The sequence below is a fragment of the Helianthus annuus genome, chromosome 6, assembly GCF_002127325.2.
Source record: "Helianthus annuus cultivar XRQ/B chromosome 6, HanXRQr2.0-SUNRISE, whole genome shotgun sequence".
NCBI lineage: Eukaryota > Viridiplantae > Streptophyta > Magnoliopsida > Asterales > Asteraceae > Helianthus > Helianthus annuus.
The window spans coordinates 98,899,342-98,961,396 of NC_035438.2; the positions used below are offsets into that span (position 1 = coordinate 98,899,342).

Consider the following 62,055-nt stretch of genomic DNA (forward strand, 5'->3'; position numbering starts at 1 on the left):
TCACCACCGCCTTCATGTACACCGCGTCTTCACCACCGCCGTCTTCACCACCGCCGTCTTCACCGCCGCCGTCTTCACCACCGCCGTCTTCCGATGAGGCATCTGATTGAACAATCCACCACCCAAGTTTTTTTAGAGATAGAAATTTTTTGAGATAGAAATTTGTTGAGATTTTGGGATCTTTTTAGTTTACTTTTACTGTAGTTACTTTCGACAGGTTTTTCACGAATTTGAACAAGATTTAGGTTGAATTTTGTTATGACCTCTTCTATGGATTTTTTTTCTCTTGATCATCAATTGTTGTTGGGGGTTTTGGATATTTTTGGTTTTGAGGATTTTTGGGGGTTTTTGATTTGGTATTTAGGTTTTTGATTTTTGAGGGGTTTTGATGCAAGTAGCAGTGAGCAGAGGAGGTGGAGGTGGAGGTGGAGGGTGGTAGTGGCGGTGGAGGGTGGTGGCGGTGGAGGGTACTGGTGGTGGTGAAGGGTGGTGGTGATGGATGTTAAAACTTGTAATTTACTCTAGTTAAAATAATAATAATATTTTTAATTATTTTGTTTTATTTTTTAAATACTATTAAATAAATGAGGTAAAAAGACTAAAATGCCCTCATGTGCCTTGCACATGATCAGTTTTAACCAAAAAATCTAATTGGGTTTGGCCTAAAGGACATAACGTGCAAGATTTGCAAACATTAAGGACAAAACTCATCAATTTTAAAGACAAAGGACAACGCTTGCAATTTGGGACATACATAAAGGACAAAACTTGTAATTTACTCTATAAAAAAAAACAAACCCTCTTCTCCTTACAGACTGCAGACATTTGGTCCACCTCTTCTCCTGCAGATGCCTGCAGATGTGGTCCGCAGACTGCAAACATTTTCCCACAGAAAAAACAAACAGCACCTTAGTGTGTAGATAGTTTGGCCCTAAATCAATCTCTCTTTGTATAACTGTAAAATGTTTAATGTTGAGTAAATTACACAAATTATTAAATATTTATATACTAAATTGTAATATTTGATTTTTTGTCTTTTGTCTTTAAAAGGCATGAAAATGTCCTTTATTTTTAAGTTTTGTATGCTCTTGTCCTTTAAGCTAACTGATGTTAACTTTTCAGTTACCTTTAAGGTAAAATGACCATTTTACCCGAATGACAGAACTTTATTTATAAAGGAATTTACTTAAGTTCTTTTTTTCATTTCATTTCATTTCTTTGCTTTTTTTTATTAAATGTATGACTATTGTTTTATTGATTACTTTACAATTTTCTTAATTTGTTATTTAACAATCTTTTTTGTTTGATTAAATTATTTACTTTTTTTATTGTACAAACATTGTAGTTTTTTGTACTATGTTTTTACATAAGTAGTTGGTGTGATCGAGTTATTTTATTATTTTTACAATTATTATATGTTATTCGAACGAAATCTACATCAAAATATGGAGAAAAATAAGCATGTCGGTAGTGCGTTACAATAATCAGCTTAAACATATATAAAAAAATAATGTAAGGTTGTATTTTGAGGTGAGTGTACGTCGAACATTTTATAACATGTCTAAACTAACCAGCTGCTTTAAAAATGACGTTACAAAATTTTATAGAACATCATAGTTTAAACCGACACGTCGTAACGCACGACCAACAAGCGTATTTTTCTCAATATTTTAGTGTAAATTTCATTCAAATAATATATAATAATTGTAAAAATGATAAAAAAATAACTCGATCACGGTAACAGTTCATGTAAAAACATGATATATAAAATTACAGTATTTATAAAATAAAAAAAGTAAATAATTTAATCAAACAAATGAAAACAAATAAATTATAAAACATATATTTTTATAAAAAAGTTGTTAATTAATGAATTAAGAAAGTTTAAAGTGATCGATAAAGATAAATTTAATAAAATAAAAAGAAAGAAAAGAACTTAAGTAAACTATAGGTTACATCCTTTATAAATAAATATTTGAATATGTCCTTTGGGTAAAATGCACATTTTAATTTAAGTAAACTCAAAAGTTAACATTAGTTAGTATAAAGGACAAAAAATATGCAAAATTTATAAATAAATGATATTTTGCGTGCTTTTAAAAATAAAGGACAAAAAATGCAATTTAATAAATATAATAAGGGTCTCATTATCTCTACACCTCTAAAATCTTATTTTCACACCCCTACATGTATAAGGCTCGTAAAGAGTTATACGAGTCGTAACTGATTGTTGCACAAAAAAAATGTTAGGGCAATGTTTTTTTTGTCCATATATACGAGCCGTATAACATTATCCGACCTGTATAGAATGTTATACGACCCATATAATATTATACGACCCAAACCCCATATAATGTTATACGACCCGTATAGAATGTTATACGGCCTAATATTTTCTCTATGTATACGAGCCGTATAACATTATACGAGCCAAATATTTATCGTGTTAACATATAACATTTTACGACCCGTATATAAGGTGTGGAATTAATATTTTAGGTTGTGATTATTATTTATTACGACCCATTAATAAAGAACAAATTTGTGTAATTTACTCTTTAAAGTTTAACTAGCACCATACAGTTCAACCACTAAGACAGTTATCGATCCCTGAAGTGTGTTCGCAAATTTAGCTGATATCATGTGGCAAAGTGCCTACTCAGTTAAATGGACCATGATATGCTTGAGAGTGTATATATATGTAATGTTTTAAAAACCGGTATTTTAATCGTACTGGATTGGGCTTAAAAATGGTTTAACCGGTTGAACCGGGTTAACTAATTAACTGTATAATTTCATAAATTACAACTTTAACTCAATTCCATATTCCATATTAAAACCTGCATGTTGGATGTGCTTTTCAATATTCCATCAAGTTTGAAAGATTAAATCACATGAACACCTACATACTAAAACCCATTAAACCTGCATGTTTGAAAGAGACTATAGTACACTAATCTTTACCAGTTCAAATGAGGGAAAAGACTAAGTGCAGAGTTGAAGAAGATGAAGGGTTGAACACTTGAACTATCGACTGAATTTTGATCGACTGATGATTATCATTATGCCAAAGAAAATAAAAAACGCCGTTAGGTTAATTATTAACCCAAAACTTACATTGGGCTGATAAAATTGTAAAAACAAACCCAAAACTTACATTGGGCCGGTACACCGGTTCATACCGGTATTTCGCAACTTACCGGCGGTATAAATCCAATGCTGTTTCATGTAATTACCGGCCTGTTTCGTACCGGGTGAAGATCCGGAATCCGGTATTACCAGTATTACCGGCCGGTACGAACCGGTTTTTAAAACATTGTATATATGTGTAGGATATTTTCTTCAACAAATCGTAATTTAAAATTTATAAAGTGATTTATCTTTTGATACTACTATACCTAATAAGGCAACTGTACATATCACGATATTCAAATAGTACAGTTGTGGTAAGAATCAAGTATCGAACAACGAACATGGTAGCTCTCAAAACGTTATTTTGGTTTTTGTTAAATTAAGTCAAAAGGAGACTGGAGAAAAAACTAAAAATAAATAAACAGGCATAAAAGTAAAAAAAAAAAAAAAAGAAAATATGTTGAGTAACACTATCCAATACGAATATCACTTTTCCTTCAAATCCCTTTGATGTTATAAATGATTTTTAAAATAGTAATTAGGGGGTATAATGCCCGGGGATTATAATTGCTATGTAGAAATTTGAGAGAGAAAAAGAGAATGAACTATTTGGACTGAAGGCCTGAACTCCAAATATATAGGGCCTGATCGGCCATTTGTCGCGCCCCGCGAAAGATGGGAAAGGGGCTTACGCGGCCCGCGAGAGACCACGTGTCTCGCATAGGGCTGCTGAGTTGACCTAGTAGCTTCGACACGCGCCTGCCATGTGGCGGCACCGGGTTAAGCCTGGTGGCCAGGCTGTCGCGCCCCGCGTAAGCCTTAAGTGGCTCTATCGCGGGCCGCCAGGGATCATTAAAATTTGTTTTTAATTAATTTTTGTAAAAATAAAGGTATTTCGGGCCATTTCTCGTATACGGGGTGTATTTTAGGATGTAGTCCATTCTAATTATATTAGGGGTGTCGGAAATATTTTGGAGGGTTGTTATAAAACACGCACACAACAAAGCTAGAGGAGCTCATGACGGTCGTTGATTTCACTAACCATCACCTCTATTGACTACTGTCATTATTTTGTCGGGTTTGAAGTAGTACTAAATGGTTTGTGCTACTATATAGAGAAGAAAAATAAGAACATTGTAATTAGATAAATAAGAAAACTTTGAGGGCTATTTAAAAATAAAACCAAACCATAAGGTTTGTCTCGAATGTTATTACATGCTTGAGGGGGGGCTTTTGTAAACCAAAATTGAATAGTAAAACTGTGAGATGACCCAATTTTGATAAATAAAGGATGGTTAATGGTTAATGGTTAATTAATAATTAATTCAAAGCACTATACTTTTCTCTATTTCCCCCTTTTGCGGTTTTGGTGAAGAAGAAGAAGAAGAAGACACCGTTTCTGCGTGAGCATCAAGCCAAAGCACAAGTACGATGATATTTCTTTTGTCTTGTGTTCTTCATCACTCGATCGCTTCACAACAAACATTCAGGGGGTGTTTGTCTTTCCTTCTCAAAAACAACTTATTAACTTATATAAGTCATAAGTTATAAGTTAGAATTTCTAACTTCTCAAAAACAACTTTTTCACACACAAAAACAACTTAAATAAGTTAAACCAAACACTATAAAAACAACTTATTAACTTTTATAAGTCAATAAGTTATAAGTTGCTCCAAAATAAGCTAACCCAAACACCCACTCAATTCGTATGCCTCTAATTTCACCGGTTGGGTTGTTCTCTGAAGTGTGTTCCGTACAAAACCAACTAAAGGTTAATTCTGCTTCCCTTTCAACTATTCCATGATTCTTGGTTGTTTTCACTTTGATTTATAACTGGGCTTTGTTGTTCATAATGTTGATTTTAGTACATGAACAAGAAGAGGGGTTTTGAATTTTGAACATGCCATCATCTTGATGTTAAACAAATGTTATATACTTTAGGTTGTTCTTGATCTAAATTTAGCCTAGATAATTAACAACTTTTCTGTTCTGATGATATGATTGTTGTAACTGTATGATTCTGCATTTAATCTTCAGAATTTCCCATTAGGGGTGATAATCTATGACACGACCCGTCAACGCGACACAAAGTTAAACGAGTTAGTGTTTGGGGTAAATGTGTTCGGGCCATAAACGGGTCGGCATGTTAATGAACAATGACACGATAAAAAAAATCTTATTGTAAATGGGTTCAACCCACTTAACCTGTTTATCATTTTAGATAGGTTTATACGTTGAATTAATAATTGTGGGTTTGGTCTAAATCTGTTGCAGGTTTGATGTTGAACTAATAGTTGTTTGATCACACAAAGAAAGCAGCTAGTTTAACGATACAAAATGGGTTCAGAAGGAAACGATAGAGAGTTGGTGGTCTCACAAGTCAGTATAGTATAGGTGGGTTCGGCAACGAGGTAACCGCAAAGATGCTATTGGATTATCTTGAAAACACACATGGTCAGATCTATAGATGTAGGTTAAAAAAGTCTTCGACTCCACCCGAAACGTATCCTGAATTCAATGCTGACCTTGACCAAATCAAGATCGTCACCGATTACGGAAAGGTTGAACCGCATGCATTTGTGCATTTTGTAGATCCCAATTCGGTCACCTCGGTTTTAGAGGCTGCAGGAAGAAAGGAGCTCGTACTTGACAAACATGTTTTAAAAGTTAGTTTAGGCCCGGAAAATCCTTATAGAATGAACCAACGGAGAAGAAAGAAAACCTCATTTAAGTTGTCAAATGTGGTACTTGAAATCGGGCTGATGACTAGCCGGGATAACTTTGTCGTTGGTTGGCGTGGGCCCGATTCTGGCGTTGACTTTCTTATTGACCCGTTTGACCGTAGCTGCAAGTTTCTGCTCACGAAAGACACGGCTTTTTGTTTCAAAGGGAGCAAGGATCACACGATTATAAGATGTAATTATAAAGTTGAGTTTTTGGTGAGGGATACGGATTACTCAGAGTCGTTTTTGGTGTTAGTTTTTCAGTTAGCATCGTCTCCTTTGATATCTTATAGAACTGCTGATGATGATATTATCAACACGTATCCGTTTGAAATGTTGGACGATGATGATCCATGGATCCGGACCACTGATTTCACGCCAAGTGGTGCCATCGGGAGATGTAATACTTATCGGGTTATGATCCGGATTCGAGATGGGTCGAAGGTGAAAAAAGCTTTAGAATTTCTTAAAGAACAAAGGGTGCATGTCGAGCATCGTAAAACAAAACTCAAAGCGGAAAACGAACCCGAATTTGGATTCCCAATTCCCGACCCGTTTTTCTCTATTCATTACAAACCAGACATATCTTTTAAGGTTATGTTCTTGGTCAACTCAGTGTTACACAGATGCATCATCAACCAGCATCAATTTACAGAAAATGTGTTTGACTTGCTAAGAGATCAATCCGAAGAAGTCAACGTGGCTGCTTTAAAGCACATCTGTGCTTACCGACACCCTTTATACGATGGATTTAAACGTTTGATAACCGTTCAAGAATGGTTGTTAAACACCCCGAAGCGTATCGAGAAACCGTTGGAGCAAAATGACGTGATTGAAGTTGGGAGATTAATCACAACTCCAACAAAAGCTTATGCTTTACCACCAGAAGTTGAATTATCGACAAGTATCCGATCGGTTTTTACGGGTCACATTCATGGACGAAGGAATGAGAACTTTAAACAATAATGTTCTTAATTTCTACCCTGCCCCAATCGTTAAAGACGTCACTTCAACTTTTATGGCACAAAAAACAACCATGTTTAGGCGAGTAAAAGATATTTTGAGTAACGGGTTTCATTTATCGGGACGTCAATATTGTTTTTGCAAACCAACTTCGGGATCGGTCCGCATGGTTTTTTGCTGAAAATGGAAAGATTTCGTGTAAAAATATCATTGCATGGATGGGAAGGTTTAATAATAAAAATATCGCGAAATGTGCTGCTAGAATGGGGCAATGTTTTTCATCTACATATGCGACAGTTGATGTTCCGAGACATGAAGTTAATATGAATCTTGAAGATATTAAAAGAAACAGTTACACGTTTTCCGATGGAATCGGGAAAATTTCACCCGAACTAGCACTTGAAGTTGCTGAAAAATTGCAATTAACAACAGATAACCAACCCTGCGCATATCAGATTAGGTACGCGGGCTGCAAGGGTGTTGTTGCTTGTTGGCCTAATAAAGAAGGCGAAAACTTTAAGCTTTCGTTAAGGCCAAGTATGAATAAGTTTGAATCTGATCATACGGTTCTTGAAATCTGTTCTTGGACACGGTTACAACCCGGGTTTTTGAACCGGCAGATTATAACGTTACTCTCTGCTTTAGATGTTAAAGATGAAATCTTTTGGGACATGCAGATGAAAATGGTTGAAAAGTTGAATTTAATGCTTGAAAATACGGAAGTGGCGTTTGATGTAATTACTGCTTCTTGTGCTGAAAGTGGTAACACGGCTTCGATTATGTTGGGTTCAGGTTTTGACCCGAAAACCGAACCGCATCTACGGGGTATGTTAAGCAGTATACGCGTCGCCCAATTCGAAGATTTACGGGAAAAGTCGAGAATTTTCGTGAATGACGGAAGGTGGTTGATGGGGTGTTCTGATGAATTGGGTGTTCTCGAACAGGGTCAGTGTTTTATACAAGTATCGAACCCGTCTGTCGAGAATTGTTTTGCAAAACACGGGTCAAGGTTTAGTGAAAGGACTAGTAATTTGACTGTGATTGAGGGTACTGTGATAATCGCAAAGAACCCGTGTCTCCATCCTGGTGATGTTCGGGTTTTGAAAGCGGTAAATGTACCAGGTCTCGAACATTCGTTTGATTGTTTGATATTTCCTCAAAAGGGAGACCGGCCCCACACTGATGAAGCTTCCGGAAGCGATCTTGATGGTGATCTATATTTTGTTACGTGGGATGAAAATCTTATACCGCCTAGTAAACGGAGTTGGCCCCCTATGGAGGGAGTATACTGCCGCTGAAGCTAAAGAATTAATACGTGACGTCAGAACCTCGGTAACTTCTTTTTACCTCTGAGTTCAACACATTTGTAAAATACCTAATTCTACATTCATAATTTTTTAATACGTCTGTCTGAGTTGGTTTTTCTGAATTTATTCGAAACAGAAATTTGAGTTGTCTTACAAGGGTCATAAGTAACTCACTCAATATAACTCTAAATTACATGAAATTTATACAGAACATAGTCCTATGGGTCCTTAAAATTGTCCAACCGGTCTTGCATTTTTTCAACGAAAATTCAATTTTTAATAATTTTTGGCCTAAACTGTCGCTGAAAATCGCTGTTACTACCTTTCAGCATTCCATTATTTTTCTACATGCTGGAAAAATATAACAAAAATATTTTCAAAGAATAAAAACCTGTAGTAACATGTCATAACATTTTCATAATTTATTTACAAATGCTACTTTACATTAAATTTTATTTGTTGAATAAAATGGAATTTAAGCTGTTAACCTGTTGTTGTATGCATTAGGAAGACCACTAGGAAACTTTTAACCATAGTTATCAACACGTTTTATCCATTCAACCCATTTGACGTGTTTTTAGCCTTTTATTTTTGACCTGTTAGATATAATTCATGACCTAAAACGGAACCAATTATAAGTAAATAGGTTGAAATGCTCCCCATCTACTTCTTGCATATGACTTCTTCTAGCGCATAGATTTTAATAAGCTGTGGAGGACATCTTTTAAGGGCAAAATGGTGAGTTTTCTTTAAGTTCGGTTTTGTGGTCAACTGTTGTCTTCGTTGACTATAATTTTGTTCATCCTTCATTTTGTTGTGATTTTCTGACGCAAGCGAAAGCGGTCCTCGACATTTCGAGTTTTTTTGTTTCTTCTGAAGTTTTAAGCAACTTTCAAGATTTTGATGGATTTTGTTCTCCACTTTTAAAGCTAAAAATTATGCCTTTTTATTTTACAAGTCTAACTCAACATTATTATTTTTTTATTTTCAACAGGATATTGTCGATTTTTTCACAAAAAACATGGTGAACGACAGTCTTGGCACAATATGCAACGCACATGTTGTGCATGTGACTTGAGCGATGACGGAGCCCTCGATGAAAAATGCATAAAATTGGCTGAACTGGCGGCGACAGCTGTCGATTTTCCAAAAACCGGGAAGATCGTCAACATGCCAACTCAGCTCAAGCCAAAGCAGTATCCTGATTTCATGGGGAAAGAAAATTTTCAGAGTTACAAATCGGAAAAAATACTCGGGAAATTATATCGACAAATTAAAGATTTCTACAACACCGACAACGCACCGTGTTCGGAGCTTGAAATCCTCCCTTCTGGTATCCCGTACGATGAAGATCTTGAAGTTCCCGACTCTGCGAGTTTTTTAAACGATGCATGGGATTGCAAATTGAAATACGACCTACAATTAAACGGGCTTGTTGGGCAATATAAAGTGTCCCGTGAAGAAGAAATTGTCACGGGTCATATCTGGTCAATGCCTAAGCATGGTAGCAAGAAGCAAGGTGAAATGAAAGATAGAATCAAACATGCTTATAGTGCTTTAAGGAAGGAGTTCCGGAAGGTGTTTGACCAACTCGGTGTCGACTTTGACCAGATCTCAGAAGAGGAGAGAAATGCGGTTTTCGAGAAAAAAGCGTCTGCTTGGTATCAAGTCACATATCATCCGATTTGGGTCAAGAAATCTTTGAAGTTGCAAGAACCTGATCAGGAGGGCGAAACGGTAAACCTGAGCTTTGCATGGATTGCCGCTGATTATCTTGCAAGAATTAAGATCAAGCGTAAGGGAGCGGGACCCGGGAATTCTCATAAGCCGATTGATATGCTTGGGCGGTACATTGCTGATCGTATTTGACCGGTTTTGGTTATTTGAAGTTTTTAGCTGCAGCAGGGCCACTCTGCCATTTTCCAAGGATATGTTTTGTTTTTTTTTCTTTTTTATCCATTATGAAATCTATTATGGACTTTATGAACTGAAATTATCAGTGGTATGATACAGTTGGTTCTTTTTTCCACAAAGGAAAAAAAAAAAGGGTAATTTTTGTTATTAACTTTTTGAATGAATAGGGTACTGATGTTTGTATGGAACAGGGAATATTTGGTACTTCTATGATTAAAGGAAGCAAGCCAAAACATGAGCTGGAAACAGGCCACACTCTTAGGTTTTTGGTATTCAACCTTTTGTTTTGGAATTTGTTTGTTTAGAGATATGTCATAAGTTATCTTTCTTGTTACTTTTTTTTTATCTTAATTAATATTTGTATTTTTGGTTACTATTTTCTTTAAACATCAAGTAGATTTTGATTTTTAAATAAAGCTTCTTGCTCCCCAATTAAATTAGGGGGTGGGGTCATTCCCAAAACTTTGATAAAAAGATAGTTAGGCTTTTAGGTGGTGAAGAAACACTGTCTAATTAGGGAGTTAATTAGATTGGTTTATGTTCCTTTCATAATGGTTAATCTTCTTATGGATATTTGAGCTCCGACTTGATAATCGATCCTGCAAAACAGAACACCGTTACTCGTTAAGAGGGGAATGTGGGGGTTTCCCTCTTAACCAGGCTCCGGCGTGAGAATAAGCGACTGCTTTGAGAGTAATTAAGAGCTTAGAGTGAGAGTAGAGGGAATAGAATGTTTAACCTGTGGAATGAGGTCTCTATTTATAGCCGGAGAAGTGTAAGGGGTTATGGGCTGATGGGCCTTGGGCCGGAAGCGGACAACAAAACGAATATGCTCTTTGTCTCACTGGCGTCGACCGCTTAGTGGCTTCTAGACGTTCCTCGGTGCTGGCGCACCTTGATTGGAGCCACGTGTCACTGCTGTCGGCCTTGTTGTCCTTCTGTCATCAGCAGACAAGTGGAGATCGTGGGACAGTTGTCTCCGTCCTCTGATTGGTGCCACGTAGGCGTCCTTGTGTACTTCTCGTCAGACGATCGTGGCGCACGATTGACCAGAGCCTGCTGGACGCTCGTTGGCTCCTTTTACTGCCACTTGTACCTTATGTACCACTGTAGGTAGCCGTGCGCTTCCCTACTGTGTGGTTCTTGTTGGACATCAACTAACCCGCGCGGGGTTAGTATGCTCATTTGTTCCATTGTTTTATGCTAAGTGTTGATATCTGAGCCTCTTGTGGGCCCTGCCTCGCGCGGGATAGACTACAACGTTTTTAGGTCGCGCGTGGATCTTATTAATAAGTTTTCTGAAATAAGGAGTATCGTCTCACGCGCAACCTGGGCGGAGGTTTGCGCGACTTTTTGGGACCATACCCCTTCAAGTCCCCCCAGTCCAGTGCTGCACCATGCGCAACGCAAGTGGTTGGAGCTCTGGACTTAATAAAAATAAGAGAAATAAGTGTAATAGGGGAAATGTTCTTTTGATCCTGATTGGTGTGGCGCAAGTGGAAATTGTTGTTTTCAATTGCGCAGGTACCAAGGCAGGTCTTGAAGGAATATTTTGTCTGATCAGGCGCGCAGGGTTATTGGAGGTGACGTTTAGCTTGCGCGGCTCATGTAGCTTTTGCCTAAAGTTACTTGTAATTTTTATGGCGGGAAAACTTCGAAATTTGAACTCTGACAAGTTGGTGGGATAAGTCGTTGAGTGCGACGTTTGAGTTGACCTCTGGCACGGGTGTCATCATGCCGTCTGCGGCGGTTGCACTTCGTGTCAGGAGAGTGAGGCCCACGCGCGCGTGGTAACCGTCACCCCTGGTTTTCCGCTTGACGTGGCAGCCTCTCGTTGGTTAGCCTAGCGGCGAAAGCGGCACGGTTACCCATCGCATTAAATGCGATGGGTATATATATCCGAAGAGAGGTGAGAGATTCTCACTTTTCTTCGTTTCTTTCTTTCTTCTCAAACTTCTCTTTGAATCTTCAAAGTTGTGTTCTTCACATCTTCAAGATTTCTTCAAATCTTCAAGTTTTTTCTTCAAGTTTTTTCCAGATTTCTTCTGATACGATGAGTGAGGAGCATCAGGAAGTTGCTGCTGCTGAGGAAGGTCCAGTTCCTATCCTCAGGTGGGATCTAGGGCTCTTTGAACAGATCGTTCGGAGCTTTCGATTCCCACCGGAGTGGGATGCCCGGTATCCGGCTCAGGGCCAGACCGCGGCTGATGCACCACCTGGATACATAACCCTATATGAAGATTTCTTTCTTCAGGGTAATTTCAGATTGCCGGCTACAAACTTCATGGGCCATATTCTTCATCATTACAACTTTCATCTATCGCAGATGAGCCCACCCGGGATGGTGAGGGTTCGTCACTTCGAGTTCTTGTGCCATTCTCATGGCATTGAGCCATCTGTGGATAAGTTTCGGGCCTTCTACCAGTTGCAGAGGACGATGGGTTTCTTCTCCTTTGCAAGCCGTGGTGCGGCGAAGAAGATTCTGCTAAACCCTCCGAAGAGTTTCCATGACTGGAAACCTAAGTTCTTCTTCATCCGTGAAGAGGTTTTGCCGATTGCCATGCCCTTTAGGGATTGGACTGAGGCAATACCGAAGGAAGACCTTCCGATTCCGAAAACTGCCCGGTGGTATCAGCAGTTGAACCCGACCCCAAATCGGGTGTTTGGGGAAAACGTTTTAGTAGGGGCTAAGATAAGTGACCAATGGTCACCCAACAGCAGGGAGGTTCCGGTGTTGAAGATCGGCGATCAAGGTCAGTTATCTCCATTTTTTTTTATAGTTCTTTGCCTCAATTGTTACTTACTTACATTCATGTTTAGAGTCGCAACTCTATCAAGCTGCCTTCTCCACATTTGGTGGTTCCATGGGCGTGCGCCCATTGCGCGATGATGAAGAAAGCTGGTATGACCAGATTAAGGGCAACTTCATGTTTCCAGTTGCTGGTGCTTTTGCTTCGCCGCCAACCGCTACTGAAGGTGCGCAATACCCTAAACCTCGTCCTTTGCGCTCTGTGACTTCTGCTGGGAAAGAGATTCTCTATCTTTCCAGCGAGGAGTCAGTAGGGTCTTCCAACGGCGAGCTAAGTTCGTGGTCTAAAATCTTTGCAGGTGTGTTGCGCGACCTGGGGATTGACCCAGAGGAGAAGAAGAAGAAACCCTCGAAGAAGAAGAAGACGAAGGTAGATTCTGAAGTAACCAGCAAGGGGACTGGCCCTAGTCGCGCAACCGCTGCTGCTGATAAAGGTACTCTTCGCCTTCGTCAAAGTGACTTAGACGATTTTGTTATGGTCAGTGACTCACTTGAAGGCTTATCGCGCACAGTTAAAACAAAAACTGGAGCGGGCGGCTCAAAAAGCTCTGGGAGCGCGGGTTCTCGTAACCCTGATGCTGGCGCGACCCCATCTATTCTTGAAGATGAGGCTGAAGAAGAAGAAGATGCTGCTGCCCAGCTGATTGGCAGGAAGAGAGGTAGGAGCGAAACCACGGCTGGTGTGGCTTCCGCGCCTACTGCTGTTGTGCTTCCCGTGGTTGGGAAAACGAGCAACTTGCGCTCGTTGTATAAATTTTCTCCGGGTATGTTCTTTGCTTCTCTTCTTAATACTTCTCTTTGCTTAAATGTACTTGCATTATTTTTGCAGAGATCAAGAAGAAGACCCCTGAGAAGGGTGTCACGTTCAGTGAGGCTGCGTCGAAGAGGCCGAAGATTACCGTCAAGTCCTCTGATATTGCTTCTCAGGACGCCGCGAAGGCTGCTGAGGCGCAACGAAAGGCGGAGGAGAATCAGAAGAGAGAAGAAGAAAAGAAGAAGATTGAGGAGGAGAAGAGGAGGAAGGATGAAGAAGAGAGAAAGAGGAAGGAGGAGGAGGAGAGAAAAAGGAAGGCGGAGGAGGAGAGGGTGGCCGAAGCGGCGAAGAAGATGGCCCTGGAGAAGGAGTTAGAAAAGAAGAAAACTGTGGATCAGCCTGTTAATGTTCAAGGGCCTGAGGTCGCAAACCCTACCCACTCCGCGCATGTCATTACTTCTAAGGGGTCAGGTCGTTTCACCTCTAGCGATGCGAGCTCTGGTGGAGCTGGGGGTTATAACCCAAATGTGATTGGGGCGAAGGACACCGTTGGTGATATCTATTATAAAACTTATAATGAAGAAGAACGCGGTGATGCTCCTCATCAAGCCCCCTGGAGCTTAAAACAGAAAGATACCTTCCATGAGTTCGGCCCTTGCCGCGAGTGGTTCTTGAACTCGTTTACTCCTGCAGAGGTCAATCGGCAAAGGGCGAAGTCCCATGAATTGTTATATCGCACCTTTATACTTGGAGAGGCCAACGCTCGTGCTGCCAATCACCAGATAGTTCGCGAATGGCGAACAATGTTAGAGAGCGCGCCGACTGGGAGGGTTATCGTGAGCGCACGTTAAAACGCATTGCTGAGTTTGAAAAGTCCAAAGCTGCTTTTGGTGAGGAGAGAGCCAAATTTGAAGCCGATAAGAAGGCCGAAGAATGGGGCCGCGAGGGCCTGCAAAAGAAACTCCACAATGTTGAGGAGCAACTGGCCAAGGAGAAGGCCGAGTCCAAACGTATCTGCGCCCAGGACAACGAGCGCGCCTACGCGGCTCGACAGAAGATTGTTGATCTTGAGGCTAAAGTTGCCGATTTGACATCGAAGGTAGAGGAGGCGCATGGAGAGAAAGCTGCCAAGCAGCAGATGGAGGTTAGTGTATTTGTTTTCATTTATTCTTGCTATGTTGTTAACAAACTGGCCTAAGTTGTTTTGTCGGCTTCCAGGTTGAGTTATCTGAGGCCAAGGTGCAGCTGTCCAGCAAGGACAGAGATCTCCACGCCAAGGACGCTGAGATTGCGGAGCTCAAACGTCGCTTGAACGAGCAAATCGACAGATGTGAGTCGTTGGAGATCGACCTGGAGGCCGAGAAGGTTAAGGCTGCTACAGCTGAGGAGGCGCGTGCTGTTAGCACTGCCGCGCTTAACGTGGCTCAGACCAACTACTCCGAGGCCCAAGGCATCGTTGATACGCTTGTCTCGGAGGCTGAATGGATGCGCACTCGTGGAGTAGTGCTGGTAAGTTTGTACTTCTGTTTTTTATGTTTCCATCTTGCTAAGGGTTGTCCTAAATGCTTTTCTTTTGTTGAAGGTTGCCAACTCCATCTTAAATGCTGGCGAGCTAGATCGCGCCGTTGCTGCTCTCACGGATGCGGCGCGTGCGGTGGGTCATCGAGGGGGTTATTTGGAATGTGCAAGTCACGTTGAGCAGATGCTAGGGCAAGAATTTGATGTAAGCCATTGCTCGGTGACTGAACATGCTGATGCTGCGCTTGCACATGCTGAAAACTCGTATGACAACCTTACCTTGCCTATCATGGATCTGGTTGTGGAATCTTTGAAGAAAGACGACTGGTGTCAGCGTCTTAAAGCAGTCCTCGATCCACCAGTTACCGTCGAATTATCCGATGAAGAACCAGCTGGTGATGACGGTGGAGATGGTGATGATGATGGCAACGATGACGATGGTGAAGATGACGGAGATGATGATGGTGATCGACGCGATGAATAGAATAGGTTGTTGAATAGGTTGTTGATAGGCGTTTGTGCCTTGTAATTGTCTTTTGCAACTTGACTGTAAATGCTGCGCTGTTGCGCATGTGTGACTGAATATGCTTTGTACTGATTGCGCTTTTGCGCTTTTGAAATATGATCTTTTTCATTTTGCCTTTCGTTTTTCTAGTTACAATAGTTGCATTGTGGCTAGAAACTTTGGTTAAGTTAGCGCGAATGAACGGAAGTGTGATTCCTCTTGTTGGGTGTAAATGCCCGGTTTTGCGTTATTTTTGCAAAGAACCTTGAAGGCATGCGTTATAGCTCACAATTTACTGAAGTGTTTTCGTGCTAATCAAAAGTTTGACATGCATTTGTAACTAGGAAACTCTTAGAGAGTAAGGATTTAACATGTAAAGAATGCTCGTATGAGCAGTTTTTTAGGCCTGTGGCCCCTGTTTACAGCGGTAGTTGAATACATGTTTTTCTTGCGCACACCACCTGGTAACACTGACTGCTGTCTAGTGTGGTGGAATTTTAATTCTTCGCGGTGTTAAGTCACCTGCACGCTGACTGCCGTCAAGCGTGATGGTGTTCCGGTGTTTATTCTTGATAGGTGATGTGGCGAGACCAGCGATCACCCGTGTCTCTGGATCTTCTTAATGTCCTTGCGCACACTCTTCAGTAAGTGCTCCAGCTTACCACTCTTCAGGGCTTTCTCGATTTCTATGCGCAATTGGATGCAGTCGTTAGTCAAGTGGCCTGTATCTTTGTGAAACTCGCAAAACAGGTTGGGGTCTTGGCCTTTCTTGCTACGCATTGGTAGTGGATCTTTGAGATCCAATTTCTTCGTGTTGAGAACTTCGAGGGGTGTCTTTGTTAGCTGAGTCCACTTTCTTTCTTGGTGGTCTTCTTTTTCTGACTTCGTGTATCGTGCTTTGTCGCTTGCTGTGCGTGTATCTTCCCAATGCCTGCTCCTGTCCTCACTTGATCTTGAACTCCAGTCGGAGTATCTCTTCTGTCACACCCCGAAATTATCAGAGCGTTGGCGTGACTGGACTGGTATCTTCATTGCACAGCGGAAGCAAATAAGCTAAGTCTTTCTAGAAACTGAACGCCCACTAAGTACTCGACTCTTCATGGTCCTCCTATTCCAACCGTGCTTTGTCTTAGAAATGCAACCTGAGAAAGAAAATGCGAAAAAGTCAACATAAAGTTGAGCGAGTTCATAGTTTGTTTGTAAAAGATCTGAAATAAATCTTTTGAGTTGTGAAAGATTTGAAATAAATCTTTGGAATAACCGGTTTTCGAAATGGTATTGAGAAAATGAATTTAAAAATCATTTTCTTGCCAAGTTATATGGAAACGTTGTGTTTGTAACACGTTATGTTCATAAAACCATGTATTTGTAAAGCCTTGTCTTTGTAATGTTCGCATAACCGTCAATGCCCACCCTGACTTTGACTCCATACCCCCATAATTCTTTGTATTTGTATAAAACATGGTAGTTAATTTGTATGAACAAGAAGTTTCCGTAAGTATAAAATCCCTGGTATGTAGCAGTGTAAGAGGACTTGTGATCACCAATGGTTTGCAAGGCCACTGACATATGTGAAGTGCAAATAGGGAGACTCAAACCTAGCAGATTTCGCCACGGCAAAGTATGTGGACAAAGTCACCCCACGGTCCGTTTCTAGTTTGGCCGGGGGCTGGGCTCGCTACACCCAGATAGATCTACCGCTCCTGTCCCTCGGTCCCTCCATGAGGACTAATGGCCCCATGTTGTTCCTATCCACTCACATGATCGTATAACACCTCCTTACGTTAACCATACCATGTAAAAATTTTTCGTAATTACTGTAACATATATTCCACCTCAGCCACCCTGGCTGAGCCTCCCCAGCCACCCTGACTGAGCTTTCCCAGCCACCCTGACTGAACTTTCCCAGCCACCCTGACTGAACCTTCCCAGCCACCCTGACTGACTCCTTAGTTATGAAAAATCATTCATATTTCGAAAATAAGCATTTGTTTTGTAAAAACCGGTATGTTTAGTATAAACCTTTCGTAAATCATTTGAGTTCCTCGAAATCCATTCGTGATATGATTTAGAAATACGAGTTTTGCGTTTGTTCAAAACTTTGTATGTTTCTGAAAATTGTGCATGTCTTTCCACCCCGAAAACATTTACAAAAAGAATGTAAAACAGTAAAAAGTGGGGGTTATGAACTCGCCTGAATATTCCTGTGCAAAGCTAGCTATATACGACTTTGCGATGTCGTTTCCAAGACTTGACTTGCTAGCGTGCATTCTACAATATTCCTAACACGGAATATCTAATAAGTTTCTAAATAAACGCAGTATCTAAACTACGTGTCATCGAGCTCTACCGAATCGTTAATCGAACGATTCGACGGTAAATAGTTAGCTTAATGAAAATGACTAAGTTGTATTCGTTTAGCTTCATTTTATGAAGTCGTACGTGTATAAAAAGAATATTTCTATGAAAATATCATATAACAAATTCGTATCGCGCTTCGTATGAAAATAATATATAATAACTTGTATTATATACATCACGTCTTGTGTAATATACGTATGTGCCGTCTAGGCGTATAAAATAAATACAAAAAGTTATATTTATTTTGCGAAAGTATCATCGCGTTGTTTCAAGTTTGAAATAAATATACAAACTATATTTATTTTATAAAAGGACTCGTGTCGTATATAACTTCAAATAAATATATAAACTATATTTATCTAGCAAAACAATTGTCGTGTCATTTGATATTTGGAATAAATATAAACTATATTTATTTTGATGAAACGACTTCGGGTTACGCGATGCTTGAAATAAATATATATACTATATTTATTTATAAAAAGGTTCGAGTTTGTTTGAAATAAATATAATAATAACTATATTTATTTTTGTTGTCAAATTAATCTCCGTATCGTTGTTCTCGTAAGTTGTAAGTTGTTGATAAAGAAACTTTATATTTGTATCTCGTTTTATAAAAGTCACTCAAAAGCACATTTTGCTTTATAATAAAACTCGTTTTATTTTGCGGTTTTTCTCGAAAAACGGGCAGAGTCTCCTCTGTTTTTGGACGGCCCTGACAACTAAGTGTCGTTATTTTTATCAAAATCTAATCAATTTTCAACAACAATCCAACCATATACTCAATATATATATAATTTTATGAGACGACAAAGTATAAACTAAACGTTATTTTATATCGGTTCGAGCTCGTTTGTCACGTGAGTAATAATATTATAAAAATAACAAAATAAACGTGACATTAATGTTTACCAAAACTCTCGCGTCGAACCACGGACTGAGTTGACCGGGTCTGAGTTGACCGAGTCAGCTCTCGTTAACTGAGTTGGGCCGAGTCGACTCACTGAGTTGACCGAGTCAACTCGAACTGCTTCTGCCACAACAAATCTGACCGCGCTGCTAACTGCTGTTGACCCGAGCCGTTGACTGCTGACTTTTATTGACTGACCTTGACCGAGTTGACTCGGTTGAGTTGACCGAGTCAACCGAGTTACACCGAGTCGAACCGAGTTGAGCCAAAATCGGATCCGCTTATCCCGAACCTGAACACCCGAGTCAAAAATAAACCGAACCAAACTTTGAAGCATCTAATCTGAACCGAAACTTACCTAAATAACCTGAACTTGAACCAATCCGACCCGACACCGGTGTACTTCGCCGGATAAAGATAATGTCCGTTGGTCCGAGGCTCCGACCGCCGGTCCGTGGCTCCGACCACTGGTTCTTTCTCTCTCTCTTCTTTGTAACCGCCGCCATACGCCACCACCATCTGGTGGTGGCAGCCGTAAATCGGAAGTCAGAGGGGGGTGTCGCCGCTGGGGTTCATCGGAAGAGAGGGGGGGGGGGCGTTTACCGTTCGTCAGAGGCACCACCGCCGCTGCCGCACACGTCGGTTCTGATGCCGACACCATCTTCGTCTCTCTCTCTCTCTCTGCTTCGGGTGTGTAGGGCCATGAGTAACATACACATGAAGAAGAAGAAAGGTTGTGGGTGTGCGTGAGTGGCCGGAGAAAGGACGGTCGGAGACCGGTCGGCTCTGCTCCAGTCATCGGGTAAGGGGAACGAGAGAGAGGGGAAAGCAGTGAAAGGGTGTTTGTGGTGTGAAGCAATTGAATATAGTTGTCTGTGTGTTTGTTTAGTGTCTATAAAATCAAGAGAGGGAGAAGGACAGACCATATGTCTGTGTTTTTATCTTGTGGAATGAAAATAAAGAGACCCTAAGGTCTCATATTTATACACAGGTTAAGTGTTTGGGGAAAAATCTTATTGAGATTTTTGGTGTAATCAAATCTTGAGACATAATCTTATGTATAGATTTTGATGAGATTTTATGTGATTTTTGCATAGAATTAGGGATTTCGTATAGATCTTTATGATCTTGACAAGATTTAGCATACTAGGTGTAGGTTCAGGCTTGTGAGTTTTGGGCTTGGGCCCAGGGCCCACAAGCCTATTTTATGTGTAAGTGGCCCGTAATTCCTACGAGGCACGTTGTCAAAATCCTGAACTCTGTTTAACGTCAAAAAATAAAATACACCAAAGTACGGTCAGTAGTCACTGTTTGTACGTTTAGTTGTCGGTTGCGTAAAAAGCGCGTAAAATTATATCGTCGCCGTCTTTACTCCGTTTTTCAAACCGGTTCCGACTGTAGTCACTAAAATTTGACTACGAAGCTAGAATCTATCGTAAAAATTTACTATTCGTCGGCGTTGTCAGTATTCTGTACGGTTTCGATTCGTTACCGTTTAACGTTTCACAAGCTGCTCTGTAAGCCACCGTTCGATCACTGTAAAGTCGGATAAACATTCCTGGGCATCCCAAACGCCTAATTACATTAATTTGCTTATAAACACTATTTATCATTGCGTTAATCACCTGTTAATCGCGTAATTAAGAGACGTAAATCACGGGTTGTCACATTCTCCCCCTGTTACAGAAATTTCGTCCTCGAAATTTAGACTATGTTATCTCCTCAGAGTTGTGTTGTTGCAGGTAAGTCCGAATAATAACAAAGTGAATGACCCCGTAATCGAAACAAGACTTAATGATACAGTCACCAGTGCGACTAAGTTAACAAGGATCCAACAATGAATAGGAACTTCGACCAATCGAATTTCGTATGAACGTTTATAACATGTAAATGAGTTCTAGAAGCAATAACATCCACTGGATGAACTTAGAATCAACAATCTCAAATGTAATAATTTGCATGAAACGTTCGATCGTGATCAGCGCAAGCTGCAAGTCATACCGACGCCACAAGGTGTCGCAATGAAACGATTCAATAATAGGGGTGATCGAACAAGTATCACCTATGTTTTGCATGAAACGCTCAATCATGATTAGCCCAAGCTACAAGTTTGTACTGACACCACAAGGTGTCGTAGTGATTCAAATAATTCAATAATAGCGGTGATCAAACAAATCCACCGTATTTGAAGTCAAATGAAAGCGTAATAAGGTGAATCCGAAAGTTTGTTTCAAATGACATCATAGAATTTTCAATTGAAATTTGAACATCAAAGAAATAATGTTTTCGATCGAAGGTGAAGAAGCAATGGGTATCGCAAAATTTTCGATCGATAATGAAAGAACCGTTAGTAGGTACACCGGAATGTAAAAATGAATTTGTGTACCATTGTCTTAACACACTATTGTATTAAGACCGCTTTGATATAATAAATCGAAGTGAATTGGAAAACAATCAATAAATTTTTAGATCCGTGTATGAGATGCGTAAACGAGTTTAGCGCAAGCTTCAAACTAATGAAAATCACCATCACATGGTGTCGAAATCAACAGACAATTTAATGGAGTCGAATACCAAACAAGTTTACTTCGACTCGGAACAAATGAAACGCTTGTTAATACGAATTTGAATATGATGTTTTCAATACATCATATGGTGTTTTGAATCGAGCATGTGTAATGGACAAGTTCAAACAATTGAACTTGGTTTTAGCGCAATCCGGCAATAAACATATGTATCAACAAGATAACTTTCGGCATGGTAACAACGAAAAACCATGTATGTAACTTGTAAAGAAATGATCGTGATACAATGACCCTTAAGAGGAGTAGAGACACGAAAATCTACTCAGTGAGCGTGAAATTCGAAATTTCAATAATAGATATTTGAGGACTTTACCTGGGGTTTTGTGTGACGACCAATTGTTAGGTGACATTACCGTCGTTAACCGAAATAGGGGGGATGTGGAGACATACGTCTTTTCCCTGGAGTGATTCGTGTCGTTGAAGGATCGCGTGACAAGTTATCGTTTCCTGGTCGTTAGTTCCCCTGCTGACCGGAATCTAGCGTCGTCGTTGAATTGCGCCATCGCGTCTTTTCAAAGGCCTCGCCTCGATAGTCGTATGTGACGTACTTCAACCTCTGTTGATGTAAGCTTAAGTTCCACGTATACCTGTGCACTAGCGTCGTGTGCCATGTAGAAAGTGATGTACCCCGACATCCGTGGACGTAAAAATTGAGTTCCATGTATTCCCGTGCGCTAGTGTTTTGTTATGCGTAGGCTGCCTGCTCGGGGAGTTTAGAATATCATAGACAATGTGGATAATAGTGTGTACCCGAGTTAATATTCGCGATTCCTACGTGATGTACATGCACAAATAATCGATCATATAATCAAATAAGCATGTTAGTCATCAATAAGCAATCAAGTAATTCCCCTAGTCCCACTATCCCAGCCTCTCAGACTGAACCCTCTAGTCCCACTAGACTATCCTTCCAGCCTCTCAGACTGAATCTCCTAGTCCCACTAGACTATCCTTCCAGCCTCCCAGACTGAATCTCCTAGTCCCACTAGACTATCCTCCCAGCCTCTCAGACTGAATCTTCTAGTCCCACTAGACTATCCTTCCAGCCTCTCAGACTGAATTCCCTTTTCCGAAGGTTTTAAATGCATGTTTCCTAAACTCTCAGAGTGTTGTGTACTGTATGTAATTATCTTATGCACCGTGTATGAAACACCATAACAGCGTATGTTTGAAAACAATATTTTGACTGCTTGTTTTTCGGCAACGGTTAGAGACCATATTCGAGTACTAGGCGTTCTGTATGTATTCAACGTCTCAATGATCTAAGTCCCCAGGGGGGGGGGAAGGTGAGGTTAGAGCCTAGGTATAACAGAAACCTAATTCGCTGTAACCTATAGCTCTGATACCAATCTGTCACACCCCGAAATTATCAGAGCGTTGGCGTGACTGGACTGGTATCTTCATTGCACAGCGGAAGCAAATAAGCTAAGTCTTTCTAGAAACTGAACGCCCACTAAGTACTCGACTCTTCATGGTCCTCCTATTCCAACCGTGCTTTGTCTTAGAAATGCAACCTGAGAAAGAAAATGCGAAAAAGTCAACATAAAGTTGAGCGAGTTCATAGTTTGTTTGTAAAAGATCTGAAATAAATCTTTTGAGTTGTGAAAGATTTGAAATAAATCTTTGGAATAACCGGTTTTCGAAATGGTATTGAGAAAATGAATTTAAAAATCATTTTCTTGCCAAGTTATATGGAAACGTTGTGTTTGTAACACGTTATGTTCATAAAACCATGTATTTGTAAAGCCTTGTCTTTGTAATGTTCGCATAACCGTCAATGCCCACCCTGACTTTGACTCCATACCCCCATAATTCTTTGTATTTGTATAAAACATGGTAGTTAATTTGTATGAACAAGAAGTTTCCGTAAGTATAAAATCCCTGGTATGTAGCAGTGTAAGAGGACTTGTGATCACCAATGGTTTGCAAGGCCACTGACATATGTGAAGTGCAAATAGGGAGACTCAAACCTAGCAGATTTCGCCACGGCAAAGTATGTGGACAAAGTCACCCCACGGTCCGTTTCTAGTTTGGCCGGGGGCTGGGCTCGCTACACCCAGATAGATCTACCGCTCCTGTCCCTCGGTCCCTCCATGAGGACTAATGGCCCCATGTTGTTCCTATCCACTCACATGATCGTATAACACCTCCTTACGTTAACCATACCATGTAAAAATTTTTCGTAATTACTGTAACATATATTCCACCTCAGCCACCCTGGCTGAGCCTCCCCAGCCACCCTGACTGAGCTTTCCCAGCCACCCTGACTGAACTTTCCCAGCCACCCTGACTGAACCTTCCCAGCCACCCTGACTGACTCCTTAGTTATGAAAAATCATTCATATTTCGAAAATAAGCATTTGTTTTGTAAAAACCGGTATGTTTAGTATAAACCTTTCGTAAATCATTTGAGTTCCTCGAAATCCATTCGTGATATGATTTAGAAATACGAGTTTTGCGTTTGTTCAAAACTTTGTATGTTTCTGAAAATTGTGCATGTCTTTCCACCCCGAAAACATTTACAAAAAGAATGTAAAACAGTAAAAAGTGGGGGTTATGAACTCGCCTGAATATTCCTGTGCAAAGCTAGCTATATACGACTTTGCGATGTCGTTTCCAAGACTTGACTTGCTAGCGTGCATTCTACAATATTCCTAACACGGAATATCTAATAAGTTTCTAAATAAACGCAGTATCTAAACTACGTGTCATCGAGCTCTACCGAATCGTTAATCGAACGATTCGACGGTAAATAGTTAGCTTAATGAAAATGACTAAGTTGTATTCGTTTAGCTTCATTTTATGAAGTCGTACGTGTATAAAAAGAATATTTCTATGAAAATATCATATAACAAATTCGTATCGCGCTTCGTATGAAAATAATATATAATAACTTGTATTATATACATCACGTCTTGTGTAATATACGTATGTGCCGTCTAGGCGTATAAAATAAATACAAAAAGTTATATTTATTTTGCGAAAGTATCATCGCGTTGTTTCAAGTTTGAAATAAATATACAAACTATATTTATTTTATAAAAGGACTCGTGTCGTATATAACTTCAAATAAATATATAAACTATATTTATCTAGCAAAACAATTGTCGTGTCATTTGATATTTGGAATAAATATAAACTATATTTATTTTGATGAAACGACTTCGGGTTACGCGATGCTTGAAATAAATATATATACTATATTTATTTATAAAAAGGTTCGAGTTTGTTTGAAATAAATATAATAATAACTATATTTATTTTTGTTGTCAAATTAATCTCCGTATCGTTGTTCTCGTAAGTTGTAAGTTGTTGATAAAGAAACTTTATATTTGTATCTCGTTTTATAAAAGTCACTCAAAAGCACATTTTGCTTTATAATAAAACTCGTTTTATTTTGCGGTTTTTCTCGAAAAACGGGCAGAGTCTCCTCTGTTTTTGGACGGCCCTGACAACTAAGTGTCGTTATTTTTATCAAAATCTAATCAATTTTCAACAACAATCCAACCATATACTCAATATATATATAATTTTATGAGACGACAAAGTATAAACTAAACGTTATTTTATATCGGTTCGAGCTCGTTTGTCACGTGAGTAATAATATTATAAAAATAACAAAATAAACGTGACATTAATGTTTACCAAAACTCTCGCGTCGAACCACGGACTGAGTTGACCGGGTCTGAGTTGACCGAGTCAGCTCTCGTTAACTGAGTTGGGCCGAGTCGACTCACTGAGTTGACCGAGTCAACTCGAACTGCTTCTGCCACAACAAATCTGATCGCGCTGCTAACTGCTGTTGACCCGAGCCGTTGACTGCTGACTTTTATTGACTGACCTTGACCGAGTTGACTCGGTTGAGTTGACCGAGTCAACCGAGTTACACCGAGTCGAACCGAGTTGAGCCAAAATCGGATCCGCTTATCCCGAACCTGAACACCCGAGTCAAAAATAAACCGAACCAAACTTTGAAGCATCTAATCTGAACCGAAACTTACCTAAATAACCTGAACTTGAACCAATCCGACCCGACACCGGTGTACTTCGCCGGATAAAGATAATGTCCGTTGGTCCGAGGCTCCGACCGCCGGTCCGTGGCTCCGACCACTGGTTCTTTCTCTCTCTCTTCTTTGTAACCGCCGCCATACGCCACCACCATCTGGTGGTGGCAGCCGTAAATCGGAAGTCAGAGGGGGGTGTCGCCGCTGGGGTTCATCGGAAGAGAGGGGGGGGGGGGCGTTTACCGTTCGTCGGAGGCACCACCGCCGCTGCCGCACACGTCGGTTCTGATGCCGACACCATCTTCGTCTCTCTCTCTCTCTCTGCTTCGGGTGTGTAGGGCCATGAGTAACATACACATGAAGAAGAAGAAAGGTTGTGGGTGTGCGTGAGTGGCCGGAGAAAGGACGGTCGGAGACCGGTCGGCTCTGCTCCAGTCATCGGGTAAGGGGAACGAGAGAGAGGGGAAAGCAGTGAAAGGGTGTTTGTGGTGTGAAGCAATTGAATATAGTTGTCTGTGTGTTTGTTTAGTGTCTATAAAATCAAGAGAGGGAGAAGGACAGACCATATGTCTGTGATTTTATCTTGTGGAATGAAAATAAAGAGACCCTAAGGTCTCATATTTATACACAGGTTAAGTGTTTGGGGAAAAATCTTATTGAGATTTTTGGTGTAATCAAATCTTGAGACATAATCTTATGTATAGATTTTGATGAGATTTTATGTGATTTTTGCATAGAATTAGGGATTTCGTATAGATCTTTATGATCTTGACAAGATATAGCATACTAGGTGTAGGTTCAGGCTTGTGAGTTTTGGGCTTGGGCCCAGGGCCCACAAGCCTATTTTATGTGTAAGTGGCCCGTAATTCCTACGAGGCACGTTGTCAAAATCCTGAACTCTGTTTAACGTCAAAAAATAAAATACACCAAAGTACGGTCAGTAGTCACTGTTTGTACGTTTAGTTGTCGGTTGCGTAAAAAGCGCGTAAAATTATATCGTCACCGTCTTTACTCCGTTTTTCGAACCGGTTCCGACTGTAGTCACTAAAATTTGACTACGAAGCTAGAATCTATCGTAAAAATTTACTATTCGTCGGCGTTGTCAGTATTCTGTACGGTTTCGATTCGTTACCGTTTAACGTTTCACAAGCTGCTCTGTAAGCCACCGTTCGATCACTGTAAAGTCGGATAAACATTCCTGGGCATCCCAAACGCCTAATTACATTAATTTGCTTATAAACACTATTTATCATTGCGTTAATCACCTGTTAATCGCGTAATTAAGAGACGTAAATCACGGGTTGTCACATCTTCCTTTTCTCGTGTCTGCTATAGTCGCGCGAGTAATCCCTTGAGTAATGATGAGATGAGTGGTGTTCTTTAGCATCATAACCAGATTTGTACCCACTTAGGGATTCTTCTGTTTGTGCGACGATTTTTGCAGCCTCCATTAGCTTATCCCACTCCTTTGGCATTCCATCTTTGCCTGTGATAGTTCTGATGAGACTATCACATCGGATGGCTTTTTTGAAATGACAGCGCATGAGTTGCTCACTGACGCCGCCTATCTCCAAACATTCCTTGTTAAACCGGGTGATAAAGTCCTCCAATCCTTCACCATCTCTTCGCCAGATATCCTCGACTTCAGCTGTGTCGCGCTGGTAGCGACGTTGCTGGCTGAAGTAGCTCAAAAACTGCGTCTTGAAATCTACCCATGATTTAATCTTCCCAGGCGGGAGGCTATCGAACCAGGCGCGAGCCGCCTCGGTAAGAGTTTGAATAAACAAGTGACACCACATGGGCATGTTCCAACCTCCCATGCAGCCTACACTTGTGAATGTTCTGACGTGATCGTCTGGATCAGTCAAGCCGTTGAACTTCCCGACAGTCGGAGGTAACTTTTCTCGTGAAAGCGGCGCGAGTGCGATTTTCGGGATGAACTTGGAGTGTTCCGCAGCTTCCGCTGGCCGGTATGCCAGGCGGAAATCTCTTTCAGCTTCTTCTGTGTAACCGATGTGGTGTCTCGGTTTGTAGTACTCATGGTTTTTTGGCAAGCGATTAAAGACTGACGATCCTTTGTCGTCTTCCCAGGTTGGATCATTCGGGTCTGTTTCTTCCCATTCGTTGTTCATGTTGCGCGGCGTGAGTCGGCTATGAACAGGACCTCTTTGAAGGTTCGATGGGTAGTCGTAGTAGCTTTCCGTTTCTCCCCTTGTGTCGCGCGTGTCTTGCACGCTTAGACGCCTGGTAGGGGGTGGCCTGTTTATTCTGCCTTGGAGATTTGGCGGTGGAGGCATCTGGCACGCTCCTTGACTTGGGGGAGTTACTAAGGACGGTTCTGCCGTCAAAACTGCTTGTTGCGCAATCAGCGACTGATATGCTGCATTGATAGTGGCGATGTTTTTGGCATACCATGAGGCTGGGGTTTCGCCTTCTGGTAAGCCTAGTAATGCCGATACATTTTGGGGTGGCGCTGTGTTCGAAGGTCCTTCTCCGTTGTTCCCTGGGGTGACCACTTGGGTGATGCGGGTGATGCTCCCGCGCGGACCCCCAATATTGGTGATTTCAACTTCGCCGATTTCTTCGATTTGTTGGGCTTGGAAGTTTTGGATTCCTTCACCCAACGCCGCGTTAGAGTTGGTTCCGAAACCGAACTCTGGAATGGTTCCTTGACCAGCCATAGTCGAAGGATGAAAAAGATGTCAAAGGCTCAAATAAAAGAAGATGAGGGTGGTTATAGAAAAAATCGGTGGGCGCCAATGAAGAAACACTGTCTAATTAGGGAGTTAATTAGATTGGTTTATGTTCCTTTCATAATGGTTAATCTTCTTATGGATATTTGAGCTCCGACTTGATAATCGATCCTGCAAAACAGAACACCGTTACTCGTTAAGAGGGGAATGTGGGGGTTTCCCTCTTAACCAGGCTCCGGCGTGAGAATAAGCGACTGCTTTGAGAGTAATTAAGAGCTTAGAGTGAGAGTAGAGGGAATAGAATGTTTAACCTGTGGAATGAGGTCTCTATTTATAGCCGGAGAGGTGTAAGGGGTTATGGGCTGATGGGCCTTGGGCCGGAAGCGGACAACAAAACGAATATACTCTTTGTCTCACTGGCGTCGACCGCTTAGTGGCTTCTAGACGTTCCTCGGTGCTGGCGCACCTTGATTGGAGCCACGTGTCACTGCTGTCGGCCTTGTTGTCCTTCTGTCATCAGCAGACAAGTGGAGATCGTGGGACAGTTGTCTCCGTCCTCTGATTGGTGCCACGTAGGCGTCCTTGTGTACTTCTCGTCAGACGATCGTGGCGCACGATTGACCAGAGCCTGCTGGACGCTCGTTGGCTCCTTTTACTGCCACTTGTACCTTATGTACCACTGTAGGTAGCCGTGCGCTTCCCTACTGTGTGGTTCTTGTTGGACATCAACTAACCCGCGCGGGGTTAGTATGCTCATTTGTTCCATTGTTTTATGCTAAGTGTTGATATCTGAGCCTCTTGTGGGCCCTGCCTCGCGCGGGATAGACTACAACGTTTTTAGGTCGCGCGTGGATCTTATTAATAAGTTTTTCTGAAATAAGGAGTATGGTCTCACGCGCAACCTGGGCGGAGGTTTGCGCGACTTTTTGGGACCATACCCCTTCAGGTGGCTAATATAACGATTTATTAACGGGTTAATCTGAACATGACTCATTTGATAAACAAGAACACTACTTGTTTAATAAAGGGTTAATGAATTTAAACACCCTCAACTATTGCCATTTGGCCGCTGACACTCTCAACTTTGACTTTGGCTCACACCACTCCCAACTTAACACTTGGGTTGCTGTCTCACCCCGTCGTTAAATAAACACTAACTGGGTTAGTTTTTTTTTTGCTGACATGGCCAATATTTGCTGACGTGGCATGGTGACATGGCCTGTTTTTATCCAACGTGGCCATTTTTGCTGACGTGGCCATTTTGTGGCCAATGGTTGTTGAACAAGACTGAATCCGACCCATGTGAAACCTGAACCAAAGTGAACCAAGCTTGTTCCAAAACTGAGCCACCCCCTCACCACCTGTTTTCCGACGGCCGGAGCTTGTCTCCACCGTCCGTATCCACCACCACCTGGCTCACCGTGTGAAGGCCGAGATTGAGTCGACACCAGGGCCGGACCTATAGTACAACTAACCTAGGCTTGGGCCTAGGGCCTCCAAGAACATAGGGCCTCCACTTAAAAGAAGATTAATATGCTAACTATTAATACTTGTGTAAACTTATTGTTTTAGAGTTGTTTGATTCCTTAATCCTTATACAAGCAAATCACTCTATGTTATAGTTGTGTTAGATTTTTGCTTGCTTCCAAACACGTATCGTTTATAATAATCAAAGAAGGAAAAGGGGCCTCAGAATTTCATTTCGCCTTGGGCATCCGAAAAGGTTGAAACGGCTCTGGTCGACACCATGTCTGCAAGATCGGTAAACTTTAATAACAGTAAATCGGGGTTTCTAGCAATTTCAGCGAGGTACAAATCGATAAGCTTAGCGACTTTGACTTTCGCTCCCGAGTCAACAAACTTGACTTCTAGAAAGCGGTGTTCATCACCGTGATCGGCAACCTGATCCTGCATCATGAACGTTTTCACGAGTTCTTGAACCAAATCGACGTCAACATCCACAAGATCAGCAACCGATGCATTCTGCAGCTGTTGACCAATCCGTTTGACCAATATATCCTTTTGCATTTCCCCACAATCTAATCGAACACATTCTTGCAACAACTGAATCAAAAGATCACAAGAAACGCTATTTCTTTCTGTTGGTATTAAAAAGAGAATCGTTTCAATCAACAAACGGTTTTTTACATCATCCCCTTTGTTTAACTTCCTGTGCAAATAAGCTTTTAAAGATTCACCAACAACATCAAGGCTTACTCTTCCTTTCGCCTTAATCGTTATTATGACTCTTTTATACAAATCGATATGAAGATCACACAAATCTTCAACCCACCAATCTTCCGGAACCGTTAACTGTTTCCTAACACCGTTATAAAGTGGCGATTCAGTGCCATTTTCATTCGATATTTTCTTTCTATTATAAGTATACGACCATTAAACTCTAGAAGGATCCATCGAAGCTTTTGAAGATATCGAATCCAAACGCCACATCATCTCAATTAGCCATGTAGGACAACAAAATTAACCAAGTTAGTGTTTGGTTAACGACGGGGTGACACAGCAACCCAAGTCTTAAGTTGGGAGTGGTGTGAGCCAAAGTCAAAGTTGAGAGTGCCAGCGGCCAAATGATAATAGTTGGGGTGTTTAAATCTACTAACCCTTTAATAAACGTGTTTACATCTTAATCCATTTAAGAGGTTTTTTTAAAGTTACTATTATGATTTTAGAGTTGGCTTAAATTTTAAAGTTTTGATGCACTAGTTTTTAATTTTCTCTTTAGCTATTTATTTTTAGGTAGTAATGGGAGGTGGAATAGAATGAACTATTGTGAGAGAATGAAAAAAAAATGTGTTTGGTTGGTCAATGTAATGGAATCACTCATTAAATTAGCCATTCTATTCACTCAAATTCATTCCATCCACTCCCCCTGTTTTTTTTTTCATTTCATTCCCTCTCTCAGCCTACGTCACAAACACCGCACATCACCTCCACCATCTACCACCACCACCACCACCACCACCTGCCATCGTCACCACCCACCACCAACCTCCGCCGACCACCACCACCGTCCTCTGCCGCCACCGATATCGACTACCATTGCTGCCACCCGCCATTGCAAACCACCGCCACCCCGACCACTACCGCCGACCACCACCACCATCCTCCGCTGCCACCACCCACTACCGTCGACTACCACCACTCATCGTCATCGCCGCCACCACCATCGCCACCACCTACCACCACCGACCACCGCCACCCTCCGCCGGCCACCACCACCATCCTCCGTGGCTACCTCCCGCTACCGTCGACCACCACCACCGACCGTCGTCATCGCCACCACCATCGACCACCATCGCCGCCACCCGCAACCACCGACAACCACCACCCCGACCACTACCGCCACCCTCCGCCGACTACCACCACCATCCTCCACGGCCACCACCCGCTACCGTCATCGCAAACCATCTGTAACACCCCGACCCGACTAGGGCTGACGTGTCACTATTACAGATATCAAAACCAAACAAAATCCATTTAACAAGGAAAAATATGGAATCCAAAAGAAACCAAAAGTCTCGAATCAACCCAAGAAATCCTAAAGTCTTAGTTAATTTAAATACTGAAATAAAGAAAAGTCCTTATTCTTGAACCACATTTTACTCTCATCATCACTGGTTCCCAAGTGTCACACCCTGACTTTTGCGGAAGCGTGATTATGGTGTGACTTACTTGTTATCATTGCATTCAACCATATCAAACAACTATATGAATAAATAAAGATTTGTCATCCATAAAATGAGTTTAAAACATAACAACATTGTCTAAAACGTTGACTTCAAATTTAAGTTTTACAAACCATATGAATTGTGTAAAAGTTCGCTAAGGACTCGTCAAAAGATATTAGTTGTAACCAAAATTTGGAAGACGTGTCTCGTCCAGGATTAAGACACGCTGGCCAAACCCAAAGACCATGGATAACATCTTTATACTTAACATGACTTGAAACTCCAACGGCCGGCAGATCCATACTTAATTTCCTGAAATACATGTAGTTTGAAAAACATCAACAAAAGTTGAGCGAGTTCATGTGTATGTAAGTCTGTAAAAATCGTTAAAATGTGTCAGTATAATGGATGTTCTTGGTATGTAGCAATAAGGAAAAACAGATCAATTAATGTGTAGCTAATACATTAATAAGTGACATGGCCTAGGAAGCACTCAAACCTGTAACGCGTATTTCGTACCGGTCCTTCTGGCGGAACGACATAGTCACCACATGCAGCCACACTCTGGCCCATGTGTGGGGCTCGCAACACCCGATAGATCTATCACTCATGCCTCTCGGTCCTTATACAAGGATTAATGGTCTTACGATAATAGCCTATCCATTCACGTGATCTAGCAGTAAATTCCTTAGCTAATCATACCATGTATAAAAGTGTTCTAAACAATTGTAACATGTATTTCACCCCCGAATTTATAAAACTGAAAACAGTAAAGAGAAAAGGGGGACATGAACTCACAGTATTGCGTCTTCAGTATGCGTAACCCAAGTCTCCTCAGTCAACACGACTACCTACAGCGTACTAACGTCTATTAGACGAACGAGCCATGCCTTTGTATAGTATTTGTGTTTTTGGGTTACATACCTGGCTTTATTCCAAGTTATAATAATTATTTTTAGTTTTGGAATAATTGTTTTTGCAGTGTCTCTGTATTAGTACTCCTCAAGTATTCTTATTTCCTTCCCAAGAATGGGGTATTCCTTATATGTATTTTCGTATCTGTATTTGTATATCTTGCCAAGTAATGGCGTCGTATTTCGGTGTATTGTTTCAAATAAAATATGTTAATATATTCCCAAAACCATATATTTCAAGTCTCACTTAAATATATATAAACAAACCTTATTTTGTTTAATCATGTATTGTCCTAGAAAATATATATTTTCTCAAAGACTATATATTTTCTACATATACTAGGAAAATATATTTTTATCTCTAAAAAATAATACATTTTCTCGTTGTCAAAAATATGTTACACTTAGTAATATTTACGAAATCATATTTTCACTTCTCTTATTTCCAAAATAATATTTTCTGTAAGACCTAGATTATAATACTAAATGTTTATAAGTTAGAACCGTACATTTAGTGCCAAAACTTTAGAGTTTACAAAAATCTTTTGAAGATTTAAAGCCAACTAGTTACAACATTCACATCATTAACCTGCTAAACGATGTTCAAGGTAAAACTATTAGCGTTTACATAGTTACAAAACAAAAGATCAAGTGCGGAAGCGTTATAATATGTGTGTTCGGTTCGACACGATTGCTTGATCATCATCCTTTTTCTTGAGTACCTGAAAACTAAATGTTTTAAACAAGCATTAGCATTATGGTTCTAGAATTTCACGTATACAATCAAATTCGAACACGTTATTCGAGAGATTAAAATAGAATTCACATCAAACTGGGCTCCACCGTAATTTACGGTGTCACCGTAAATTACGGTGGCTTCTGGGCAGTTTGGAACCTACTGTAAATCAGTAGGTTCCCACCGTAACAGTATGCTGGCCACCGTAAATTACGGTACCACCGTAATTTACGGTGTGCCCTGCACAAAACCCCTTTGTTTCAAATGCAGTTTTGCTGGTTATTTTCGAGCGTCAAACAGCTTAATCTCACATTAATTGTTAAGCGACGGGGCTAATTTCTCCATACTTGTATTTTACTTATGATAATACTCAACTATTATCATGAGGGCATGTCTACGGATTAGCTTACAACTAAATTACAAGGCATCTAATTAGTCGTTCGTGCTATTGTCATGCATCAAATATCTAAACTTTAACTCCTATATTAAGAGCAAAGTTTCTTAACTTGCTTATGGTATTAGCTACACGGCTTACACGTCATGTAGAACGTGCATTACGTAATAGTGTCTTGCTTCTTGCTTATTACAAAAACTTGTTTGACCCGTTTGGGTGCTGAATTTACACACCATTCGGGACATGCAAGATTTCATGCTTATCACTTGTTTTGACCCGTTCACTTGTTTAAGACGAAAAGTCTCTTTCGTGACACAAGGGTCTAACCTGTTTACCATGCTTTATACTATGACATAAAGTACACAATAATTAACCTTTACGTAACGAAACGGAAATTTCGTACCTTTAGAGCGCACCCTTTCCCCGTGGATTCCCTTCGGCTTGTCCGCTTGACGATCCGGACTCTTTGCCTAGAAATTTCAGTTTACAACATGTTTAGAACTCTTTTTATGACCACAATCACATCATTATGGACCATTATCAAATCTACGTTTTTATCAACATTTTACATTTAAATCCTCACTTAGGCATTTCAACAAACACCTAACGGGTCAGATTTTCCTACAATCATTACCAAGTTCATATCTTGTAGTTTTCTTCGGATTTCACTTTAATTAAACAACTTTGCACATATCTTATCATTCTAACATTTCAGAAATCACTTCCAAATCTTTGATTGTGCTAGAATAAGAGTTTTAAATTCTGCATCTATCAAGTTTCTTAGAGTTCACTACTCACCTACAATGGTGATTATGTAACCCTACAAGTATTATACAAGATTATGTCAAGAAATCATCTAGGGTTTGATCCTAAACCTCATAACCCTTCTAATTTCACCCATGCATCAGTAATCAAGCTGAATTTTTCATGTTTCACATTTAATCTAGAATTTGTGATGTAACAAAATTACTAAATTTTACATACCTTTTGATCCTTACAACGAGGTGTTCACTAATATGTGTTTAAAACTCGATTTGGAACGGATTTGAGGCTTCAATTGGGAATTTTTGAGTGAAACTTAGGGTTTTGGAGAACCCCTTTGTCGCCCCCTTCCTCTTGTTCGACCAGGCACACCCAAAAATGGTGTGTTTGGTGTATTTTGTTACAATCAGCCTATAACTTTCATTCTTTGGCAACTTTAGTCCCTCACTTATCATTTATTTTTAAATACTAGTGTTTTAACCAAGTGTAAGTTATTTTCAAGACTTGAAATTTTTACTAGGTTAAAAATTTCTACATGGTTATCTCTTGTTTATGAAATCCTTAATTTCTAATATAAAGGTTATATTTTCGGGGTGTTACAAGTCCACCCCCCTTAAAAAGGGTTTCGTCCCCGAAACCGAATTACGTACCAAATAAAGTAGGGTATAGCCGTTGCATCTCTTCTTCAGATTCCCATGTGGTATCAGCACCCTTCTTGTGTTCCCATTTGACCCTCACTTGATTGATCTCTTTATTTCTTAGGGTTTTCACCTTGCGATCTAAAATCGCGATAGGTTTTACTGCATAGTTGAGACTGTTATCCACCTCGATATCATCATAGTGGATATGAGCAGTTTCATCGGCCAAACATTTTCGGAGATGTGACACGTGGAATGTGTTATGTATCCCACTCAACTCTTCGGGTAATTCAAGACGATATGCTACTTTACCAACCCGTTCAGTGATTCTAAATGGCCCAATAAATCTTGGGCTCAGTTTTCCCCTTTTTCTGAATCTAATAATACCCTTCCATGGGGAAACTTTTAGCATAACCATATCGCCAACCTGAAATTCAATTGGCCTATTTCTTTTATCTGCATATGCCTTTTGCCGGTCTTGAGCCGCTTTCAAGTGTGCCCGAACTATGTCGATTTTCGCATTTGTAGTTCGGATTATATCGGTGGGTGCTAGCCCCCGCGGACCCACTTCTCCCCAACATACCGGGGTCCGACATTTTCTGCCATATAATAGCTCATACGGGGCCATTTTAATACTCGCGTGATAGCTATTGTTATATGCAAATTCGACCAAGGGTAAATGGACGTCCCAACTACCTCCAAAGTCAATGATGCAAGCCCGCAGCATATCTCCCAACGTTTGTATTGTTCTTTCGCTCTGCCCATCCGTTTGTGGATGGTATGCAGTGCTAAGGAACAATTTAGTTCCCATCTGTTCTTGGAATTCACGCCAGAATTTCGAAGTAAACCGAGTATCTCTGTCTGACACAATAGATATCGGTACCCCATGCCTTGCTATGATTTCATTGGTGTATACTTCCGACATTTTCTCAGATGTATAAGTCTCACGAATCGGAATAAAGTGAGCACTTTTAGTTAACCTATCCACAACTACCCATATAGCATCAAAACCACGACTTGTTTTAGGCAGTTTGGTCAATAGGTCCATCGTAATTTGCTCCCATTTCCAAACCGGGATTTCTAACGGTTGAAGTTTACCATATGGCTTTTGGTGTTCCGCCTTAACTTGTAGGCAAGTCAAACACTTTTCCACGTATTTCACGGTGTCACACTTCATTCCGGGCCACCAATAGTTTTGCTTCAAGTCATTATACATCTTGGTCGCTCCCGGATGAATGGAATAACGGGATTTATGAGCTTCATCGAGTAGAAGCTTCTTAACCTCACATGTGTTAGGGACCCAGATTCTATTAAAACGAGTCTTTAGGCCGTGACTGCCTATCTCCAGGTCCTTAACTTGGCCGATAATTCTTTCCTTTTTCCAGTTTTCCGCCTTTACAGCTTCATCCTGTGCTTCTCGAATTCGTTCTAGTAAGCTTGAAGTCACAACAAGTTGCATTGATCTTACCCATATCGGGGTATAATCTGCTTTGCGACTCAGCGCATCGGCCACTACATTGGCCTTCCCAGGGTGGTAATGTATTTCACAATCGAAATCTTTGACTGTTTCCAACCACCGCCTTTGTCTCATGTTTAATTCCTTCTGATCGAAGAAATATTTCAAGCTTTTATGGTCGGTAAAAATTGTGAATTTTACCCCGTACAAATAATGCCTCCATATCTTTAAGGCAAACACCACCGCCGCCAATTCCAAGTCGTGAACCGGGTACTTCTTTTCATGAATCTTCAATTGCCTCGAGGCGTAGGCGATGACCTTACCTCGTTGCATCAAAACACACCCGAGCCCTAAATAGGAAGCATCCGAGTAAACTTCCATGTCGTCAGTCCCTTCCGGTAATGTCAATACCGGAGCGTGGGTCAACCTTTCTTTGAGCGTTTGGAAAGCTTCCTCTTGCTTAACGCCCCACACAAACTTTTCCTCCTTGCGAGTCAATTTGGTCAATGGCAAGGCAATTTTGGAGAAATCCTGTATGAATTTCCGATAATACCCCGCAAGCCCTAAAAAGCTTCGGATTTCTGAGGGGCTTCTTGGAGGGTTCCATTTTGACACTGCTTCCACCTTGGACGGATCCACTAGTACTCCATCGGTACTAATGATATGCCCAAGAAATTGCACCTCTCTTAGCCAGAAAGCGCACTTAGAAAATTTTGCATATAGCTTTTCTCGTCTGAGGGTGTCTAATACTTCCCGCAGATGACACACATGCTCAGCTTCATTCTTCGAATATATCAAAATATCATCGATAAATACGATTACCGACTTATCTAGCATGGGTTTGCAAACCCGGTTCATGAGGTCCATGAAAGCCGCGGGTGCATTTGTCAATCCAAAGGGCATTACAAGGAACTCATAATGCTCGTACCGTGTACGAAAAGCCGTCTTCGGAACGTCTTCCTCCTTGACCTTCAATTGGTGATAACCAGATCAGAGATCAATTTTGGAGAACCAACTTGCTCCTTGTAATTGGTCAAATAAATCGTCAATTCTTGGAAGTGGGTATCGATTCTTCACCGTGAGTTTGTTTAACTCTCGGTAATCGATACACATGCGCATACTGCCATCCTTCTTTTTCACGAATAAGACTGGTGCGCCCCACGGAGACACACTCGGTCGGATAAACCCCTTGTTAAGAAATTCCTGAATTTGAGACATCAATTCTTGTAACTCCGACGGTGCAAGTCGGTATGGCGCCTTGGCCACGGGTTTCGCGCCCGGAATCAACTCGATTCCGAACTCTACCTCCCGTTCTGGTGGTATCCCCGGTAGTTCTTCCGGAAACACATCTTCATAATCACGCACCACCGGTACATTCTCAATTTTGAGGGGTTCTTTTTCCGTTTCACTTGCATATACCATATAGGCCTTGCATCCATGTTTCATGAGTTTATGGGCTTCTAGCATTGTGCATATCACCGGGTTACCTCCTTTTTCACCATATATCGTAACTTGTTTTCCGCTAGGAGACGTTAGTTTTATTTCCTTTCGGAAACAAACCACTTTCGCGTGGTAACGGGATAGCCAATCCATTCCCACTACCACTTGAAATTCTCCCATCGACATCGGGATCAAGTCTATTGCGTATTCCTCGTCATCAATGTTCATTGTACAGTTTTCACATACATCGCAAACAATAAAGCTTTTGTTATTACCTACCTCTACTTCTAAGGGCATAGGTAATTTTGTTAGAACAAATGAAGGGTGCCGAATAAACCCATATGAAACAAAGGATTTATTCGCACCAGTATCAAATAACACACGTGCGGGAATTGAGTTTACAATAAATATACCTGAGACCACGTCAGGTTCGACCTTTGCTTCAGCAGCGGTCAGTTGGAAAGATCTTGCTTTGGCTTTCGAGGCTTCACCTTTCGAGTCTTGCCCTTCTTTCTTCCCAACCAATTCCGGGCATTCCGATCTTTTGTGACCCGTTCGGTAACAGTTGTAACAAACGGTCACTTTCTCCGGGCATGATATAGCCATATGTCCCGTTTTTCGACATATGGGACAAGGCTTATCTTTGAAGCGACATTCGCCCTTATGATTCTTGCCACAGATTTTGCAACTGGGTGTACCGCCCTTTGTATCTGATTTCTTCGCTGTTTCATTCGTTCTTGCTTTCTTGGTAGGGCTTGGATTTACGTCTTGTGCCCTTCGTTCACCCCGCTCTATACTCTTTTTCAGCTCGAACTCCCTTTCCCGAGCGGCATTGACAATCTCAGTAAGGGTCTCGTACTTTGAAGGGGTTATGAACTCCCTATATTCTGCGCTTAGCATGTTATGGTAGTAATAAACCTTTTGCTCTTCATTCGTTATCAGATCGTCACAGAATTTCATCTTGTCCATAAACATCCCCGTGATCTTGTCTATGGATTCACCTTTGTGTCTGAGTTGCATGAACTCTTCCTTGATCTTGTTTATAACCGCTTTGGGACTATGGTGTTTAAGAAACGGCGTTTTAAACTCCTCCCATGTCATGGCCTTAGCCGCTTCGCTTCCAATTTCCTTCTTTTTATTATCCCACCAGTCTTTCGCTTGACCTCTTAATTGACCCGTACCATAAGCTACGTAGTCATTCTCATCGCAATGAGTTCTCTCGAATACTCCCTCGATATCGCCTATCCATCGTTGACACACAATTGGATCAACTTCCCCATTATATATGGGTGGTTTACAAGCCATGAATTCCTTGTACGAACAAGGCTTTCGTCCTCCAGATTTTTCCTTTGCTAGATTCGAGTTATCCTCTAGCTTCTTGATTCTTTCTTCTACTACTGATAAAACCGTATTTTGGATTTTATCAATGAAGTTCGATAAACTGTTTTCGATCGCCTTTCCGACCTCCTCGGCAATCACTATTCTCATTTGTTCGGTGACTCTTGGCACCGCATCACCATCACCTCCGCCCGCCATCTTTAGTACTGAAATGTTTACGTATATTGTTAAACATTCCATTTGTAACACATGCTTTACTTGTTTTGATTTCATCAAGTTCATAACTTGATTTAATCATTCTTGTTTCATGCATTTCTTGTATTTGAGTGAGCTTACACACCCTTTTCATGCATATTTGTTCATGATTTATTTCTATGTTCTCTAATTTCTACTTAAACGATTAACTCTTACCGGATGCTTGATCAAGCTTGAACCGAACACTTATTGGCAACCTTGGGCTCTGATACCAACTTGTAAGACCTAGATTATAATACTAAATGTTTATAAGTTAGAACCGTACATTTAGTGCCAAAACTTTAGAGTTTACAAAAATCTTTTGAAGATTTAAAGCCAACTAGTTACAACATTCACATCATTAACCTACTAAACGATGTTCAAAGTAAAACTATTAGCGTTTACATAGTTACAAAACAAAAGATCAAGTGCGGAAGCGTTATAATATGTGTGTTCGGTTCGACACGATTGCTTGATCATCATCCTTTTTCTTGAGTACCTGAAAACTAAATGTTTTAAACAAGCATTAGCATTATGGTTCTAGAATTTTACGTATACAATCAAATTCGAACACGTTATTCGAGAGATTAAAATAGAATTCACATCAAACTGGGCTCCACCGTAATTTACGGTGTCACCGTAAATTACGGTGGCTTCTGGGCCGTTTGGAACCTACCGTAAATCAGTAGGTTCCCACCGTAACAGTATGCTGGCCACCGTAAATTACGGTACCACCGTAATTTACGGTGTGCCCTGCACAAAACCCCTTTGTTTCAAATGCAGTTTTGCTGGTTATTTTCGAGCGTCAAACAGCTTAATCTCACATTAATTGTTAAGCGACTGGGCTAATTTCTCCATACTTGTATTTTACTTATGATAATACTCAACTATTATCATGAGGGCATGTCTACGGATTAGCTTACAACTAAATTACAAGGCATCTAATTAGTCGTTCGTGCTATTGTCATGCATCAAATATCTAAACTTTAACTCCTATATTAAGAGCAAAGTTTCTTAACTTGCTTATGGTATTAGCTACACGGCTTACACGTTATGTAGAACGTGCATTACGTAATAGTGTCTTGCTTCTTGCTTATTACAAAAACTTGTTTGACCCGTTTGGGTGCTGAATTTACACACCATTCGGGACATGCAAGATTTCATGCTTATCACTTGTTTTGACCCGTTCACTTGTTTAAGACGAAAAGTCTCTTTCGTGACACAAGGGTCTAACCTGTTTACCATGCTTTATACTATGACATAAAGTACACAATAATTAACCTTTACGTAACGAAACGGAAATTTCGTACCTTTAGAGCGCACCCTTTCTTCGTGGATTCCCTTCGGCTTGTCCGCTTGACGATCCGGACTCTTTGCCTAGAAATTTCAGTTTACAACATGTTTAGAACTCTTTTTATGACCACAATCACATCATTATGGACCATTATCAAATCTGCGTTTTTATCAACATTTTACATTTAAATCTTCACTTAGGCATTTCAACAAACACCTAACGGGTCAGATTTTCCTACAATCATTACCAAGTTCATATCTTGTAGTTTTCTTCGGATTTCACTTTAATTAAACAACTTTGCACATATCTTATCATTCTAACATTTCAGAAATCACTTCCAAATCTTTGATTGTGCTAGAATAAGAGTTTTAAATTCTGCATCTGTCAAGTTTCTTAGAGTTCACTACTCACCTACAATGGTGATTATGTAACCCTACAAGTATTATACAAGATTATGTCAAGAAATCATCTAGGGTTTGATCCTAAACCTCATAACCCTTCTAATTTCACCCATGCATCAGTAATCAAGCTGAATTTTTCATGTTTCACATTTAATCTAGAATTTGTGATGTAACAAAATTACTAAATTTTACATACCTTTTGATCCTTACAACGAGGTGTTCACTAATATGTGTTTAAAACTCGATTTGGAACGGATTTGAGGCTTCAATTGGGAATTTTTGAGTGAAACTTAGGGTTTTGGAGAACCCCTTTGTCGCCCCCTTCCTCTTGTTCGACCAGGCACACCCAAAAATGGTGTGTTTGGTGTATTTTGTTACAATCAGCCTATAACTTTCATTCTTTGGCAACTTTAGTCCCTCACTTATCATTTATTTTTAAATACTAGTGTTTTAACCAAGTGTAAGTTATTTTCAAGACTTGAAATTTTTACTAGGTTAAAAATTTCTACATGGTTATCTCTTGTTTATGAAATCCTTAATTTCTAATATAAAGGTTATATTTTCGGGGTGTTACATTTTCCAAAAATATCGCGTAATGGTATATTCTGAAATATATATTTTTAAGTCCCACTTAGTAAATATATTTTAATCACTTGTCTAAAACATTTTAATTTCAAAATATATATTTTTCCCAAAAATATTATATTTTACCTCGTACATTTTCTCAAAATAATACTTTATCAAAATATACGTATGGGAGTATCTTCCGAAACATACATGAGTTACGTTTTAGCGTGTCGTAAAGCAACGATACTTGTGTAACTTAAATATTTATTTTGTGAGAGTGTTGGTATTATTTTGGAAGTCGTATCTTCATGATATTTGATGTAATATTATTTTTAACCCTAAAAATAATATATATATAGTTCACAAAATAATCACAAAATCACACAAGCGACTTATTATTAAATATATATTCTAAATATATATTTAACAAGTTCATTTACGAAAATCCACCTCCGGTACTTGGTTGTTTTTGTAATAAAAATCATGGCGAAGTTTATATTTTGAAAACAAGTTAAAAATATATTTGTAACCATTTACTAGAAAAATATTTTCTAAGTGTTATATTTCTGGAAAATTTTCGCCAGGGTTTCCTCTGTAACTGGAGGTGTCCATGCTTTTAGCATATCATTTTCTTTTTGTAAAAGTCACCAAACAATTTACCAATCAACAATATACAATATTTATCCATCAACTTGACAAAAATATGAACAAACCATAAACTCATGAACTTGAAGGTTTTATAAAAACATGTAGTAAGTTACCATCATTTTTAGTAGGTCTTGTGAACTTAAAAAAAAACATATTTAGTTTCTTGTAAACTTCATTTTTAAAGAACTTGAAGTTTAACAACTTCTAGTCAATGTTTACAAAAACGCTTCTTTGTTAAATTTCTTGTTACACAAGTGTTCATACGCTTGTTTATTTACCAAGTTTGCCTCTAGTTCATAAAATATCCGGGTTTTAACAAAACTAGTATTTTCCGCTTGGTTCTTCCGAAAAACCACTTGTAGATCTTTAGATCCACAAGCTTACAACTCCATTTTACATGGAAAATTATGTTTATTCAAGTTTCAAGTTCATGGTGGATGGTTTCATCATCTTTTCATATCTCTACACTAACATACTACTAGTTCATGTTCTTGAACATGATCTAGTATGTCTTGATGATGATCCATCCTATTTTTAGTATCAAATAACATCAAATAATCACAACTATACAAGATTTACATGATTTACACAACTAATCCATTCTCAATACCACATCAAAACCACCCAACGTAATGATAAACAGACTAGCAGGGAACCTATGACCTTCCAAATCAATAAAACAATCATCTAAAGCATCGGTCACACTAGTAGGTCGACCCACAACAGTTTCAACACAAAATGGTTCCTCAATCTTCCTAGGCATTCTAGGCAATTTACCACAAAAGGAATGGGCCACAAAACTCCTACTGGCCCCAGAGTCAAATAACACAGAAGCAGGAACATCATTAACAAGGAATGTACCTGAAACAACATTCGGATCAGTCTTCGCCTCAGCCCTAGTCATTGTAAAGGCCCGTGCATTTGCCTTCGGTTTCACATCCTCTTTCTTGTCCTCAGCAGGACCCTGGCTTGACCCCTCACCCTTTTTGCCCTTGCATTCTCTGGATATGTGCCCAAAACCCCCACATTTGTAACACTTAGGGCCAGCCTTACAATCATTAGCAAAGTGTCCCGTTTGCCCACAACGGAAACATAGAATGGTCTTCATTGAGCACTCCCAGAGTGCGTTTTTCCGCACTTCCTGCATGTACCCAAGTTCTCAGTTTTAACCCTCTTATCACCTGTATCCCCATGTTCACCCCTGAACCTCTTATTCGATCCAACCCACTTCTTCTTTTCTGGTTCCTCCAACTTCTCTTCAACTGCTAAAACATCATCGTAAAGAGTCCCACTTAGCTCAACTGCTGCATCAAAAATCAAGAGGAGCATGAGCCTTTACCAAGTGCCTAACCCTATCAGGCAACCCCTCAATGTAATGTTTCTTCCACCTTTCATCATTCCCAGACATGTACGGTATGAGACGTGCTATCTCAATGTATTTGGAAGTATACTCTCGGTGTGACAATTTCCCTGCTTTAAAAGTTAGGAACTCTTTCTCAATTTTCTCAATTTCGTTAGGAGCACAAAATTTCTTTTTTACCATCTGCTTCAAATCTTCCCATTTCATATCATCCAACTCTTGAGCACTCTTCCTTTCCCGAATAGTGTTCCACCAGTGTAGTGCCTCGGCGATGAATGAATGAGCAGCAAATTTCACCGCCTGATCAGCGCAACACTCACTAATAGAGATTACAGCCTCCATCTCAGACAGCCAATGACATGTCGCCACTGCGTCCTTTCGTCCATCAAAACGAGGTGGGTCACACCTCTTAAAAGCTGCATAATTACAACCCCCTTTTCCATTCTTGCCTGTACCATCCCCTTCATCATCGGTATCATCATCAGTTGCCTTCTTTTTCTTAGTCCCAATATCCTTCAACACGTCATCTTTCAATGATTCAAAAGCCCCTTTCACGATATCTGGCAGAAACTCCTGAATCATCCCAAGGATTTCATCCCTAACAGCTTCACGAACAGCGGGTTCCAACACAAAATTCTCAGTATGCTGTGAGGGCTCTGAGTGCTGAGAGGGCTCTGAGTGCTGAGAGTGAACCAACCCCTCATCAACATGGTCAACAGTATTCTTGTTCTTGCGGGTGTTCTTAGCGCCTCCATCGTTAGTTGGTTTTCTTCCACGAGCCATCTACGAGTTATTGAAATGAAACACCAAATAGAGCAATTCAGGTACAATTTAAAACACTACAAGCAAAACAATTAGTTAATGACAGTGGCCAATCGCCATTTCCCTCTCGCTTTGCCTTTCGGGTTTTAAACCATCCCTGTCCTGCATCGTTGGCATTTCGCCCCTGTCCTAACCTACTAAACACAAATAAACAGTTGGCGATCTTGGCTTTAGGTTACCCGTTTTGGCATCGTGTCTAGGCATCGTGGATGCCCAGATCTCTCAAACTACGGCTCTGATACCAACTTGTAAGGCCCCAAACTCGGGAACCCAACTCGTTGGTAATACGATAAGCAAACATAGTTCTAGACCAAAATGTCATCAATACGCAGTGAAAAAATTAAATAAAGTACGAACAAACTTCAAAGTACTAAAATGTGTTAATTGTTCAAAACGCGGGAAAATGCCAAAACATTAAAAGATGTCGGGTAACCACTGCCAATACCAAAGAGCCGCCAACATTCAAACCTTCTTCTTACCTGAAATGCATGCTAAAAATCGTCAACTACATTGAGTGAGTTCTATATTAATAAGTTTTTATTATAAACTCTCTTTTTATACATTTTAGCTCAAAACTTTTGAACCTGTTCTGGGTTAAAAAAAAAAGTTTTCCAATCGTCTTTTCTTTATTTAAAATACTAGTTTGGCATAAGTACAGGGACTACATGTCCAGGTCACATAGTGCGACCTAACACAAACCGTTGCGACCCCGAAGGTCTCAACAACATCACACATAATCCGTCGTCACCCCGAAGGTCACAACAACATCCCGTATAATCCGTCGCCACCCCGAAGGTAACGACAATTGGGTCACCTCGACTCCACCACTGGGGTTGATGTTTCCCATCCCGCATAACCATCGCCGCCCCGAAAGCAACGACCGAGGACCCAAGGCCCTCAAATAAATAAATAAATAAAATAGTACACGGCAAACAATTATTTCAAATCAAGCTCTCGCAAAAAATACACGTATGCCTACTAAATTTAAAATCACTTAAGCATGTATTTCAGCCTAAAACAAATAAAACATAGAAAAATGGGCGATAGAACTCACCTTAACACAAAAGTTCGAATTATCAAAATTGAACAAGCGAAAAAACACGCGAACCCTAAAGCGAGCTCAAGAACCTACACACGACCAATTACATTTCCATAAATCCTATGCCTCACAACACTTGTAAACAGAAAAGATAAAAACCCATCGGTCGGGTTATGAAACCGTACATGGTTGCCGATGTACTTATGGTTGCTGCTATACTTGTCAACTAAGATGGTTGATTGTGCTACTTAAATGACATGAAGCTTGGCAAAGAAATATATATATATATATATATATATATATATATATATATATATATATATATATATATATATATATATATAGGGAAGGGTTTAAATGAGAACGCTAAATATTGTGAGAACCGTGAGAACAAATGAAAAAACCATGAGAACTTGGTCAAAAACAATTCAAATTTAAATTTTTTTTCTACACTTATCATTATTATTCGAATACAATGTTAGAAATTTAATTTACACGTTTAAATTTACGTGAATTCGTAAATAAAGAAAATTTACACATGTGTAAGTTTGCCATTTACACATGTGTAAATCTGTTATATTTACACATGTGTACAAATTCTAAAAAAAGTGATTTTGAAAGAAGAAATGAATTATTTGATGTTATAAATTCTTGTTTTGATGTTATATCTTAATTACAATGAGGTTTGTATTAAAAAAATTGGTTTTGATTGGTTTTTTCATTCGTTCTCACGGTTCTCACAATATTTAGCGTTCTCAAGATAACCCTCCCCTATATATATATATATATATATATATAAATATATATTTATAATAACTCGACAACGATCTAAGCCAAGCCTCAATCAAATGAATTCACAACATGCATGTTCTCATTGCAATAAATTGCAAAGGTAAAAATAATAGTCACAATCATACATATGATGTATGTATGCATCATTTTTCTTTTATAACACCATCATATGATCACCAAAGTCAAACCTTACTATATTAATTATGGTTTCTCAAACCATATCCTCAACTTCATGCATCCTCAAATAAAACGTTGATTTATTATTACTTATATTTATTTTTACTCCAACATGCATGCCTTACAACTTTGCAAATTTCAAATTTACAACTCACAAAGTAGTCTGCCATGGATAGCATGCTACCTCAACCCAAGTCTGGGAGTGGCCTACATACACATGCGCACACGGAACGAGCATGTGATCCATTACCGTACTCGTCACCCCGTACAGACCCATCCGTAACCCCATTTTACTGATAAATTCTTAAACGCTACACCTCCTATGAGGAGCTAAGTGAGGTACCTGAATGTTGGAGAGGACCGAACGAAACAGAGACCGCTTCACAACGGCGTGCGATCACCAACCAGAGGAACCGTACACCGTCAAGGACACGCGAAACCTTAGAGAATCATACAACCATCATTAATAGCTTCATAGCGAGCCTCGACCAACACATCAACGCTACTCATAAATTAAATCAAGATGTGTGCGTTACCTGAGAATCGGAGAAGAACCAAGAATCAGACCGTGTCCCTTCACCTTGTTCGTCACTGCTTACTGCACACCACGAATACCCTAACCGACAAGATCCTCGTACATAAGATATCATTCATGATCACACTAGCATCTACAAATCGGAGAATACAAGCGAGAATTACCTAAGAGTCGATGGAGTAGGCGAGTTATGTTCCTTCTTCTTCTCCGATTGCGGCCGTAGGGTTTCGAGATTGTGAACGTATCGCAGGCGGTTTGGCAAAAGTTGGTTATCTAAGGATGATGATTTAATTAGAGGTTTCAAAATAACCCTCCAAGTTTTATGATGCGACGACTTGTTCCCAAAGATGATGCACCCCAAAGTTTCAACTAATTACAATACGAGTCTTTGTCATTTTCTTATACACATTATACAAATTTGACGGAAAGCTCGGGCGTTACAGCCTGCGATGATAAACGAATATCATTATCAGTACCGTGACGATTTGAACTGATCATTACCATTCGAACTCAATCACTATAGGTACCGGTATTCGTTTTTCCGTTTTCAAATGATGTAAAACATGTGTTGATTTCTATACCGAGTGCATGTATCATACTAGTACTATAATGAACCTAACCAATATTGACCGAATGCCCACGCTAATGTACCGTCGCAACGGAAAAAAAAAGATGTTAGTAAGTTTAAACAGATAAAAGAGAAAAAAATGTTAGTAAAAACAATAAACAAGATAGAACCACTTGGTTCCGACTCCTCCTTTATGTATCCTTTGATGATTACCGTACTTTGTACTTTTTAAAAGATTATCTTAGTTATTGTGGTATGTCTCTCTTTTGGAGGCAACACTACCCTCAGCTATATTGGTCTGAGTCAGCAGGAATACAATCCCCGATACATAATAGATTTTTAAGTTTGTTTTTACCATCTTCTTCGCTTCCATGAAAAAATAAATAAAAAAATAATAGGGTAAATTACACTTTTCGTCCTTTATGTTTGTACCGGATTGCAACGGATAGTCTTTAACTTCAATAATTACAGTCACAGTCCTTTATTTGGAAAACTTATTACATCTTTCGTCCTTTAGCACTAAAAATGTTAAAAATTTCAGGTTAAGTCTATTTATATAAGGGCACTTTGGTCTTTTTACCAATCTAATTAAAATATTTTATAAATAAAACAAAAAACAAATTTAAAAACTTATAAAATATATACAATAATCATAATCTCATATATATATATATATATATATATATATATATATATATATATATATATATATATATATATATATATATATATATATATATATATATATATATAGGATGAGAATCATTACAGAACACTAACTATTGCGAGAACAAAAAGAACAACTCTAAAACACTATTTTGGGATTTAAGTTTCATGTTTTTTTTTTAATTTTAAGTTTCTTACATTCATATGTGTATTATATATGTGACAACCGGTAATTAACGGCTTCTTAATTACACGATTAACAAACGTTTAAGGCGATAATAAATAGTGTTTAAGGCACAAATTAACTTAATTAGGCTATTGGAATGCCTAGGAGCGCTTATCTGACGTTAAAGTGCGCGTACAACGATTTTCGGAAAAACTAAGTAACGACAAACGATAACGAACGGATACCGTACAAAATACTGACAACACCAACAAATGCGAAGTTTATACATATAACTTATACTTATGGATTTCGTGTTGCGAAATTATCACGCTTTCTAACGGCACACAACACAAACGTGAGCGAAATTTTCAAATTTTAGTATCCGCAGTTGGAAACAGATCGAAAAACGGATTGAAAACAATCCACGAAGAATTTTACACGTTATAGCGCAACCGATAAAATACTCGTCTAATAATGATATACGATACTATTTTACATATCTGTGACCCTAAAATTTTATTTTTCGGCGTTACATGAAATTCGGGCTCTGAAAACGAGTGCGTAGGAGTAAACGGGCCACTCAAAACACGCGATATTGGGCTTGTGGGCCTTGGGCCCAAGCCCAAAGCCCATTATCTAAACCTACCTATATAGTAGAAGTTAACCCTAACACCCCCCTTCATTTTTCAGCCGACAACCCCTCTAATCTCCCTCTCAAATACCCCTGCTTTCTTCTCTTTGAGAAACCCTAAACAATTTACTTCAAATCACAACAAACCCACCTCTTCTTTGAAATCTCACACATAACACAACTAAATAACTCCTACATCCCAATCTCCATCTCCTCCCTTTGATGGATGAACGGCCGACCACCATTTGCTGGGTGGCGGCGGACAGCAACGAACACAAGAACCACCACAGCCGGTGACGCTGTGGTGGTTGACATCGGACCGAGATCGCAGACAGGAGAGAAAGAAAGGACGGCGAGAGTGGGAGCGTCGCCGCCGCTCACGGCGGTGGCATGGGTGACGACGGTGGGGTGATGGTCCGAGGAGTCTCACGGTAACCCCCACGTTCCTGTCTTCATTCTGTTAAAAATCTTGTTTTTTTTAATCGAAGCTCTTCGTTTCAGTCGGGGTTCGGTTCAGCGGTACAGTTGGTGGTGGCGGTCGTGACGGTGGTGGCAACGTTGGGGTTTTGACAGCAGAACCTTGGTATCGATGATGACCAATGATGAACGTTGATGATGACGGCAACGACGGTCAGTTGTGGTGAAGATACGGTTCTAATATTGGCTCAGGTTCGAGTCAACTTAGTCGGACACTCAAACCCGAGTTAACTCAGTCAAACCCGAGTCAACTCGGGTCAACACAGTCAAAGAAGGGTCTCGTTTTGGGGTTCGATCAGGATCAGTCAACAGTAGACAAACAATCAGCTGCGGTTTGGTCAAACATCAAATTCGGGGCAGATTTATTCGGGTTTCGGGTTAAACCCGGTTGGCTCGGTCAACACCCGAGTCAACTCGGGTCAACAGCGGTCAAACAGGTCAACGCCCGGTCAACACGAAAGACTCGGTAAAGTTACTAGCGTGGCGAGTTAGTTTACGTTATATTCTAGTCAATTTACGCGACCGAGCTCGACCCAAAACGATTACATATTAGTTTACTTTTGATACAGTTGACGAAAAATTTATATATAGTGTTATGTTGTTGAAAATTGATTGAATTTTGAAAAATATATCGACACTTAGTTGTCGGGATCGTCCAAAAAACAGAGGAAACTCTGTCCGTTTTTCCTAAAAACCCGAAACACGACATGCATTTATGGTCTAAAAACGACGCCTTTTTGAATTTCGAGTTCTTTATATAAAATAAATATAAATATATTTTATTTGACAACGTCCTATGAGTTACAAAACGAGTTATAAGTTAACGAAACCCGACACTTATTTAACATAAGCATAAGGTTTATAAGTGTTTCAAACGACAACTTTAAACTCTCTTACGCACTAAATGTAGTTTTCATATTTATTTCAAAACGTTTAGTATTCGGAATCTTATAAAGTAAATATAAGTATTTATATTTGTTTCAACAATTTAGAATCCGAATATTCTTATAAAACGAATACAATTGTTTATATTCATTTCCAACGTCGCTAATTCACGCGACTTTATAAAATAAATAGAATCGTTATATTTATTAAAACGTCGTTGGTCCGTATACTTTTATAAAATAAAAATAATGTTTTATTTTTATTCCGAACGCCAACGATTCGAATACATATGTATATTTATTTGTTACATCTTACGAAAACTACAACGGTATATTACCACACCACATACGAGATTTCGGATACGTACCACTATTCACCTACGCTTTCTATTCGCGACGACCAACATGACTTCGTAAGTATATTTATATTTATATATATAAATATATATTTTATAACACTCGAAAACTAAGTCGACTTCGTGACTTAGTTTTATCCCGGTTATAAACGGGATCAAGTAACAATAGTTTGGCTATTTCGACTCAAAATACTAACACCTTCGTAGAGTCGTTTTATTTACGACTCGGTAGAGCTCGGACACGTAGTTTAGCTACGTTTAAATTAGAAACTGATCAGTTATTCCCTGTTAGGAATGCTATAATTGCACGTTAGCGAGTTCACGTTCTTGGAACGACATCACGCAATCACTTTTAGCTAGCTTTGCACAGGAACATCAAGGTGAGTTCATAACCCCCACTTTTTACTGTTTTACATTTTTATAAAATGTTTTCGGGGGTGGAAAGACATGCAAGTTTTGCAAAATCACACAAGGTTTCGATAAATGAATATTGCATATTTATAAACCATTTTACGACATGATTTTAACAAACTCAAATGGTTTACGAAAAGATTATGCTAAACATACCGGTTTATAAAAACATTAGTGTTTTTCGAAACATGCATGAGTTTTAATAACACGAATGGCGTGGGCAAAGGCCCAAGGACATGGGCAGAGGCCCAAGGACATGAATAACTCTCACATTATACGTTAACTAGGGTATGGTTAAGCTAGGGAATGAACTGTTAGATCAGGTGAGCGAATAGTAATCTCTCTTAAGTGCCATTAATCTTGTATAAGACCGAGGGCAAAAGTGGTAGATCTATCGGGTGTAGCGAGCCCCACTCTTGGGTCCTTGTGTGGCCCATGTAGTGCTTTTGTTGTTCTAACCGGGTGGACCGGGGGAAATCCGCTAGGGTTGAGTGCTTCCTATGTCGCCACACATATTAATGTCCTTGCAAAACATTAATGATCTGTTCATAGACGCTTACATACCAGCTTTTGATACTCAAATTTTCAAATGTTTTTAAGATTCATTTGATGGAAACTCACAAATACATGGATTTACAAACTTTGGTAACGCTTTTCAAATTATACCTAAGTAAGAGGACGCGCTGATCCTGCTTACAAAGGTTCGTTTGGGCTCGGCCCTTTCTCTCTCGTGCAATGCACAAAGACTCTCGTGGGCTAGACTCACAGTTTTTCATATATTATGCCGAGAAAATGATTTTTCTATATTTTCTCAACAACTTTAAAAACCGGTTATCTAAAAGATTTATATTAAATCTTTTCAAAACAAACTATGAACTCGCTCAACTTTATGTTGATTTTTCGCATGTTTCTTTCTCAGGTTGCATTTTCAAAACTATGGAACGGTTGGAATAGGAGAACCCATGGGAATTCGAGTACTTAGCGGCGTTCATTTTCGAGAAGTCTTAGCTTATTTGCTTCCGCTGTGCAATGAAGATACCAGTCCAGTCACGCCAGCTCTGATATTTCGGGGTGTGACAGATTGGTATCAGAGCCAGGTTTCAGCGAATTAGGTTTCTGTAGAGATACCTAGGCTTTAACCTCACTTTCTTCTGGGGACTTAGAACATTAAGACTTGAACACATACAGAATGCCTAAGACTCGAATATGGGTTCCAACCGTTGCCGAAAACAAAGAGTCAACAATTTTGGTTTTAAACATACACATACGTTGTGTTGATACATGTTACACGAAACAATTACACACAAAAATCAAAACTTTGAGAGTTTTGTATAACATGCATTTAGGACCTTTGGAAAACTTATGTCGAAACTTATTAAAGGTCCTCACTTAGAAACCGTGACTAACAGCTCGGGCAAACGCCATTATCTATATTGTCTATGCTATTTTAATTACCCTAGCAGGTAATCTACGTGGAACGAAACGCTAGTAAACGAGTATACATGGAACTCAAATGATACGTTAGCGGGCGTCGGAGTACATCACACACGACTTTCGAGTCAAGGCCTTGGGGAAACCACGAAGGGTCACGACAGCAACGATGCTAATCTCGTCAATGGGAGAAACAACAACCGAAATGCGGTACTTTGCCACGTGATCTTGAAAAGGACACGAGTCATGCTAAGGTACGTTAAAACAAGATCTCACAACAGTCGATACTTAGTCTGAAGTGACTTAAAATGGTTGGCGCTGCAAAAGAAGTCACACGCCTTCGCATTCCCCCTATTTCATTTATGACGAATACGTAATGTTCGACATTACATGGTAATGCCATCTAACAACCGGACATCACACGAAGTTCCAAGTAAAGTCCTTAAACTTCTTTTATTGAAATTTTGACTTTTGCATATAACGAGTAGATTTTCGCATTTCTACTCCCCCTAATGGTCATTTCATCACGGAGATTTCTTTCATAATAGCGAATACACATTTGCTTCATTCCTGACAAATTCATATGTTACACATGCGTTGTTTGTTAGGCATGTGGCTTCACTCGAAATTGTTTCTTTATCAAAGTACAAATACCAATTCGCTATGTCCAATTATTGCATTGTGATCTAAATGACCTACGTTATTGTTAAGTGTTGACTCCTTGGTATCGAGTTAACGAATTTCTTGGAAAACTCATTTTCTTTTGAGTGGCATACATGGTTTTTCGTTGTAACCATGTCAAAACTTTCTTATTGATACATGATTTCATTGTTGGATTATGTTTTAACCAAGTTTAATTGATTGAACTTGCTCGTAATATATATTCAATTCAAGATTCCATATGATGGATTGAGGCCATCATATTCGAAATAATCCCAGCAAGCACTTCATTTGCTTTGAACCATAACATGCTTGTTTGGTCTTCGACTTCATTGAATCGTATCCTTGATCACGATCACCTTGTGGTGACGTTCTCACAAATTTGAAGCTTGCGCTAATCTCGTTGCTCACATCATGTACGGATTTAATTATTTATTTATTTGTTTATTGATATTAAATCTGTTTTGTTGATTTATTATGTTAAATCAGTCTTAATACAATTGTGTGTTAAGACAATGGTACACAAGTTCATGTCATATTTCGGTGTGCCTCTTAACGGTTCTTTCACCATTGAGCGAACATTTTATGATATTTATTGCTTTTCATCTTCGCTCGAAAACATTATTTATTTGTTTCATTTTCAATTGAAAATCCTATGTAATTTGTTTGGAGCAACTATTCGTAATTACTTCGTTAAACCTTTCATTCGATTTCAAACACGGTGATACTTGTTTGATCACCGCTATTATTGAATTTGTGACACTCTAGGTTTTTCCGAACGAACACCTTGTAATAGGTTTGTGTATATATATGTTATTAAATGAAAACGTGATCTTCTTGCATGATATGTGTTGTATATATGTATTATATATATGTGTGTGTGAGTCGAGACCATGACTCGCAACCACTCGGTTGCGAGTGGGCCACTCGGTCTCGAGTGGGCCTCTTGGGCCGTAACCGGTTTGGGCCGAAACCCCTTAGCCTACTTCGAAACCTTGCATATAAATCCCCAACATTTCCCCACTTTCCTTCATTTGTTACACAACACACAAACACACTCCTTCTATTCTCTCTCAACTAGAAAACCCCAAACAACATCCCATTCTCTTCCAACTTTCGGATCAAGCAAGGATCTCGGTCAAGGAATCTCGGACAAGATCATCATCATTCGGACACTTTACTTTCTCGATTCCCTTCTTTTGTTTCGGCTCCTTCTTCTCAACCGGTTAGTGTTATTATTTTGTGCATAGGACTTATGTGTGTTGAATGGACTAGAAAATGCTTGGTTAGTAGTGTTATGCATGATTTTTGGGTGATTTGTGAAGTTTGACTATATGTGTAAAACCTTATGTATGAATACTTGCTAACATGCTTAAAGATGGCTAGATAATGGTAGTTTAAGAGTATTCATGGCTAACCATACTATGCTTCATTATTTCTTGCAAAATGATGTTGTTGAACATAAGATTTCGGCTACAAAGTGTATGTTTCTTTGTTCTTGCATGATAATCTTGTTGAAAATATGTGATTTTGGTTCGTAAATGTATGGTTATGTTTGACATGAAAACCCTAGAATTGATGAACTTATGATGAACATTGTTGAATATGGTTTAAAGATCTCAAAAAGGGCAATGTTTGATCTATTTTACTAATAGACTGATTAGGAAAAGTTGTTAGTTGAACCTTATTGGCTATTACTCGATTTGGGCCTGATTACATAGTACAACTTGGACTGATGTACCTGAATCAACACGTGAACATGAAAGGGACAGCATTACGACTCGCAACCACACAGTTGCGACTCGCAACCATAGCGTGATAACTCGAAACCACACGGTTGCGACTCGCAACCATAGCATGACAACTCGAAACTGCAACGGTTGCGACTCGAGACTTCGACAGTTGCGACTCGCAACCACAGCGTGACAACTCGAGACCACGCGGTTGCGACTCGCAACCACAGCATGACAAGCGGAGACCACCTGGTTGCGACTGGGCTGTCCACTTTGGTTATTGGGCCATAATGTGTTTAAATTGGGCTGCCTATTGACTGATCTACGTGTTACTGTTTGAGTGTGTAAATGTTAAGGCCGGCCCAATAACCCACTGTCTATTATTATGCTTGCTACGTGTTAGTTATAAGTAAATTTTACGTGATTGCTCGTACACCAAACCTGACCTGTACTGGTAACCATGTTAGGACGTGGTGACCAACGTGTTTGACAAAGTAACCTAATCTACCGAGCAACCCAAGGTGAGTTCACACACTAAAAGCATGCGTCCCGCGGAGGGACACGAATAAACTACCAACTGTGGGAAAAACACTTTTTGACCCATTTCTCTGGGGGAAAACGGAATGGGTAATTACTATCTCCGGGGGAGATACGTTTGGATATTATTTGTAAATCACAACTAGCCATACTAAACGAAACTCTATCACTTCAAGTCCCTGCTTACAGTACCGATTAATCGCCGGGGGCGAACGGGTTATTAGTTGATAGCGCTATTAGGTTTGACAACCTCACACCGTGACCGGGGGAGATCGGGCGTGAACTAGTAGACCTTGCAACATGGTCAATGACGATAGACATTGACTCGGGGCACGATAATATTCCGTCAACAGTTTCGGTATCTACAGTTTAGTGAGCTTACAAATGGGGTAGCTCCCCACAACGTGATTATAAATGCTTTATCTAAACAACCTAAGTTTTTGGTAAACTAAAACTGGACAACTAGTAAACTCACTCAGCATTATTGTTGACCCCTTACTGCATGCTTTGCAGGTAACCAGTGACTCAGGAGCTGTTGCTTGGGGATGTGTAGTGTTCGTCAAAACCCGTGTGTTGGGTTTATCTATCTTGAACTAAGAACTATCTTTAAAACTATTTGGTTTATGCTTCCGCTGTTTTGTTAAACTAATTATCGAACTCAAACTGAAATGTTGCTAACTACTTTGAATAGTAATTATTTCTACTATTAATTCAATGCTCAGTATAATTGGTGGCTGGATCTTGGTCAGTCACGCCTCCAAGCGGTGGTGTTCCGCATGTGGATTTTGGGGGTGTGACAGATTGGTATCAGAGCCATTGGTTATAGTGAACTTGGTTTTAAAAAGGGGAAAATCTTTTTGAGAAAAACCAGACTATAACCTGTGACTCGCGACGACACTACACTCCAAGTGCAAGGCTCAACACATTGGACCTCATAGCTCGGACCAGTGTTTACTTGTTTGCTTACCTTATGTTTCCTGTTTTACTATACGTACTAGTGTGCCTAATTAGATAGATACGCCTCTCTCTTCTATCTCATCCTCGCTACATTACGACATCACACTCATACTGTGTTTTCTGGTTATGAAGACAATGAGTGGACGCGGAAGAGGAAACATCAACATGACCCAGGCTCAATTCACTAACCTGCTTAACACGGTGGCTGCAGCTTTCGCAGCTCACCCTGGAGGTAAACTCGATATCCTAGGATGTTTAGATCCTACCGCCACATCGCCTTTTATCCCTAAATCTATACGCTTCGCTTCTCACGAACAGGTCAGCATGCACCTGCGCAACCACCCGTGTGTACTTTCAAAACTTTCATGGATTGCAAGCCTCTCCCTTTCAATGGCACTGAGGGTGCCATAGGTCTTCTGCACTGGATTGAGAAGGTTGAAGCTGTCTTTGCTGTCTATGAGTGTCCCCCTGCGAATTGGGTGAAATTTGCTACTGCTACACTTGAAGGAAACGCGCTTTCCTGGTGGAAGGCGCAAATTCAGATGTTTGGGTTAGAAACTGCTAATGCTACTGCGTGGGAGGATTTCAAGGACATGATTAAGGAGGAGTACTGTCACCGGGATGACATCCACAAACTTGAGAACGAGTACTATGCGCTTAAGATGGTTGGGTCAGAGATTGAAACCTACACCAAGCTGTCCAATGACTATGCTGCTCTTTGTCCAAACATGTCTCGACCCATGTACCGAAGAATCGAGTTGTACGTCAAAGGTTTGGCTCCAAAAATTCGAAGCCACGTAACTTCAGCCAACCTCACTACCATTCAGCCGATCGTTCGACTTGCTCACAAACTCACTGATCAGGCAGTGGAAGAGGGCAGGTTGCCCAAAAGGATCAGTGCTACTGTCGGAACTTCTAGTGACAACAAGCGTAAGTGGGAAGGAAATCAAAGCAAGGATGCTAACCCCACTCAGGCCCCGGCACAGCAAAGGAAAACTGAAAGCAACAAGGGCACTCAACAACAGAGTGGCTATCGCGGTAACCACCCCAAGTGCAACAAGTGCAATCGACATCACAGTGGGCCTTGTGGGAAAAGTCAGTGTCAGCGATGTAACAAAATGGGGCATGAGGCCAAGGACTGTAGGAGTCCACGTCCCGTGGGGCAGAACCAGCAGCAACAACATCACGGGAATGCCAAGGGTTGTTTCCAGTGTGGAGCTGAGGGGCACTTTAAGAAGAATTGCCCTGAACTGAACCAGAACCGCAACAACAATCAGGGAGCTGGAAATAACGATCAGAACAACAATGCTGGGAATGGTGCTAGAGGAAGGGCTTTTGTGATTGGAGCTGGTGAAGCGAGGAATGACCCCAATGTCGTGGCGGGTAAGTTCCTACTCGATGATCGTTATGTTTCTGTATTATTTGATTCTGGAGCTGATGCTAGTTATGTGTCCCTACGTATTAGTAAGAAGCTTAAGCGTCCGCTTTCGTTACTAAGTTCTCATCATATCGTCGAGTTAGCTAATGGTAGAAACATCGAGGCCTCACATGTTATCAAAGGCTGCAAACTAAAATTGTCTGGTCAGACATTTAGTATCAATCTTTTCCCTGTTACTCTTGGAAGCTTCGACGTCGTTATTGGTATGGATTGGTTATCCAAACATCGCGCTGAGATCCTCTGTCAAGAGAAAGCAGTTCGTATCCCCCGCCTTTCTGGCAAACCCCTCATTGTACAAGGTGGCAAAGGCGGAGAAATCTCCGGCGTTATCTCTTTCTTGAAGGCCCAGAAATGTTTACGAAAAGGGCACACCGCTATCTTAGCACTTGTCACCAACACGCAGGAAAAGGAAAAGAGGATTGAAGATTTTCCGGTAGTGCGTGACTACCCCGAGGTATTTCCTGAGGAACTACCTGGACTCCCTCCCCACCGTCAGGTCGAATTCCAAATCGAGCTAGCTCCCGGAGCAGCGCCCATAGCTCGTGCACCTTATCGACTAGCCCCCGCAGAATTGAAGGAACTCTCTACACAACTACAGGAACTATTGGATAAAGGGTTTATCCGCCCTAGTTCATCGCCCTGGGGAGCACCGGTACTCTTCGTTAAGAAGAAGGATGGCACGTTCCGAATGTGCATCGACTATCGTGAGCTGAACAAGGTTACCATCAAGAATCGTTACCCTCTCCCACGAATCGACGACCTATTCGATCAGTTGCAAGGATCGAGCTACTACTCTAAGATTGACCTGCGATCAGGTTATCACCAGCTAAGGGTCCGCAATGTAGACATCTCCAAAACTGCATTCAGAACTCGCTATGGTCATTATGAATTCCTTGTTATGCCCTTTGGAATGACCAACGCGCCCGCGGTATTCATGGATCTCATGAACCGAGTGTGCAAACCTTACCTCGACAAATTTGTGATCGTGTTTATCGACGACATCCTGATCTACTCAAAAAGTCAAGAAGAGCATGAACAGCACCTACGCCTTATCCTCGAACTCCTTCGCAATGAGCAACTGTATGCCAAGTTCTCGAAATGCGACTTCTGGCTTCGAGAAGTCCATTTTCTTGGGCACGTGGTTAACAAGGATGGAATTCACGTTGACCCTGCAAAGATCGACTCTGTAAAGAATTGGCCTACCCCTAAGACTCCGACCGAAGTCCGCCAATTCTTGGGACTAGCAGGGTACTATCGAAGATTTATCATGGGATTCTCAAAGATTGCTCAGCCTCTCACGGCTCTTACTCAAAAAGGTATGGTTTATAAATGGGGTGAAGCTCAGGAAGCCGCATTTCAGACACTAAAGGATAACCTCTGTAGTGCTCCTATTCTCTCGTTACCTGAAGGAACTGACGACTTTGTGGTTTACTGCGATGCGTCCATCCATGGGCTCGGTTGCGTGTTAATGCAACGCGACAAAGTTAATGCTTACGCCTCTCGACAACTTAAGACGCACGAAAGGAACTACACTACGCACGACTTGGAACTAGGAGCAGTGATCTTTGCGCTTAAGATATGGAGACATTACCTGTACGGTACCAAGTGCACTATCTACACCGATCACAGGAGTCTCGAGCATATCTTCAAGCAAAAGGAATTAAACATGCGACAACGTCGATGGGTCGAACTCCTGAATGATTATGAATGCGCCATCAAGTACCATCCGGGCAAGGCCAATGTCGTGGCAGACGCCCTCAGCCGAAAAGACACTACGCCCAAACGCGTGCGAGCGTTACAACTTACTATCCAGTCTAGTCTTCCTACCCAGATTCGAAATGCACAGATTGAAGCTCTGAAACCGGAAAACGTCAGAGCTGAGTCCCTACGAGGATCGAGACAACGACTAGAGCAAAAAGAAGACGGCACCTACTATGTGGCAGGGCGCATTTGGGTCCCACTTTACGGAGATCTACGAGAACTTGTGATGGACGACGCCCATAAGTCCCGTTATTCAGTACATCCTGGTTCAGATAAGATGTACCACGACTTAAGGACCACTTACTGGTGGCCTGGCATGAAAGCCCACATAGCAGCATACGTCAGCAAATGTTTAACCTGCGCAAGAGTCAAGACTGAGTATCAGAAACCAGCAGGCCTACTCCAGCAACCCGAAATCCCGAAGTGGAAATGGGAGCAAATTTCCATGGATTTTGTTACGGGGTTACCTAGATCCCAACGCGGGAATGATACTATTTGGGTGATAGTAGATCGATTGACTAAGTCTGCACACTTCCTGGCCATTAAGGAAACAGACAAGTTTTCTACCTTGGCAGAAATCTATTTAAAGGAAGTGGTCTCGAGGCACGGGGTGCCAACTTCTATTATTTCCGACCGAGACGCTCGTTTTACTTCCGAGTTGTGGCAAGCTATGCACAAATCCTTTGGCTCACGTTTGGACATGAGCACCGCTTACCACCCACAAACGGATGGGCAGTCTGAACGCACCATCCAAACTCTGGAGGACATGCTTAGAGCATGTGTGATCGATTTTGGCAAGAACTGGGAGAAGCATCTACCGCTAGTAGAATTCTCCTACAACAACAGCTACCACACTAGTATTCAGGCGGCACCTTTTGAGGCCTTATACGGTCGTAAATGCCGATCACCTCTTTGCTGGGCGGAAATAGGTGACAGTCAACTCACAGGCCCAGAACTGGTGGTAGACACAACGGAAAAGATTACCCAGATCAGACAACGCATGGCGGCAGCTCGTGACCGTCAGAAAAGCTACGCTGATAAGCGTAGGAAACCGCTAGAATTCCAGGTCGGGACCGGGTTCTACTTAAAGTCTCACCCTGGAAGGGTGTGGTTCGTTTCGGTAAACGGGGCAAGCTGAACCCGCGATATGTTGGACCATTCGAAATTACCGAGAAAATCGGTAAGGTTGCTTATAGATTGAACCTGCCTGCAGAGCTGAGTGCAGTGCACAATGTCTTTCACGTGTCTAATCTGAAGAAGTGTCTGTCGGATGAAACACTCATAATTCCCGTCAAGGAACTCACCATTGACGAACAGCTACACTTTACTGAGGAACCGATTGAAATCACTGATCGAGAGATCAAAACCCTCAAACGTAGCCAAATACCTCTCGTGCGAGTTCGTTGGAACTCACGACGCGGCCCAGAGTTTACCTGGGAGCGGGAAGACCAGATGAAGTCCAAGTATCCCCAGTTGTTCCCAAACGAAACCCCCAGCACTGAAGCTACAACTGAATTTCAGGACGAAATTCCAAACTAACGGGGGGATGATGTGACACCCCGTTGAAACACGCTAGCTTGGCAGTGGCTGCCTTAACTTTCGGGACGAAAGTTCTTAAAACTTGGGGATAATGTGACACTCTAGGTTTTTCCGAACGAACACCTTGTAATAGGTTTGTGTATATATATGTTATTAAATGAAAACGTGATCTTCTTGCATGATATGTGTTGTATATATGTATTATATATATGTGTGTGTGAGTCGAGACCATGACTCGCAACCACTCGGTTGCGAGTGGGCCACTCGGTCTCGAGTGGGCCTCTTGGGCCGTAACCGGTTTGGGCCGAAACCCCTTAGCCTACTTCGAAACCTTGCATATAAATCCCCAACATTTCCCCACTTTCCTTCATTTGTTACACAACACACAAACACACTCCTTCTATTCTCTCTCAACTAGAAAACCCCAAA

At 40.5% G+C, this 62,055-nt stretch overlaps 1 protein-coding gene, 1 long non-coding RNA gene and 1 pseudogene across 2 annotated transcripts; 1 reads left to right on the top strand and 2 right to left on the bottom strand.

Annotated features, from left to right (window-relative positions):
* The first annotated feature begins 5,410 nt into the window (after positions 1-5,410).
* Positions 5,411-10,190, top strand: LOC110865678 (annotated as a pseudogene).
* Positions 10,191-33,382: 23,192 nt separating this feature from the next.
* Positions 33,383-34,978, bottom strand: LOC110864089. Its single transcript, XR_002549610.2, has 3 exons — positions 34,893-34,978; positions 34,312-34,378; positions 33,383-33,507 (listed from the first exon to the last, which is right to left on the bottom strand). It is a non-coding gene; the product is annotated as an uncharacterized LOC110864089 (long non-coding RNA).
* Positions 34,979-43,278: 8,300 nt separating this feature from the next.
* On the bottom strand, positions 43,279-43,833 carry LOC110944889. The gene has a single exon (XM_022186535.1). It carries the CDS (start codon positions 43,831-43,833, stop codon positions 43,279-43,281), a length of 555 nt encoding a protein of 184 aa, XP_022042227.1.
* Positions 43,834-62,055: the final 18,222 nt, after the last annotated feature.

Coding starts and splice junctions, on each gene's coding strand:
- LOC110944889 (XM_022186535.1), bottom strand. CDS start 43,833: ATGCAGGAAGTGCGGAAAAACGCACTCTGGGAGTGCTCAATGAAGACC.